A 72,089-nucleotide genomic window follows, 5' to 3' on the forward strand; every position below is an offset into this window, starting at 1 on the left:
ACAGAGCAAACAACTCAAATACAGGAGAGATCTGCAAGGTGGAATATGCAATTGGGAATACTAGTGGATAGCTCATTAAAAGCATTGTGATAGTGTGCAACAGTCGGAAAGGTGGCAAACATGTTCACAAGATAATTACAGATGAGGAAGACCATTCAGCCTATTAGGAATGCTAGCAAGAAAGGTTTTATGAAAGAATCCATTTTATGTTTAGGACTCCATTTTGTAGATAAAAGACAGTTTTTGCAGAATCTTTTGAAACAGGCGATATCTGTAAAATGTTGACAAATCTAGAAATTCCTGGAGACTCGCACCATTGTAATGGCGCATCTATGTCACAGGACCCATTTTACGGCACAAAAGTCTCAGGATCAGTGACTTACGCCATTGCTTACTCCACGCCATAATTTCTTGGGACTTGCGCGCTGCTTCCCTCGGATTCCCTCATCAGTTGAACAGATAATTATCATTGCTCTGCCCCCCATTAATATCAATGGCATTCGAGAATTTGCACTCCTATGCAGTGCCCTCCTTCTGCCTCTTCTGCCAGCTGTTCCTTCTCTCTTCTGCCTTCTTTGCTGCTTCACCTCATCCTCCAGGCCCAAAGGCAGACCTACTGGACCACCTATGCCTGCAGTCCAACTATTTTGAAGGCAGCCAAAACAGTGCACCAGCAAAATCTTCTTCTCAGCCGTCAGAATTAAGTTTCCCCAGTCAAAAAACACCCAGAAGTTAACCAGTAACCAAACTAAGTCGTGGATGAGCCCTTTAAAAAGCACCAATGAAAGGTCCTGCTGCTCTGTTAGTGCCATGAGTTGCTGTGCGAGTTTATAACGTGGCAAGCCCAGCGCTGGGGCATCCCAATATCAGAAAAGGATCCTACAATAAGTGTGGGACCCTAATTTGAATATTTTATTAATTGTTTTAATAGTTCTGGCATGCACCCTGGACGCCTGCAGCGCAGCTCAATCCAACATGGTAAATGGCACACTGGCAGCTCGAAATGAGCACACTGGCCTGCCCTTAGGCTCCAAATAAAAGTTGAGTATCTTTAATTGCTGTCATCCACAAGGCAAGAAAACTTAACATGGACATTGTTAGATTGTAGTATTTTTAAACAATGTCCTAGCTTCCAGGAGAAAGGGGTGGGAATAAAAAAAAACCACCCCAGATGAGTTCATTGTCACAAATAAAAAAAAAATGCAAAATGTATTTTATTGTAGCTTGTAAGCAGCTCATACATAGTTATTTTATTAATCTGTAAGCTTACATGGCATTTGCTACCCCAAACTGGTACAGGGTTAAATAGATAAAGAGTTCACTACATAAGTAACACACTTATATATCACATATTTTCAAGTGCTATATTAATCAATGCTTAAGTCATCTTATTTTTGTAGTTCACATTTATTGAATATACATAATAATCATACAGTTGCCTTCTAAAATTGAACTATTTACATCTTTCTATATTATGAAGTAAAATGTTTTTGAAGTCATCATTAAAGTACTTGCTGAGGTGCAATACACTAAGCTTAAAAAGTCATAATGTTTATGGTCTGGAGTGTTTATACTTGTTTATGTCTAAAATTATTCATGATTTTGTTGCTTAATTAGCTGTATTTATGAACAAGGAGTAATATGTGAAAACAAGCAATGTTTTAAATTTGCAGAATAAGGTATTGGAGTACTGTATATTGTAAATTGTCTTATTTTGTGAACTTCTTAAAAAATGAGTAAAACAGAAACACAATTCTACACAAGTTGGTTTGAGGAAATGGAAATACAGAGTTAAGCAAGTTTTGTGGAACTGACAAAAGATCACATTTTATTTCGTGAGTTCTGACGAAAGGTCATCAACTTGAAATGTTTACTCTGTTTCCGTTTCCACAGATGCTGCCTGACCTGCTGCGTATTTCCAGCATTTTCTGTTTTTATTTCAAATTTCCAGCATCCACTTTTGCATCAGATTGTATTACTTCAGAAATCTCGATCATGGCGTGACCTCAGTGCATTTATAGATAAAGAACATAATAAATAGGAGCAGGAGTAGGCCATTTGGCCCTTCGAGCCTGCTCCGCCATTCAATAAGATCATGGCTGATCTTCGACCTCATCTCCACTTTCCTGAACTATCCCCATATCCCTTGATTCCCTTAATATTCAAAAATCTATCGATCTCGGTCTTGAATATACTCAATGACTGAGCCTCCACAGCCCTCTGGGGTAGAGAATTCCAAAGATTCACCACCCTCTGAGTGATGAAATTTCTCCTCATCTCAGTCGTAAATGACCAACCACTTATTCTGAGACTTTGACCCCTGGTTCTAGACTCCCCAGCCAGGGGAACATCCTCCCTGCATCTACCCTGGCAAGCCCTGTAAGAATAAAGGTTCCTACATCTCAACAAAACACAGTCAATACTCTCTTGAATTCTACAGGTTATATTAAAGGAACAGCACCCCTGAATTTATCCTTCAGTACACACATACTCAAGAGCAAACAAGTGTCTGAATACTGCTGCTTTGGCATCTGAAAGCAGTTACACAGCGAGACCGTAACAGCCTTAAAAACTTTTTTTTTTTAGTATTGGACTGACGCTTTAACTGTCTAAGCCAATGATAGTTAGGCAGCCAGATAAGCGGCAAAACATATATATCTGACACTGGAAGACACCATAAGCACTTGTGAAAGTTATTTTATGCAACAACCCTCTTATCTAAAAATTGCAACTTCATAACTATATATTACTGTGGTTAGTGTAAAAAGACATATTAAGCATTTTATGGTTGGAAATAATCTATCTGTTTATAGAAAGAAATGCTTGCCTGTACATAGCGCCTTACCACATCTCTCAGAAACATCTCAAAGAATGACTAATTAATTGTTTTTTGTTGAATTGGTTGAGGGCAGAATGTTGGCCAGAATACCAGAAGAACTCAATGGTCATCTTATAGTGCCGTGGGATTTGTAATGTCCACTTGATTAGGCAGACAGTGTCTCAGTTTAATGTCTCATCCAGCACTGCAATATCAGCCGAGTTTATGTGCTCAAGCCTTGGAATTGGAATTGAACAATCCTTCAGACTAAGGGGCAAAGAATGTTTATGTTTGTAGTCCTTCCAAATTGCTGATTGGTCATAGGAACAGGAGTAGGCCAATCAGCCCTTGAGCCAGTTCCACCATTCTATTAGATTATGGCTGATCTGTACCTCAACTCCATTTACCCGCCTTTTCTCCACATCCCTTGCTGTCTATCTTATACTTGACAATTTCAATTGACCCAGCATCTACAGCCTTTTGGGGGAGAGAGCTACAGATTTCCACGACTCTAAAAATGCTTCCTGATTTCACGCCTAACCTGCCGAGCACTAATTCAAAAATATGTACTCTTGTTCTAGATTAGATCACCCCTCAACCTTCTAAGTCAGGCAGGTGCCTCAACTCCCAAGGAAACAGTGGCATTAAAATGGCTCAGGGCTGGAAAAGAGCAATGGCCCAGATTTTGCTGTAGCAGAACATCTAATGGCATCTGCCTTTAGTTAGACTTGCCCGTGCATGTTTAGGTTTTTAATTTTTTATTCTTGGCAAGTTGCTGAAAGTGCGATCTGATAATGGCGCAGCGAAGGAAATAAGGCATCTGGGATCTGCGTGAACAGTACAACCAACTGTGCATCTCCTTAACCAATCAGATTGAAGGATTGAGAAATAACCAGGAAAGATTGAGAAGGAAGTTGATTTGATTTGATTTGAAGTGAATTCATTGTCAAATCAGGTACAGAAAGAGAAATAGAGAGATTGGATAGAAAGAGAAAAAGAGACAGAAGGGAAAAGTTAAAAAAATTTAAAATGTAACTTTTTAAAAATTCTCCAACAATTAACACCTGAAGGAATGAGACTCCACACTTGTAATAGTTAACTTTCAGTGCCAGAGAGGTTGATTGGTTGTAATTAACTTATCACATATTTAAAACGGTACTTACACATTAAGTGACAAGGCTTAATTTTCTGTTTAGTTCGTATCTACTGCACAAATACAGCAACTTCACGCCATTCAATGGTGAGGCAGTCTGCGAAATGCGGTTTTCACGAAGTCAACAGCAGACAGCAACTTTTGGATATTGGCATTTAAAAGCACACCTGCTCCTCACGTGAAGTTGCTGTACCATTTGTGCATAAATAATGGGGAGTACCATTAGCCTCACCGGTATTTTGACAGTAAAATCTGCCCCAATAAGTCCACCACTGGTTTCTGCCAAATCGTCCCAAGGCACTTCACTAAGGAGAAAAGGAATGAATACCAATCCTTTGTGAGATGGTTAGGAAAAATGACTGAAAGCTTGGTTGAATAAGATGTATTTTGCAAAGGTTTTTATAGATAGTGAGGTCTGAGGAAGAAGATTCAAAGAGCGAAGAGAGGGAGAGAAAACACAGGTCAAAGAACTGGAGGACATGAAAGGCTGGAGAAGGGTGCAGAGAGAGGGTGAGGCTGGAGAAGGGTGCAGAGAGAGGGTGAGGCTGGAGAAGGGTGCAGAGAGAGGGTGAGGCTGGAGAAGGGTGCAGAGAGGGTGAGGCTGGAGAAGGGTGCAGAGAGAGGGTGAGGCTGGAGAAGGGTGCAGAGAGAGGGTGAGGCTGGAGAAGGGTGCAGAGAGGGTGAGGCTGGAGAAGGGTGCAGAGACAGGGTGAGGCTGGAGAAGGGTGCAGAGATAGGGTGAGGCTGGAGAAGGGTGCAGAGAGAGGGTGAGGCTGGAGAAGGGTGCGGAGAGAGGGTGAGGCTGGAGAAGGGTGCGGAGAGTCTGCAGAAAGATCTGCAGGTTAGGATTGTAAAGGCGATCCACTGGGAGCCAATATAAGTCAGTGAAGATGGGGGTGTTGGGCGAATGGGGACAGCAGGCCATGAGAGCAGCAAAGAGAGCATGGGAAAAGTCAACTGTAGAGGTGAAAAAGACAGGGATAGGGGTTTCAGCGGCAGTGGAAGGTAAGCTTGGGGTGCAAGTGAGCAATGTCGCAGTGGTACGAATAGCGGTCTTGGCAGTGGACAGTACTGTGTCAAACTGCCCTTCTGACACTCTTCTCATCGAAGGAAAGCAACCTCAGATAAACAGTGACGCATCTAATCTCAGAAAATAGGTGCCTGTCCCATGCATTGGCTGGTTACATTGATACAGTGAGGGGTACTCTACTGTGTTAGAAGTTAAAGGACATTGTTGAGACAGAGCAGAGGGAGCTTTGCTCTGCATCTAATTGTGTTACACATGACCCGAGAGTGGTTCATGTTGACACTGACTGCCTGAAATGGGAATGTGTTCCTTTACTAACATGATGGGCAAGGAAACATTCATTATATACTTGGATTTTCAGAATTTTTTTTGACAAAGGTCCACATTGGTGCTTAACAGCCGAGTTAAAGCTGATGCAATTCAATGTGCCTTTGTGCAATTTTGTTAGCAGTTTGTTCATTAAAAAAAATAGGCATCTCATCCAATCTCAAAAAATAGGAATTTCAGCCCCTTAGTTTTAATTAATGCAGAGATGGGTAGTTTTTGCTGCGGGACTGGGTTGCAACTGCCCAAATTTATTTCACTTAAAACTCATGAGAGAAAGATTTTCATCCCATCAGTCAGGACAGCAATAGAAGTGTTCTAAGCTTCCACACCACCCAGTCCTCCTGACAATAGTAATTATTCGAAATACATTTCAGAACAAGAATTTAATGCAGAACATTTCTCTATAAATAACATGGAAATGGGCAGAACAGTTTTTGTTTCAGATTTCTAGCATCTGCAGTGTTTTGCTTTTTGTCCACACTTTATTCATGGTGTCCCAGGAAGTTCATATACTCTGTCAAAGGGTTAATTGCTTAATGAAGCAGAAATACCTATTGCATACTGTCTGAGACTGATGGTATTGTTCCAACCATCAGGTTTTTAACTGCATGTGGAACTGTGCAAGCATCCTTTTTTTAATACTGTGAACAAAGAGCAGATATATTGGTTGATAATGAGGCTTTGGAAATGGCAAAACATCACAAGATAATCTCACTGCAATCGAAGTGAAAGCTTGCATAAGAACTAACTGCAGTCTTCATTGGTAATCAGTCTGGTGTGATCTTCCTCTTGAGGCTTCCACCAGAGCAAGAAGCTGAATAACAGATAACATAAGTAAGTCAGCAAAATAATTTCACAATATCATGAATCAGAAATAATATTTTTTATATGCACATACTTCAGGCAAAGAGGTTTTACTTATGCTTCATGTTATTTATACATCTTTTGAAGACATAGATTTTCTGCTTCAGTTACACTGGATCCTACCAGCGTAGAAAGTAAATTGGAAGGACAGAGGAATCAAGGGCTAGATAGTAGTCAACAAAGGAGGTTTGCCTGTACTAAATGGTATATACTTCAATGGAAGAAGTATAGTGAACAAGGCAGATGAGCTGAGGGCACAGTTAGATACTTGGGACTATGATATTATAGCTATTATTACAGAGACGTGGCTGAAAGAGGGGCAGGTCTGGCAGCTCAACATTCCTGGTTACAGGATTTTCAGACGGGATAGAGAGGGAGGTAGAAAGGGAGGGGGGGTCGCAGTGTTGATTAAAGAAACTATTACAGCTGTGAGGAGGGATGATATGTTAGAGGGTTCATCAAACGAGGCCATATGGGTTGAACTGAAAAACAAAAAAGGGGCGATCACACTGCTGGGAGTGTACTATAGACCCCCAAACAGTGAGAGGGGGATAGAAGAGCAAATAGGTAGACAAATTTCTGAGAAGTGCAAAAACTATAGTGCAGTAATAGTAGGGGATTTCAACTACCCCAATATTAACTGGGATAAAATTAGTGTGAAGGGTATAGAGGGTGCAGAATTCCTAAAATGCATCCAGGAGAACTTTTTTAGCCAATATGTAGCAAGCCCAATAAGGAAGGGGGCGGTTCTGGACTTAGTTTTAGGGAATGAAGCTGGGCAGGTAGAAGGCATATCAGTGGGGGAGCATTTTGGTGCTAGTGACCATAATTCAGTTAGATTTAAGGTAGTTATGGAAAAGGACAAGGATAGACCAGGAGTAAAAATTCTAAATTGGGGAAAAGCAAATTTTGCTAATCTCAGAGGGGATTTAGCCATCGTGGACTGGAAACAGCTACTTGATGGTAAATCAGTGTCAGAGCAGTGGGAGGCATTCAAGGAGGAGATCCGGAGGGTTCAGACCAAATATGAGCCCTTAAAGAAAAAAGGTGGAACTAACAATCTAGAGCCCCCTGGATGTCTAGGGACATACAGGGTAGGATAAAGAAAAAAAAGGGAGGCATATGACAGATACAGATGGCTAAATACTGCAGAATTTTTTTTTTTTTTTTTTTTTTTTTTTTTTATAAATAGAGGAGTACAGAAAGTACAGGGGTGCAATTAAAAAGGATATTAGGAAAGCAAAGAGAGAGCATGAAAAATTCTTGGCAAGTAAAATCAAGGAAAACCCAAAGATGTCTTATAAATATATTAAGAGTAAGAGGATAACTAAAGAAAGGATAGGGCCTATTAGAGATCATGAGGGTAATCTGTGTGTGGAGGCGGGAGACGTCAGTAGGGTTCTTAATGAATACTTTGCGTCTGTTTTCACAAAGGAGAGGGGCGAAGCAGACATTGCTATCAGGGAGGAGGAGTGTGAAATTTTAGATGAAATAAACAGAGAGGAAGTATTAAGAGGTTTAGCAGGTGTGGTGCTGGAGGACTGCTAATGCAGTACCTTTGTTTAAAAAGGGAGAAAAGGACAGACCGAGTAATTACAGGCCAGTCAGCCTAACCTCGGCGGTGGGAAAATTACTGGAAAGAATTCTGAAGGGACAGGATAAATCTTCATTTCAAAAGACATGGATTAATCAAGGATAGTCAGCACGGATTTGTTAAGGGAAGGTCGTGTCTGACAAACTTGATTGAATTTTTTGAGGTGGTAACAAGGAGGGTAGATGAGGGTAGTGCATTTGATGTAGTGTATATGGACTTTAGCAAGGCTTTTGATAAGGTTCCACATGGCAGACTGGCCACGAAGTTCAAAGCCCATGGAATCCAGGGCAAAGTGTCAAGATGGATTCAAAACTGGCTCGGAGGAGCAGAGGGTAATGGTTGATGGGTGTTTTTGTGACTGGAAGGCCGTTTCCAGTGGGATTCCGCAGGGCTCAGTACTAGGTCCCTTGCTTTTTGTGTTATATATCAATGATCTAGACTTGAATATAGGGGGTATGATTAAGAAGTTTGCAGATGATACTAAAATCGGCTGTGTGGTTAATATTGAAGAAGGAAGCTGTAGACTGCAGGAAGAGATCAATAAATTGGTCAGGTGGGCAGAACAGTGGCAAATGGAATTCAATCCAGAGAAGTGTGAGGTAATGCATTTGGGGAAGGCTAACAAGGGAATACACATTAAATGGTAGGACACTGAGTAGTGTAGAGGAACAAAGGGACCTTGGAGTGCATGCCCACAGATCCCTGAAGGTAGCAGGCCAGATAGATAAGATGGTTAAGAAGGCATACGGAATGCTTGTATTCTATGCCACGGCTAATAAAAGCAAGAGCAGGGGGCGTTATGTTAGGCCTCATCTAGAGTACTGCGTGCAGTTCTGGTCACCACATTACAGGAAAGATATGATTGCACGAGAGGGTACAGAGGAGATTTATAAGGATGTTGCTGGGAGTAGAGAATCTTATCTATGAGGAAAGACTGGATAGGCTGGGTTTGTTTTCCTTGGAATAGAGGAGGCTGAGGGGAGACCTTATTGAGATGTAATAAATTTATGAGGGGCCTAGATAAAGTGGATAGAAAGGACCTATTTCCCTTAGCAGAGGAGTCAAAAACCAGGGGGCACAGATTTAAAGTAATTGGTGGAAGGTTTAGAGGGGAAATTTCTTCACCCAGAGGGTTGTGGGAGTCTGGAACTAACTGCCTGAAAGGGTGGTAGAGGCAAGAACCATAACCACATTTAAAAAGTACTTGGATGTGCACTTGGGAAGCTGTAACCTGCAGGGCTACGGACCAAGAGCTGGGAAGTGGGATTAGGCTGGATAGCTCTTTGTTGGCCGGTGCGGACACGATGGGCCGAAATGGTCTCCTTCCGTGCTGTAACTTTCTATGATACCACCACATATTACACTCAACCTTGTAATTTAAAGAGGCACGGAGCCTCCGGAGAAAAAGCCATCTGATGTAGAAGTGGAGCCAGAGGCAGCAAGAATGCAGCACAGCAAACTATTTTGTCCCCTGCAAAAGCGATTCGACAGAACTTGTTAAAAGGAAACCTTCTCCCAAGTGTCCCCAAAAAACTTTGTTTATAAGGCCTCCCTATGTCCTTCAACAAATCATTGGCCCATATTTTCCGGTGCGTATGCGCCCTTAAGGGCCCCACAAGTTCCGGGTTTTCGCATGCGCAAAAACCCGGAACATGCGATCGGGCAAGAATCTTCTTGACAGAAATGGGCACCCGCAGGCGGAGAGTTGGGCTATTTGTCCAACTACTGCCCAACGAATGCCCATGAAATTCCTATGCCTGGTAAAAGCAGGCGTAACGCCTGCTTTTAACAGCGTAAGAGTTTAAATGAATATAAAAATAATTTTTTTCAATTATTTAAACATTAAAACACCTGTAAAATAAGTTCGTTATTTTTAGCCCCTTAAAAAAATTTACAATTATTTTTCAAAGAATTAAGTGTTTTAAATGTTTAATTAAATTGTATTTTAATTAATTTTAAATGTAATTTTTTTTTTATTTATTTGGTATGTAAATGTGTATAAGTAGGAATGGGGATTCCCCTTCTTTCATTTGTTGGGCCGGCCCACGTGATCCCAGGGGCGCTTGCGAACCGCCTGCGCCCCTGGGATACGTGGGCTTCTACACATGTCTACACATAGAGGCCCGGGAGCGCGAGTTTCCGTGGATCCCGAGGCAGAAGGTAGGTGCGGATTTTATTTCTGGATCGGAGGCATTTCCCCACGGGAAGCCTCCTCCGACTGCAAATTCAGACCCAATATTCTCTGCACTCCCAGAACCAGTCTCTCAGTCTGGCAGGCAAACCACTCTGCAAAGCACATGTTCCCTAGTCAGCATAAATGAAACTGTACAGAAAGGCAGCAAATACAAAACAGACCTATCTTACTTGCTTACATGCACTTTTTTCATGTCAATGACTGTTTAAACATCCACTCCCTCCAGCACTGGCACACCGTGGCGACAGTGTGCACTATCCACAGGATTCGTTGCTGCAACACGCCAAGGCATGTTCTGCAGCACCTCTCAAACCCGTGACCTCCACCACCTAGAAGTGCGAGGGTAACAAGTGCATGGGGACACCATCATCTCCAAGTCACACACCATCATGACTTGGGAATATATCGCCATCCCTTCATTGTCACTGGGTCAAAATCCTGGAACTCCCTACCTAACAGCATTGTGGGAGCACCTTCACCACACAGACTGCAGCGGTTCAAGAAGGACCACCACCTTCTCATGGGCAACTCGGGATGGGCAATAAATGCCAGCCTTGCCAACGACACCCACATTCCGAGAATGAGTATAAAATAAAATCATTCTGCTTTGTAGTGAAGGAGTTCCTGGAAGTCAAATGTACTTTAGTGCTTTTATGAATTGCTATCCCTATATCTGGAGCCTTTGAGGTGGCTAGCACCTGAGTTTGTGTGATGGATTTCTAGGATTCTGGTGGTTCAGGACCTTTATCAGTATGGGCACTACAAGGCTCTGCCTCAGGCTGCTGCAGTTCCGTGCCTGTGGTACCAACCTGGCTGTGACTACTTTCTACCACATGGGAAGTTATTGAAGGCAGGGGCCGGAATGGTATGGAGACTTTGTGAGGCAGAACACCATCATCATCCGCAACTCAAATTCTACCCCTGCTTGTAGGCTTTATATCACCATGTCTGCTGACCTGTTGATCAGCAGACCTCAAAGTAACATGGATGTTGGTGATGCCATCAATAGTTCTCTGGTTCAGCCAAACTGATTAGGCAACCTGTCCATGAAAGAGATGAGATTGGAGCCGGAGGCCTGAATGGCAACAGTCTGAGCATTCAGAAGATCCAAAGACTGGCATTATAGACTCTGCAGCAGGTGCCTGAAGCAGATATCCCTAGCGCTAGTATGCGTTCCAAGGTGGACTGCAGAGTTTCCATGTCATGCAACAGAGCCCTACACATGCGGGTAGCAGATTCATTAGCAATAGCATCTGTAGGGTAGAACCTCGAGCAATCGCTCTGATGTGTTGAGTCCTGGACAGTTAATCCACTTTCTCCACTGGTTTCTGGGTTTTACGGTGACCTCCACCTTCGCCGCCACTTTCTACTGAGACTGCCTCTATTCTAGTACCTGGTCTGCTCTTGCAGCCTCAGTATTTTTTCTCCTATGCTGCAAATTTTTCATTTTATGCTGTGCTAACTCTGATCTCTTCCTGCTGGCTCCCATCCTGCTCTACATTCTGTTCTAATACTGCTGAATGAGCTCTGCTTTCCGCTTGCTTCCTGTGGCTGCTGACTCCACTCATCCTTCAGAACTCTTCTGTCACCCCTTGCTGGACTAGCTCCTCAAGCTCCTCCTACCGTTTCTGGTCTTGCGTGCTCCTCGCCTCCCTATAGCTGCTCCTCAGACCAGCTCCCTCATCTGCACTGATCCTGTAGATTTACCATTCCCTGGCTCCCTGGGAGCTTCACTGCTCTATGTTCTTGGTTTTCATTCCCACTATTTCTCGCTCTCCTCTGCTGATATACTGAATCTGCTGGTACACACTGCTAACACAGATGGCTGTATGCACCTCTGCTGGACTTCTGGAGCAACCTATACTGGTTCATGGTCAACTCTCCACTCATTCTTGGCCCCCTGTTTTCTACTGGACAATTTCCAGCATGGTAACTTTACGTGGGCAGTTTCCATTAGAAATGTTGACATAGGAATTTATAATGGAATAAATCGACAAGAAATGCAGATGTCATTTCTACTTGGGTCTTTCCATTGGCGGGTAGGTAGGTAACCAGAGGACACAGATTTAAGATAATTAGTAAAAGAACCAGAGAGGAGATGAGGAGAATTTTTTTTTATTTTTTATAAACACAGCAGGTTGTTACGATCTGGAATGCAATGTCTGTAAGGGCGGTGGAAGCAGGTTCAATAGTAACTTTCAAAAGGGAATTGGTTAAATACTTGAAAGGGAAAAATTTGCTGGGATATAGGAAAAGGGTTGGGGAATGGGACTAACTGAATAGCTCTTTCAGAGAGTCGGCACTGGCACTGTGGGCCGATGGCCTCCATCTGCGCTGTATCATTTCTATAATTCTATGACTGGTGGGTGAATGGACTGTTTCCATGTTGTCATTTCTATGTAATTAGAACAGCATTTATTAATTTTGACTTCAACAGCAGTGAGCTATTTCAACTACAACGGGGCCATTAAATGTCAACAGTATGTAAATATGATTTAATAATTAACTGAGGTTTTAAGTATAAATAAAATACAGAGCCAATTGTTGTAGGTCACGATTTCACAATCTCATAAGTTTGAGCCTTTTGGCCCCATGCTATTTTGTTCCATGTCAGGAAAGATTTGCAGGGCTATGGGGAAAGGGCATGGGAGTGGGACTAATTGGATAGCTCTTTCAAAGGCACGATGGGCCGAATGGCCTCCTTCTGTGCTGTAAGATTTTAAGATTGGGACGTATCATACCATGACTTACCACAGAATACAAACTGGAATGAGGCATAAACATGCTGCTAGCAAAAAGCTGAAGCCTGTAAATGTTTCGACGGTGGCAGCATAAATACTATTGAAAATTGCAGATGCAATGGTAGCACTTAAATTTTCAAGACAGGCAATACAGGCAAAGAGAGCCCCTGCAAAAAGAAGAAAGAAAAATCAAACAATTTTACTTATTTACAGAGCAACAATCTCTTGAACACCACACCCTCAAACAGATTACCTCTTCAAAAAAAACTTTCTTTGGCTAAGATAGGAAGAGGGAGGAGGTTCATGTGGAGTATAAACACTGGCATAGTCCAGTTAGACTGACTGGCTCGCTGCTAACACTGAAAATTGCACTTGTCTGAGCAGCTTGGACAGCTATAGCACCCTGGAGACAGGGTCAGGGAACAAGCCCAGTGAGCAATGAGCAGGAGAGTTGATTTGAGGGAATGTCATTTATGTTCATGGCCTTTGTCATGTCCAAAATGGTTGGTTTGGAAGGCGTGACCAGGAGCAATTCGCTTGATCAGCACTTCTGCCAGTGGACTCAATATCCACTCCCACCATGCTCGGGGACAGCATGCTTTGTGTTTTGGAGGCACCCGAGACATTGCTCCTCCGAGAAGTTCAGGTAAAAGTGCTCCCTGAAGACCGGCTGTGGGTGTGGCCTCCTGCGCAGTGCCCTCCTCCTCTCTCTTCTGTGAGCTGCTCCTGCGCTCTCCTGTCTTCCTTGCTGCTCCTCCTCTTTCAACCTTGAAGGCATTTCTATGAGACCACCCATGTTTAGAAGGCAGCTAAAAACAGTCCAGCACCAGCAAAATCTTCTCAGCAGTCAGAATTAAGTTTTCAGTCAAAAAAGGCCAAAAAACAAACAAAAGTTGACCAGCAGCTTGAATTGACAAACCAGGAAGTAACCTGTTAGTGGATGTGCCCTTTAAATAGCGCCGCTAAGGGTCCTTCCTGCCTCTAGTGCCACAAGTTGCTGGGCAAGTTAATCACGTTGAGAGTCCAGCACTGGGGCAGACCAATATCAATATCAGAAAAGGATTCTATTCATCTTTTAAATAGTTCTGGCGTACACCCGGGATGCCTACAGAGTAGTTCGATCCAATATGGTGGGCGGCACACTTCCGGCTTGTAATGTACCCGTATACCCTGACCACTATATTGGATGCTGAAGCGCCCATTTTGCACCTGAGAAACATGTGCGGCATCATTGAATTTCTGGGTCAGATTGATTTGGCAGTACTTAATCAGATCTCCCTGGGCAAGGTAGAATTTGTTTGCTAGCTGCTGAAACATCATGACCTTCCTGTTTTGAAGAAGCTGGCCCAACCTGGTGATGCCTTCCAAAACCAGGTTCAGAAATCTACTTGTGGCATGCAAAGCTAGGAATGCTTTGTTGCATCAGATTTGGAGAGGAGCTAACAGAGGACAGGTCTCTTTCCAAATCAATAATATTGGTGCAATCTGAAAGAAGTTTTAATCACAGACCAGTTAACAGCAATCAAGTTTTCAACCCACTTACAAAACAACAAAGTTACTCTAAGTGGACAATTCATCAGGAGAATTCCCCTGCTCTTCTTCGGAAAGTGCCATGGGATCTTTTACATAGATCTCGGGATAACATGTCATCCGAAAGACGGCACCTCCGACAGTGCAGCGCACCCCCAAAGTTTCAACCTAGGATTATGTGCTCAAGTGTCTAGAGTAAAGCTTGAACCAATGACCTTCTGACTCAGAGGCAAGAGTGCTACCACTGAGCCACCGCTGACACAAAGCAACACTTTGAAGTCAAACCTAAAACAGATTCATTAAAAGCTATGTGAATGAACATTTAGCTATTCTCTCAGCAAAGACATTTCACAAGAGAAAAAAATACAACAGAAACAGGGTTATCACCATTTGTTTAAAGTCCAGTTTCCACGTGTTGTTCTGGAATCTAGAGATAAGACTTCAGGTCTATTGAACCATATTAACATTTAGACCCACCGTCCAACTCTTCCAGCTCTTTGATTAAAGCATGTTACTCCTATTCCATAACTGCACTGAAAAAAACTTACACTTTCTGCTCCTAACCTCTTTATTTTAACTTTGATGACAGGATACTGAAGTCACAACATTTATTCTGCTGCAATGTTGTCGTCACCTCTCTATGCCTTATAGTACAGGCTGCCAATGGTTACGGTCTGCTGATGACCATTAATTTGTGCTTTCTTTGTGCTTCATCAAGCTCCTTGATGCAATATCTTTTTCTGGCGTTGCTGAACTGGGTGAGGAGTTACTCTTCAGCAAGTAGAAACATAGAAGATAGGAGCAGGAGTAGGCCATTTGGCCCCTCGAGCCTGCTCCACCATTCAATGAGATCATGGCTGATCATCCAAATTCAGTCCCTGCTTTCTCCCCATATCCCTTGATCCCTTTAGCCTTAAGAAATATATCCAACACCTTCTTGAATATATTTAATGAATTGGCCTCCACTGCCGTCTGTGGTAGAGAATTCCACAGGTTCACCACTCTCTGGGTGAAGTAATTCCTCCTCATCTCTGTCCTAAATGGCTTACCCCTTATCCTTAGACTGTGACCCCTGGTTCTGGACTCCCCAGCCATCGGGAACATCCTTCCTGCATCTGTCACAGCCGCTTAACATTTCAAAAGCAAACAATGGCGTTTTTCACTCTTTGGCTAGAGACTAGATGAGCTACTTTATAATCATTGTGCTTTGTGCTGATCTGAGTTCCACTGCATGCAAATGGAGGCTTACATTGGTTATAAACTTAAGGCTGAATCACACCAAGTTTTATGGAAGATACTATTTCATTAGTCCTAATTAATAGTAAAAAAGACTTGCTTTAATATAGCAACTTTCACGATCTCAGGATGTCCCAAAGCACTTTACAGCCAATGAAGTACTTTTAGAGTGTAATCACTGTTGTATTGTAGGAATCGTGGCAGCCAATTTGCGCACAGCAAGCTCCCACAAACAGCGATGTGATAACGACCAGATAATCTGTTTTAGTGATGTTAATTGAGGGATAAATATTGGATAAATATTGACCAGGACGCAGAGGAAAACTTCCCTGTTCTTCTTTGAAATATTGCCATGGGATCTTTTAAGTCCAGCTGAGAGAGCAGACGTCAGAGCAGTCTGAGCAAATTCAGTTTAGCGTCTCATCTGAAAGACGGCATCTCCGACAGTGCAGCCCTCCCATAGTACTGCACTGGAGTATCAGCCTAGATTTTTGTGCTCAAGTCTCTGGTGTGGGACTTGAGCCCACAACCTTCTGACACAGAGGCGAGAGTGCTGCCAACTGAGCCACAGCTGACACAAGTGTGCCTTCGTTTCAATAGCAAGTTTTGTTAATCTCCTACTGTTGATAGCAGGCAGATCAGTGCTGCCTTCAGAAGGTCTCCTTGCTGTAACTGAGGGCCTTCCTCTTCCGGGGAGTCCACGATAATGGCTCTTTGCAAGGCAAAGTTGCACAGTGTACAGCAGCAATTTCTAATGGCGAGAGAAGAGGAGCTGTGGGTGTGCAAAGGTGTGGGCGTGTCCATGTACACCAATCACAAAAAGCTAGTGCACAGGTACAAAAGGCAATCAAAAATGCTAATGGAATGGTCGCCTTTATTGCAAGAAGGATGCAATACAAAAGTAAGGAAATGACCACAAACTGGCAAGTGTGTCCTATACCAATTAAAGCCACAATCACAAACTTGGAATGGATGCAAAATGGGCTGCCAATTCGCTATTGCCTGTTTTGCGCTATCGCCGAAGAGCAATTTCATCCCCAATATGACACAATGGATCTCCACCCAACTTCCTGAATGAAAACCAACTTGTTACACAAATCTGGGAATAAAAAACACTCAAATATCCAATGCAAAAAAAGTATTTTAAATAACTGACCTTGATCCTTCGGTAAAACTGACTTGGACATCATTGATCGTAGGATAGGGTATGGCATGACAGCAAAAAGAGAAACCAGTCTCACTGTAAAAAAAAGGCAAAATTGATCAGTCATAAGTATAGAACAAAAGCCAGTTTACATTCGTTGTGGGATTTCAAACACCACAATCTTACTTCTTTTCAATTATACACATCTATTGTGATAGCATTAAAACAGTTCACTACATGCAAATTTTAGACTGGACATGCTGACTAAATCTGACAGGAAATTACATACAGTTTGCAGAAGCTACCCAACAGATTTCACTAAAACTACTTAAGTGATTACCTCAAAACTTCTCACTCTGGCCACAAAGTTTACCACAGATTGTAGAATCACTCCCTTTAAATTAATGGCTTATACAGGTATCTGCTTTGCACATGTTAAATGTAAAGTTACCGTGTTTTCTTTCTTTCTCGGCTCATATGGACTTTCTTCCATCTTGTCTGGTGCATTCCCACTCACTACACTTCTCACATACTGGCCGGAATTTTAATATGGAGGCGGTTATGGAGCGGGCAGGCTGGAAAGCGGTCGGGTAACCTGGGAGAACGGGTTTCCCGCAGGCCCTGCCGAATTTAACAGCAGGGTCTGATTAGCATTTCAAAGCACTAATTCCCGCCCGCAGCCAGCCAGGTGGAGAGGTTGGCTGGCTGTCAGGCGGGTAGGCCTGCGGCACCAGGCTGCAGAGAGGAAGGAAGGAGAGATCGGAGGAAGGTCAGGACTGGAAGGATGGATGGGGATCGGGGGTTCTCCTCTGACTGCCTTGGAGCCCCTGCCCTCCCCAACCCGGCTTCCCCATTAAAATTCACCCAGTTTAGAGTGTCAGCTGTTGCTCGGTTGGTAGCACCCTCGTCTCTGGGTCAGAAGGTTGTGGGTTCAAGCCCCACTCCAGAGACTTGACCCCATTATCTAGGCTGACACTCCCAGTGCAGTACTGAGGGAGTGCTGCACTGTCGGAGGTGCCGTCTTTCGGAGGAGACGTTAAACCGAGTCCCCGTCTACTCTCAGGTGGAAGATGCCATGGCACTATTTTGAAGAAGAGCAGGGGAGTTATCCCCGGTGTCCTGGCCAATATTTATCCCTCAATCACCATCACTAAAAACAGATTATCTGGTCATTATCACATTGCTGTTAGTGGGAGCTTGTTGTGTGCAAAATGGCTGCCATGTTTCCTACATTACAACAGTAACTGGACTTCAAAAAGCACTTAATTGGCTGTAAAGCGCTTTGGGACGTCCAGTGGATGTGAAAGGCGCTATATAGTTGCAAATCTTTTTTTCTTTACTGCACTGAAATTATACCATAGATTTGTGTGCTCAAGTCATGGTCTGGGGGTTGCTCTCAGAATCTTCTAACTCAGAGACAAGAGTGCTACTAACTGAGCAAAGCCAACACATTGTACAAACAACTTTGAATAACTTATCTTATATTTTAACATTTATTGAAACATTATCCTGAGTGGCATTAAACACCTCTAGGCTGAGGTATTGTGAAAGACACTTCAGAGAAATATTATTTTTTTGCTATTAGATTACATTTTACTAACAATTGGTAAGTTGAAATTATAGTTCCGATTTACATTTGAATTTTATTGTGAAATAACTTCTGTAGTAGCTATCTGTGATATAGTTCCAATATTGGCACTTAATATATGTAACAGGAGAAAGTGGAACACAAAAGTAAATGTAAACATACTTTGAATTCAGGAAATAAATGGATTACTGCTGCACTGCCTAAGAAAGCGAGTGGGGCTCAATTTTAATCACAATAAATTTGAATTTATTCGGTGCATCATGTGCATGTCAGTGTTAACACTTGACCTAAAGCTATTTGCTCGAATCCTATTTCCCTGGCCTTTCATCATATCCTTTTCTTTATTCCTTTTACAAATACTTATTCAATTCCCCTTTAAATGATGTTGTAGTCCCTGTATCAATAGTCAAATGTTTTAAAAATTCAATGTTCTAATAACCCTGTGTGAAAGAAAATTCTAACTTGCCCCTTTGTTCTTCTAGTGACACGTCTGACCCTGTTACCAATATGATAAAATGTGTTCCACTGGTTAGCAATTTATCCTCTCAAAATCTTGCATCGTGTTGAAAATTTCTATTAGATCCGCCTTAACATTCTCTGTAACCAGTGAAGGAAGCCCCAATTTTTCCAGCCTTTCTTCATAATTATAAGCTTGGCAACTATAACCACTTACTCCTAGCATTGCTCTGATGAATCTTTGCTATACTCTTCATAAATTAATATTCTTCCAATTGTGGCTTAACCAATGTTTTGTACAGGTTCAACACCACTTCCTTGTTTATATATTCAATTCCTAACATATATAAAATATATGAAACTCATTTGTCTTTTTTACTCCCACCATTAAATGTCTATGGGATGAAATTGGTATTGACAAAAAATGCAAAACGGGCGATAGCGAATCAGCAGCCCGTTCAAAATGCAGTGTAAAACAGCCTGCAGATTTGCTATTGCCCGTTTTGTGTTTTCACCAATTTTCACCCCCTGTGTCTCACTGTTCCTCCATTTTCCAAAAATCTTACAATTTTGAAGATACTTCCTTTCATTGTCATTTCCTCCCAAAATTTACTATTCTGCAGTGAACTGTATCTGCCACCTATCTGCTAACCTGTCTAGGTCCTTCTGCAAGCTCCTAAATTTCCCCTCACAAATCACTTTAGATATGATGTGGAATTTGATTTCTCCTCCACCCCTTCATGCACCATTAACATTTCTTTACTTGTGAATCTCAAAGCCACTCTGACTTTTTGTTTACAGAGGGAGAATGAATGAGCTCATCTTCATATTCTCCTGTTTAGTGATCTGTTGGAAATCAGGTTAGGTAGTGTAAATACAGAATAACAGATCCTTAGAAGAAAACTGACAGGCTGTAATTCAACTGAGAAGTTCAGAGCACACCTGAGAATTAACTCAACAAGATGATATATGTGTTTTAAGGAAAACGTACAGAAATTACTCTGTATGTTGGTTGCTTGAGTTGCTTTTTACTTAACTGAAAGAGAGAAAGATGCTCTCGCTTACCTTCTGGCTTCCTGATGGTTTATTGCAATTCCCATTTTCTACATACTGTAATTTAACAATTTTTCCAAGTTGTGACTTCCACCAGTTCTAAAACCTCTTGTTTTGAATTATATGGATACCATAATGCTGCAGCATTTACTTATTTAACATTCAATTTGCAATGAATAACACTTTTACCATCACAGGTTTGTTTAAAATACAGAATCTATAATTCACAAGCAGTTTCATAATAATGGGAGCTATGATAGAACTGGGACTATTTTAATTTAGTTTTGAAATCTGGCCCCTTTATGTCTAACCCCCAAGGGGATTTCATTTATGTAAATTCTTCTTAATTCCAGTCACATTTCATTCTATGAATATTAAAGTTTAACATACCCAAAAACATTAGCAGAGTAGTAGTGGCATAGATAGCCATGATCATTCCTCCAACGAATGATAATATCCCAATAAGAACTATAAAAGTGTCTCGAAGATAGCGGGAAAACAGAGTCACTCCCACAAAACTCATCAGAAACGTAACTAGTCCAGCTGCAGAGCCATATCCAATAAGGATTTCATTCCAACAAAGAGGCGTATTTAATTCATAAAGAGTAAAAAGTCCTGCAGCGCCAAATTCAGCAAATCCAAATGTTGTAAAAGCAAGAAGCAACATACTGATCTCGACACGTTTTCTAAAATCAGAACTAGTATAAAGAATTAAGATTCCAGAGAGTATTTCTCTGAAGTTCTCACAGCCTGATACTTGGTCTTGTTCATTTCTTGACACTTGGACACTCTCTTCAAGGAAAAAGATGATATACACAACATTGGCAAAATTAATCAATGAGACAGTCAATAATGGCCAATTAAAACCTACTGCCCGTAAAAAGTATCCAGATGATAGCACCCCTATGCCGCCCATTACTCCAACAATCATGTCCAGCAATGCCATGCGCATATTTTTCTGCTTGCTAGAACTCCTGTCTGCTACATAAGCAAATGCACCCCCGAATAAAGTTGTGAAGCCACCAAGAAATGCACTAACTACCAATGGTATAAAAATAAAATAAATGGACCAAGAAAAATAGGCCATTGCTAAAAAACCCAGGCTGCTAAACAGAGCCCCTATAGAAGGAAGGAGGAGAGATAGTCTGCGTCCATAGCGATCGCTGTATGCACCCAAAAAGAAGGTAACAATTAGGCCAGGAATGAATTGAACCAAACTCATGTACATAAAAAAGCGAGAAGATATTCCCTGGACCATCTAAAAGAAAAAGCAAACAAAGAATCAAAAAATCGCAACTTGAAACTTTTAAAAACATTTGAAATATTTCAATAGAATTAAGCAACTGTCTCCATTCACTATTTATGGTACTAATTTGTGATATAAAAATATATGTATTTTTTGTCATTGACACACAACTTTAGTAATTGTTAAAATAAATATATTTACTAAAGATATTAGGAATAAATCACTTTTTCACATTAATTAATGCAGAGATTAATACTTCAGTTTAATTTTACTTCTTCATAAGGCTGATATGTAATTTGTAGCCTGCATGTATGGTTTATCACAGTTATTTGTCGTCATTCAGAGGGATTAGGAACTTACAGTGGCAATCCATATTATTTTTAGTGAGTACATCATCGGTAAAAGGATGTATTGTTCACCCTGTGGCTTTCTATACTCAAGATAACGGTGTATAAGGTCATGTTTTGGTTAATGGCCTGGACAACATCCAGGCTTGGGCTGATAAGTGGCAAGTAACATTCACGCCACACAAGTGCCAGGCAATGACCAGCTCCAACAAAAGAGAGCCAAACCACCTTCTTGACATTCAATGGCATTACTATTACCAACGGCCTCAGCATCAACATCCTGGGGGTCACCATTGACCAGAACCTCAACAGAACAAGCCACGGCTACAACGGAAATGCCATGGCTACTAAAGCAGGTCAGAGGCTGGGTGTTCTGCAGCAAGTGGCTCATCTCCTGACTCTCCAAAGCCTCTCCCCCATCTACAAGGCACAATTCAGGAGTGTGAGGTAATAGTCTCCATTTGCCTTAATGGGTGCAGCTCACACTCAAGAAGCTCGACACCATACAGGACAAAGCAGTCCGCTAGATCAGCACTCCGTCCACCATTTAAACATCCACTCCCTCCACCACTGGGGTTCCGTGACTACAATGTGTACTATCAACAGGATGCACTGCAGCAAATCGCCAAGGCTTCTCCTGCATCACCTCCGAAACCTGTAACCTCCACCACCTCCAAGTTCCACTCCAAGTCACACACCATCTTGACTTGGATATATATCACCGTTTCTTCATCACTGGGTCAAAATCCTGGAACTCCCTAACTAACAGTATTGTGGGAGCACATTCACCCCATGGACTGCAGTGGTTCAAGAAGGCGGCCTACTATCATCTTCAAAAAAGGCAACTAGGGTTGGGGAATAATTGCCCGCCTTGACAACGACACCCATATCCTGCAGAAGCCTTGGGCATGAGAACAAGTATTTGGATTATGTCCAAATCATAACAACTTAACTGGCAATTGTTTATATTCCAGTGTAAAACGGACGTCTAATGTTACTACATAATAACATTATTGGAGCAGAAATTTCCTTCAATTAAATATTGGGAAGGCCAAAGCCATTATCTTTGGTCCCCACCATTGCCTAGCCACCGACTCCATCCCACTCCCTGGCCACTGTGAGGCTGAAGAAAACTGTTCACAACTGTGGTATTCTACTTGAGCCGGAGTTGACCGACCGACCCATATCCTCTCCATCACAAAGATCATCTACTTCCACCTCTGAGTATCGCTCAGCTCCGCCCCGCCTCAGCTCATCTGCTGCTGAAACCCTCATCCTTGCCTTTGTTACCTCCAAACTCGACTATGCCAACGCTCCCCTGGCTGGCCCCCATAAGAGCTCATCCAAAACTCTGCTGCCCATATCCTAACTCGCACCAACTCCCACTCACTCATCACCTCTGTACTCGCTGACCTACATTGGTCCAGCAATGCCTCGAATTTAAAATTCTCATCCTTGTTTTCAAATGCATGGCCTCGCCCCATCCTACCTCTAACCCCCTCCAGCCCTACAACCCTCAGAGATCGCTGTGTTCCTCCAATTCTGGTCTCTTGTCCATCACAGATTTTCTTCGCTCCACCAGTGGTGGCCGTGTCATCAGCTGCCTAAGCCCCAAGCTCTGGAATTTCCTTCCTAAACCTCTCCGTCTCTCTCTCTCCTTCTTTAAGACGCTCCTTAAAACCTATCCCTTTGACCAAACTTTTGGTCACCTGTCCTAATATCTCCCAGGTGAAACAGCGATTTACTTGTACTTCTTTCAAGTTAATATATTGTATGCGCTGCTGACGATGCAGTCTCCTCTACATTGGGGTGAACAAATACAGATTGGGCGATCGCTTTGCTGAATACCTTCATTCAGTCTGCAAGCGTGGCCGAGTTTCTGGTCGCTTGCCATTTTAGTTCTCTGTCCCACTCAGACCTCTGTCTTTGATCTTCATTTGAACGGTGTAGGTGGCCAATGAAAACTTGAAGAACAGCACCTCATCTTTCAAGTAGGGTGCAGGGGGAACGAGGCCCCAGGTGTGGGGAATAATGTCTCATGAACAAGGAGCGGGGGGGGGGGGGGGGGAGGGGCAGTAACATCTCATGAACCAGGAGTGGGGAGTAATGTCATATGGGAAGGAGCAGGGGAGGGGGAGTAGCATCACATGGGAGGGGGTGTAACGTCTATGAACCAGGAGCGCGGCAGGGGGAGTAACGTCACATGGGAAGGAGTGGGGAGCCTAGAATGAGTCAAGGTCCTACAACAAGATCTGGTCGCAGCAATTACGGCCGCTCCGGAAGCCCACTCACTCCTTAGGAATGGTTGGCTCAATGATAGGGGCTAGTTTATGGAGTAGTAGCCTCTCCAGCACTTTATAACATGTGCAAAGTAAGGAGATCGGGCGGTAGCTGCAGGCTTCACAAGCATTCTTCCCCTGCTTCAGAAGGGCAATTATTTCAGTCTCCCTCCAAATAGATGGAATTTTACCAGTTGCTATACAAAGAAGAAGGAGGTCAACCATCACTTTGCTTTGGGTCCTAGTGCTTTTAAGAATTCTGGGTAAATACCATCTGGACCAGCAGCTTTTCCAGATTTGGTTGTCGACAGGGCTGCGTTTAGTTCATCCAAGGTGAATGGATCATACATAGTTGACGAAGTTGACTAACTATGGCAAGTATATCCTTCCTTAGGTGAGACCAAAGCTGTACACAGTACTCCAGGTGTGGTCTCACCAGGGACCTATATAATTGCAGTAAGATGTCTTTACTCTTGTACTCCAACCCCCTTGCAATAAAGGCCAACATACCATTTGCTTTTCTAATTACTTGCATGCTAACTTTGTGTTTCCTGTTAAGAGGACACCTAAATCTCTGAACAACAGCATTTGTTGACAAGGGTGGTGCTGTTGTTGTTTGGCGAACCAACCTCTATCTCGCGGAAGCTGAATGCCATCTCTGACATCTCCTCCTACCTCCCCCTGGACCATGGCCCCACTACCGAACATCAAGCCATCGTTGCCAAGACTGTCACTGACCTCATCCCCTCCAGTGATCTTCCCTCCATGGCTGCCAACCTCGTAGTCCTCCAAACCCGCACAGGCCACTTCTACCTCCTTCGCAAGATCCACAAACAGGACTGCCCTGGTAGACACATCGTTTCAGCCCGTTCTTGCCCCACAGAACTGATTTATTCTTATCTCAACTCAATGCACTCCTTCATGGATGTGGAGGAGCGACGCAGGTGTCCAGTCTCTTCTCACCTACATCCATGACTCTTCTGGCGCCCTGCGCCACTTTAACAGTTTCCTGCTTCCTGGCCCCAACCTGGTCTCCTTTTCACTATGGATGTCCCATTCCTCTACACCTTCATTCCCCACCAGGACAGCCTGAAGGCACTGACTGTATTGGTGCCGTTTCCTGCTCTCGCCCTGAACTGGAAAATTTCAGTTTTGGTTTCACCAGGAACACGCGGCTCCAGACTCATTACAGCCTTGGTCCAAACACAGACAAAGGAGCCGAATTCCAGAGGTGAGGTGAGTGTGACTGTCCTTGACATCAAGGAGCCCTAGTAAAATGGCATTCAATGGGGATCGGCAGGGGGGAGGGAGGAAAAAGAGAACTGTCCACTGGCTGGAGTCATACCTAGCACAAAAGAAGATGGTTGTGGTTGTTGGAGGCCAATCGTCTCAGCCCCAGGACATCGCTGCAGGAGTTCCTCAGGGCAGTGTCCTAGGCCCAACCAATTCCAGCTGCTTCATCAATGACCTTCCCTCCATCATAAGGTCAGAAGTGGGGATGTTTGCTGACGATAGCATGACGATAACACAGTGTCTATTTTCTATTAATGAAAATTTCACTATCCCCTTAAACTTCAGATCGATTTTGCCTTCAAGTACTTGAAACAGCAACTCATATCAATTTTATTTTTATGAATCCATCTGATCAGTTCCAATTTCAGAGACAAGTGATTACATGGCTTGGTGGTTTACATAGTGTTTTAGCATCAGAGGAGAAACTGACAGTGTGTAGATAGGATTGGGCAGCTTCACCCACCCCTGCAGGAGTATCTTGCAATGAACTGGGTTCCGCAGAAGGAGATGTGGGTAACATATTCCCAAAGTACCATTTTAACTTTCGGGAAGAACAGCAATAATCGGATCGAGTCGGAGAATGGCAAGATAAAACACCTGCGTCGCTCCTCCTCATCAATGAAGGAGTACATTGAGTCGCTTGCCCGCCACAATGAAATCCTGGATGGGGAGCGTTCCTATACAACATTTTTGCAGAAGACCTCTTTCAAGCAGGTCGCAGAGACACCTGCAGATCTGTCCTTCTATGCAGAGTTCACCAATTACACGGGATAATCATCGTAACCTGTATGTAGTGAGCGTCAAGCAGCAGGAAGCAGACACAGTCACTGTGACTTCTGGTGACGGAGTACACTCTGCAGACACATGACGACTGAGCTACCTGCAGCTGCACCTTCTGGATTCAGCATTTGTTGTCCTATCGTAGTGCAGAGGCATTTGGGTTTGTCTCTGGGGAGACTTGCCCCCCGACAGCCGTTGGCGATCATCTCGGCTGCATGTTGATGTGGACATTGCTCCTGGAATTGTTGTTACTGAAGCGCGGCCACGGGCCCTCAACAGCCGTGTGAAGTACCATATAGCTGCAGACATCACACATCAACTACAGCGCATCTTGACCAACAGCGGACAGAGATTTTCCAACGATGACGCGACTGGCTAGAATGAGATTTACAACTGGCAGCAAGGACTGGGAGATGAGATGGAATGGACCAACCCATCTGCAGCTGCTCCTTCTGGATACAGCATCATGAGCAATGGTGCAATTGTGCCTCGATCAATGCCTGGTGCCTCCCAACATGGAAAATGCACCAGAGGCCTTTTCATTCGCAATTGAAACAAATGTTGGGGGGAGAAATTCGGTACCTTAGTGCCTCCCGCGAGTGCCTCCGGGGGTGGTACCGGCTTCATGACAGGGTGTGGCAATAGTACCGACGCCTGTGAAACTGAAGTGGATGTTTGTGGTGGCGGTAACCACTAGCACCACACTCTCTCGTGGCCGGAGATGGTGACGTCATCTGGCTGTGCAGCGCCCCGGCTCAGAAAGTCACGAGCGCCTGCCGTTCGCAACGACAGGTAGAGGAGGCGGTATGCAGTCAGATGAGCGCTGAAGGAGCGCTATATAAAGGCGTCAACATCCGGTTTAGTTTTAGTCGGCAAAGAATGCTGCCTTGTCAGTTTGACATAGGCAAACAGGCGTTGAGTGATTTCTGCATTTTTCACTTGAAGGAGTCTTCTGCCTCAGTAAAATGATTCACTTTCATTCAGGTGAGATTTTAAAGTGCAACATTTCCATGCTTTAATGGGGGCTGCACTGGCACTGGACCTTCAGCATCAACGTCAGAGGCAGCGGAAGCAGAAAGATTGCAAAAAACTTAGGTCATTAGCGCTTGATTTAGTGCTTCAGTTCTTTCCAGGAGCGCCAACAGCCAATTATGGGGAAGCTCAGAAACATTAGCACCTGGCGCTAATTTCTCACGATTTCAAAGTGCCCCAAATGGGGCGATACTGAATTTCTCCCCCGTTGAATTTAAATGCTCAAACTGACCCTCGCCACGTATGTGTGTGGGGGGGGGGGGGGGGGGGAGGAAGGAGTGGTCCGGTATAGGTCACTTTACAGCTTAAGTGCATAACAGGCAGGCGGAGGACCCCGGTTGTTACTGCCGTCCAATGCCCAGGCCTGGGTCTCATTTGGACGCTGCCCACACCAAACCAGCACTCTGCCTGTTGGTGGCGGCTGAAAATCGGACAGTGCCAGCTGACAGTCAGAGGGGACCTCGCAACTGTAGGCAACGGGAGAGAGCTTTTAATGTGGGCCCCAGGAAGCACATTCTTGTTTAAAAAGTTACCTTTGGACCTCGTGTTTTTTTGGAGCCACCTCCAGTGGCCCTTTTAAAGACCACTGGTTAAGCCACTCAAAGAAGAGCAACAATAACTTGTATTTATATAGCGCCTTTAGCATAGTAAAACATCCCAAGGCACTTCACAGGAGTGTTATCAAACAAAATTTGACACCAAGCCACTAAGGAGATTTTAGGGAACACTTGGTCAAAGAGGCAGACTTTAAGGAGCATCTTAAAAGGAGGAAGGAGAGGTAGAGAGGCGGAGAGGTTTAGGGAGAGAATTCCAGAGGTTAGGGCATTGGAGGGCAATGTCCACGCACATGCTTAGGAGCGGGGAACTGACAAAATGGTCCCATTTTCCCTCCACGTCTGCCATTATACGACCCAATTTTGGCCAGTACAGCGGAGGAAAATCAAGCTCATAATGTGACCTCTGCATGGTGACTGCCTACTCTCAGCAACATTTAACGGTTTAACTGCATACAAGGTTCAAAGCTAAGCTTCCCCTCGCCCACACCCCCACCCCACACCAGCAGCAATTAGAGAGAGACTGAGCTATGCTGACTGGGGGCATCCCAAATTCAATCCTTGGTCTCTGCTGATCTCAGTGACTTCCTGCTCCTAACTGCTATCCAGTGGGCTCTGCTGGAAATTGAGTGTTTCTGGACGGTATCAGTAATGCTCTTCAGGGTGAACAGCCTGCGGAGATTTGTTATCTAGGCTGTCACATGAAGAATGGCCAGTAAGGAACCAGAGATTTAAAGCTGTGCCAGTATCCATTGATCTACATCCAAAGTCAGCCTGTGGCTGCGGGAGAGGGGGAAAGAAAAGTGGGAAAAGTCAGGGGGATTAAAAGCTAGGTTCAAATTACATTGTACAGTGAGTCTAATTTATTTGCTTTCAACACACAAACTTGATTTTCAAGTCTTTGAAACAATATAGGGTAAAGTTGGTGAGGCAGGGTATTGCCAAAAGGGCTCACTAAATTTACCTTGATAATTAATCACCCCTTCTGTTCCCTCAAAGTATAGTCCAAACTCATATTTTATGATTAACTTCTTTGCTTTTTTTTTTGGTGTTTGCTCTTAAATGAGCTCAATATGTGCATACCAAGTGTCCTTGCCTTCAAGAGACCAGGCTGGCCTGGAGTCTCCAGGAATTGAAGCTTAAACACCAAAACACTGCTGCAAACACCACCTGGGAGAAAAACCATAGGGGCCGGAAGCATTCTGCGCACTTCCATTTTCTTCTAACACTTTTGTTAATTAGTTATCAAAATATTGGAGATGGGAACAAGGCTGGCAGTACTTTAAAGTGAGTAAGTCACCCGGTCCAGATGGGATGCATCTTAGGTTTCTGAGCGAAGGGTCGAAATTGCAGAGGTGCTGGCCACAATCTTCCAATCCACCTGGGGTCTAGGGTCGTGGTGCATGGGACGGGGGCTTGGTGAGTGTAAGTTCTTATTTAACCACTTGTTATATTGCAACATTCATATTTTGTGTCATTCCCTGGATTCCACTCTGCTTTAAATAAAAAAAGAGACTTTATATTAGTTGATCTTCTGTGGTATTGCTTAGAGAGAAAAATACTGATTTGGGTACATTGGCACATTTGTTCTTTAGCTTTACATACAGGACATTCACTGACTCTCTTCATAATGCTGCTGTTAAATAGAATGATATAATTCTTGCCAAAAAAAACTGTTCAGGTCTTCCTAAGTGCACCTCTGAATCATGATCATTACCCAGTGACTCTGGGTTAGTGTGGGGGAATCAGCCCAGGCTCCTGCTCCTGATCATTACCCAGTGACCCTGGGTTAGTGTGGGGGGAATCAGCCCAGGTTCCTGCTCATTCCCCCACACTAACCCAGAGTCACTGGGTAATCAGCCCACGTTCCTGCTCCTGATCATTACCCAGTGACCCTGGGTTAGTGTGGGGGGAATCAGCCCAGGTTCCTGCTCCTGATCATTACCCAGTGACCCTGGGTTAGTGTGGGGGAATCAGCCCAGGCTCCTGCTCCTGATCATTACCCAGTGACCCTGGGTTAGTGTGGGGGGAATCAGCCCAGGTTCCTGCTCATTCCCCCACACTAACCCAGAGTCACTGGGTAATCAGCCCACGTTCCTGCTACTGATCATCACCCAGTGACCCTGGGTTACAGGGGGAGAATCAGATTAAGTCACTCCTTTTGATCGCTGCTTGGTGATTCTGTGTAATGAAGTGATACCAGTCCAGGATTAAGCGGTCAGTCATTGTTCGGTTGCTCCAGAAGTTTGGGTTTGACTGGCCGGAGGAACGGACCTGTCGCCGGATGAACAGAGCTGCTGGCCGAGGTCCCGGGAGCACTCAGCCTGTCACTCACCATCAGCCCGGGCCGGGGCTCTCTGTCTCTCCGCAGGCGGCTCTGTTCATCCGGCATAAGGTCGACAACCTCAGGTGGGTGGTGATCTCTCACTCCGCATCTCCCGCCGAGCTCTGCGCACCTCCAACCACCAGCGGCCGTGTTCAAGAGAGGCCGCAGCAGCCTCGGAGATGGGTTCCCACAGGCCAGGTGCACGGTTCCAACCACAGCTCCATCAAAACAAGTTTCCGGGTGGCGGCCGACATCTGCGCATGCGCAAACGTTTTCTATCATTGCAAATACGAGATTGTTAAGAACCGGAAGCGTGCATCCTTTCCAATATCTCCTTATGTGGCTTGGTGTCAAATTTTGTCTGATAACGCTCCTGTGCAGCACCTTGGCACGTTTTACTACGTTAAAGGTGCTATATAAATGCAAGTTGTTGTTATATGTTAGGTGTACCTGTGTATTGCAAGAGTTCAGTTTGTTTTCATTTTGCAAATTCCCTATTTTCTAATCAAAGATGGCTTGCTTGATCCAAACCAAAAACAAGTACATTAGATTGTTTAAAAAAGTTAATTAAAAGGCAGGTACCACTTATTGCAATGACAATTCATACAGATTTTATTACAGAAAGTGATTTACAATTGCACTTTAAAATGTAGTTTAGTAGGACATCAATTGTAGAGACTGACCTGTTGTTTCACGTACACAGGGTCACTGTGGTTCTGGTAGCATTGCGAACTATTTTCATTCTCAATGTAGCTGCTGTTACTTTCCCTCTCCCATATCCTGTGATAAATATACTGCTGAATTAAGAGATAAACTGCTATATTAGCCAAGGAGTAAAGAGCAACAACAGGTTCAACAAGAAACAGCCGTTTCATTGTTCTCGGGAAGCAGGGTCCTGTGTGTAAAACAAAAATCAAAGAAAACCATTGTTACTAAAATAATGTGGACTTAAAGGAAATCTAAACCTAAATTAATCAAGTAGAACACAAACAAAATCAACATGGCTAGCTTCAGTTTTGTTTATAGTATGTCCATAATAATTACTGCTGACATAAGACGCTATGTAATTTGCTTATATTTTGTAACCAATGTGATAATCGTCCTCTTTCTTCCCGTGAGATAATGCCAAGAAGACTTTCTTTCAAAGCTGCATCGAGAACATTTATCCAGCACAAATAGTTGAATCCATCATATTTTTTTATTAAAAATAACAGAAAATGCTGGAAAAACTCAGCAAGTCAGGCAACATCCGTGGAGAGAAATTTGAGTTGACGTTTCGGGTTTGACCCTTCTTCAAAACTGGAGAGAAAAGGAACTAGATCGAAGGCAGGGCTGCGATCGGACAAAAGAATAAAAGAACCAAAAGAAGTAAAAGAGATTAGAAGCTAGACGAGATGGTAATAGGCTGTGATTAGGTGTAAAGTGTACTGGCAGGGTAAAAGATAGCTGCCAGGTGTGAGAGAGAAACAAAAGGAAAGGGGGGGGGGGAAAGGAAAGGAGTGGAAAAAAATAAGTGAAAATGAAATAGGGGCCGAGGTTATGATCTGAAATTGTTGAACTCAATATTGAGACCGGAAGGCTGCAGAGTGCCTAATCGGAAGATGAGGTGCTGTTCCTCGAGTTTACGTTGAGCTTCCGTGGAACAGTACAAGAGGCCAAGGACGGTGAGGTCCGAGTGGGAATGGAGCGGTGAATTGAAATGACAGGCGACCGGAAGCTCGGGGTCACCCTTACGGACTGAACGGAGGTGTTCCGCAAAGCGGTCACCCAATCTGCGTTTGGTCTCCCCAATGTAGAGGAGACCGCATCGTGAGCAGCGAATACAGTATACTAGATTGCGAGAAGTACAAGTAAATCGCTGTTTCACCTGGAAGGGGTGTTTGGGGCCCTGGACAGTGGGGAGGGGGGAGGTATAGGGGCAGGTGTTACATCTCCTCCGCTTGCACGGGAAGGTGCCAGGCGAAGGGGAAGGGCTGTTTGGGGTGATAGAGGAGTGGACTAGGGTGTCTCGGAGAGAGCGGTCCCTGCGGAATGCTGAAAGGGGAGGGGAGGGGAAGATACGTTTGGTGGTGGGATCACTTTGGAGGTAGCGGAAATGCCGGAGGATGATCCGTTGAATGTGGAGGCTGGTGGGGTGAAAGGTGAGGACAAGGGGAACCCTATCGTGGTTCCGGGAGGGAGGGGCAGGGGTGAGGGCAGAGGTGCGGGAGATAGAACTGACACGGTCGAGGGCGGTGTCAACCACGGTAGAGGGGAATCCTCGGTTGCGGAAAAAGGAAGACATGTCTGAAGCACTGGTGTGGAAGGTGGCATCGTCGGAGCAGATACGGCGGAGGCAGAGAAACTGGGAGAATGGAATAGAGTCCTTACAGGAAGCGGGGTGGGAGGAAGTGTAGTCCAGGTAGCTGTGGGAGTCAGTGGGCTTGTAGTAAATATTGGTCGATAACCTATCCCCAGAGATGGAGACGGAGAAGTCGAGGAAGGGAAGGGAAGAGTCAGAGATGGACCATGTGAAGGTGAGGGAAGGGTGGAAATTGGAGGCAAAGTGAATGAAATTGTCAAGTTCGGGGCGAGAGCAGGAAACGGCACCGATACAGTCATCAATGTATCGGAAAAAGAGGTGAGGGAGGGGACCCGAGTAGGACTGGAACAAAGATTGTTCCACATAGCCCACGAAAAGGCAGGCATAGCTAGGACCCATGCGGGTACCCATGGCAACACCTTTGATTTGGAGGAAATGAGTGGAGTTAAAGGAGAAGTTGTTCAATGTGAGAACAAGTTCAGCCAAGCGGAGGAGGGTGGTGGTGGATGGGGACTGGACGAGCCTCTGTTCAAGGAAGAAGCGGAGTGCCCTCAGGCCATCCGGGTGGGGGATGGAGGTGTAGAGGGATGGTACGTCCATGGTGAAAAGGAAGCGGTTGGGGCCAGGAAACTGGAAACTGTTAAAGTGGCGGAGGGCGTCCGAAGAGTCGCGGATGTAGGTGGGAAGAGACTGGACAAGGGGAGAAAAGATAGAGTCAAGATAGGAAGAGATAAGTTCCGTGGGGCAAGAACAGGCTGAAACGATGGGTCTACCAGGGCAGTCCTGTTTGTGGATCTTGGGAAGGAGGTAGAAGCGGGCTGTGCGGGGTTGGGGAACTATGAGGTTGGTGGCAGCAGGGGGAAGATCTCCAGAGGAGATGAGGTCAGTGACAGTCTTGGAAACGGTGGTTTGATGTTCGGTAGTGGGGTCATGGTCCAGGTGGAGGTAGGAGCAGGTGTCGGAGAGTTGGCGTTCAGCTTCCGCTAGGTAGAGGTCAGTACGCCAAACAACAACAGCACCACCCTTGTCAGCGGGTGTTGCTAATTGATAGGCAGAGGATATAGTATTTTAGAAGGAAAGGGAATGATGTTGGCAAGTAAGAGGATATGGTTTATGAGAGGGAATGTTGACTGTGTGATGATTTGGAAAATAGCATGGGATAGTTTACAGGTTGGGCAAGTGAGATGTATGGTGGAGTAGCAAGCATTTTTGGGTGACTAAAGAGAAGTTGGTGGAGGAAGGAAAGGAGGACAAGAAAGAAATGTGAGATACAGTACGGAGCAGTAACGAGTACAGTGGTGTAGTAAGTAATAAGACAGAAACTAGTAACTATGGGTTGTGAGTATTTCAGGGGGATTGGGGTAATCAATTGGGGGTTGGAAGATCTTGGATTCCACACACTCAGCCACATGTTAAGTGAATTTGCAGGATTCCATTCACTTAGTGACAATTAATTAATACATTGGATTCCATTGACTCACCAACACAAAATGTAATTGACTGGTTTGCTCAATTCCATTCACTCAGCCATACATTATAATTCTGTAGATTCCATTAACTGTGTTAATTTCCCTCTGACCTTTGTAACTGCATCTATTTGGTGTCTTTTCTATTCAACTAGCCTTTCTGCCTCACTTCTCTATAGCAGCCCTTTAAGTCTGTACCTCAGGTGAATGGAATGAAATGTAATTGGGATTGCTGACTACTATAACCTCACCCTAAATACTCACCATATCCACAGTACTCCATTCCCCCTCAACTACTCACTACACTTCTGGTCCCCATTCACACTACTCAGTATCTCAAATATCCTGCTGCCCAAATCCTCAATTCTCTCCTCTGCTATTCTCTACTCTCTGAAAACTGCTTACTACCCCATAATACATCTCACTTCCCCAGTTATCTAAACTACTCCAACACACCACAACGCCCCCTCCTGATCACCTTCCCATTATGTTACCCAGTTCGGAGGACTTTGCTCCTTCTGGTCCCTCCACCTCGGACATACAAGACTTGTCAGCTGGAGACTAAAGTGTTGATCCAGTCCAGCCACTTTTTCTAACAGACTTTTACAGCTAGCAGAGGAGTTCCACTAAAGTCAAGCATCAACTAACCTCATCATGTTCCAGCCTTCCAAAGAAAAGTCACCAGAAAGAAACCTCACTGCTTCCTTCAGGCACAAACTGTAACAACTGTGTGACCACAGCTGGTGAGTTCCACTTCCCTTTACCAGCAAAACTTTTCTTGTTCCAACTGTCTTGCTCCAACTGCAGAGGACAACACCTCATTTTATACAGAGATGTTTGTCTATTTTCAACATAAAAGGATTCAAAATAGAATGCTGGAACTAGCCCAAGTGCCATTCAGCCATCATTGCAAATTAAAGCCTTCTGTCCGAGCCCAAGTCTGATTAGTCTAGGAAGAGAATAGCAGCCCTGTTTGAGCGAATATGCTGTGGGGGAGCATTTAAAATGACAATGGCAGGGGTGGGAAAAGTCCAGAGAGGTAGAGACAGGATCAATTAAGTTGATGGAACAGAAGCAGAAGATGTATCTAAATTATGAGAAAATATTATCACAGGAGAAAGAGGAAAAAGAACAGAAAAGGAGAACAAAGAGTCAAAGATAAAGCTGTGGACTGGTAAAGAGCAAAGTTTAGCAAAATAAGAAGGGATCTGGCAAAACTTTAATGTGCAGGAAAGTTAGAAAATAGGTTGACTGATTAGCAGTGGGAAATATTCAAATTTATGTTCCTTTCTCCAGCACTAATATCCCTCATCTTAGAAAAATCAACTTTCATTTAAAGAGCACCTTTCACGATCTCAGGATGTCCTAAAGTACATCACAACCAATGAAGTACTGTAGTCACTATTGTAATGTAAGGGAACATGACAGCCAATTTGCACACAGCAAGGTCCCACAAATAGTAATGAGACGAATGACCAGATAATGCGTTTTCTTTAGTGGTGTTGGTTGAGGGATAAATGTTGGCCAGGACGCTGTGCTCCTTCGAATAGTGCCATGGGATCTTTTATGCTCACCTGAGACGACAGACACGTTCTTGGTTTACTGTCTCATCTGAAAGGTGGCACCTTCTACAGTGTAGCACTCCCTCAGCACTGCACTGAAGTGTCAGATTAGATTATGTGCTGAACTCTCTAGCATGGGGCTTGAACCCAGGATTTCCTGACTTAGAGATGGAAGTGCTTCCACTGAGCCAAGGCAGAGTCCAGAATTAGCTTTAAAAAGTTAAATATAATCACCTTCCCACACACATCCCCACATTTCAATATTTTTTTGTTATACATGTTTATTATTACAAGTAGAAAAAATATTTCAGAGCAAAAACATTTTGAATGCTTTTATTCAAATTTCATAGCAAATGTGTAAATACGTTTTAAAACTTCCAGCAATGTATTTAAAAATCTGAACGTATTGTATTTAAGACATCTCTAGAAATCAGCAATTTGAATATAACCATGAAACCCAACTTTTTATACTGTAGTAGTTTTCTTGACTGAAATATTTAGTTCCTTTCCTCTGTACAATCCTTACAAGTTTATAACGCTCTAAATAAAAACACTCCTTGATATTTTGTGAAACGAAAAGCTTTAATTTCTATCATTCTGCACTTCAAGATTCACAGCAAACAAAATGGAAGGTCTGTAAATTAGTTCCCAGCATGAAAAAGAATAATAGCACAATAAACATGAAGTGGCAGAACAAATATAGTAAACTGCACTTAATAGTCCACTAATGTTAAGACTTAAAAATGTAAAATATATTTTTTCCTGCCCATAACCCTGTCATTTAAATAGGGAACATGGTGTAATAAAAAACAGAAAATTCTGAAAATACATTGCAGGCCAATGAGAATCCGCAAGGAAAAAAAGCTGTCAAGTGTGTACCTTTCCATCAATGTTCTGATGAAAAGGTACACACCTGAAACATTACAATTTATGGAATCATAGAGGTTTACAGGACAGAAATAAGGCCCTTCAGCCCATTGGGGGTGATTTTCAGCCAGCCATTTCTTGCATGAAAAACTGGCATCCAGCAGAGAAAAATCCTGGTGGGGGCCTTGGACATCCATTTGCCCACCTGATTCAATTTTCAGGCATACCTTGAAATGGGCTCCCATCAATCACAGACAAAACTGTTTAAATATGAAAATCCTACTGCCTTACTCTCTCTCCATAGCTTACCTTACAGCTAATTGACCTGCTGTATATTTCCTACATTTTCAGTTTTTATTTCAGATTTGCAATATTTGGAGCTGTTCCTTCCTTTTATTTATACAGATGCATGATGTAATTAGAAGTCATGTAAAATCCACATGCACTACAACATGGCTGAAAAAGAAACTATGAAAATTTAAATTATGGTGATGTCTAGATGAGAAATTAAATATCCACCAGCAGGAACACCTGACATAACTACCTTCTGTCCATTGTCAAGTGCGTCTTAATGACCGATCGTAAGCTACATTGACAGCTGTCATAAAAGGAATCTTTGCCATTTACACCCTCCACTGAAAGAACAAGGGAAATAAAAGTTTGAAACTAAGAACTGCAAATCATCTACTTAATACTCACAGGGCTGCGAGGATTTCTAGTGCAGGCATGTTATGCGCCATTTTTTTCTTAGTTAACGTTTCAAATTATTCCAGGTTATGTTACGGTGTCATTGATCATTCACCTCACTATGTACCGCTTTTCAAAGCAAGTGGTGTTTTGCATTGGCATGTAAAAAAACCTCTTTAGAAGCTTTAAAATTATCTTCAGGAAGAATGAGGAGACGCAATATAAACTAAATGGCACAATTTTAAAGGGGGTGCAGGAAGAGTGTGACCTGGGGGGGGGGGGAAGTCTTTGGAGGTGGCAGGGCAATTTGAGAAGGCTGTTAAAAAGGCATATGGGATCCTTGGCTTTATAAATAAATAGAGGCAGACAATACAAAAGCAAGGAAGTTATACTAAACATTTATAAAACACTGGAGTATTGTGGCCAATTCTGTGCACCACACTTTAGGAAGGATGTGAAAACCTTAGCGAGGGTGCAGAGGAGATTTACTAGAATGGTACCAGGGAGGTGGAGAGACTAGAGAAACGGGGGTGGTTCTCCTTACAGCAGTGAAGGTTAAGGAGGAATTTGATAGAGGTGCTCAAAATCTTGAAGGAAGGGTTTTGATAGAATAAATAAGGAGAAACTGTTTCCAGTTGCAGAAGGGTCGTAACCAGAGGACACAGATTTAAGACAATTGGCAAAAGAACCAGAGGCAACATGAGGGAAAAAATGTTTACACAGCGAGTTATGATCTGGAATGCACTGCATTCTGTCTTATCTCGACTGAGTTGGCATATGCAGTCTAGCTGTACTCTGCCAACTTTGGCCAGGATAACACTGCTCTTTCTCGAAATAGTGCATAGGATCTTTTACGTCCATCTGAGAGAGCAGACGGGACCTCGGTTTACCGTCTCATCCGAAAAGGGTGGTGGAAACAGATTAAATCATAACTTTCAAAAGGGAATTGGATAAATATTTGAAAAAAGGAGAGAAACGCTGGGGTAAGGGGAACGAGTGGGGGAGTGGGACTAATTGGAAAGCTCTTTCAAAGAGCTGGCACAGGCCGAGTGGCCTCTTTCTTTGCTGTATCATTTTATGATTCTATGAAAACTTAATGACTATCCTGTTTACGATTATTGGCTTACAGTAAACTTGCTAGTAGACGAAAGGGTACACTTTAAACTTTGAATCCAAATGAACAACAGTAGCCGATAATTGCAACAAACTCCTTTTAGAGCCACCAAGTACGTAGATATTTCTTTATGCAAATAACCAATGTCATTAATTGGCACAACACAGACCTGCTAACGAAAGTCAACAGTTCCGCAGCTTTTCTCTTACTTTTAAAATTAAAACGCACTTGCATCGTGACTACGCAATAATGTTGGAACTCAAAATAAATAACGTGTGTTCTTCGCTCTGACCTTCCCCGGTACGTTTACCTCTAGAGAATGGTGACTGTGTAATTTGACAACGAGATTTGCAGAGAAGACACTGGCGCGTCTTCCTCACAGCAGAGCCTTCAGCCCCTTTACGAGGAACACAGGTGCAGACAGCCACTGTTCTGACAGTGCCGAACGTCAGCGGCAGAAAGATTCTTATCGAACGCCGCGCGTCCCGATTCGAAGGTCAGCCTGGAATTCCCACCCTCGCGCTTTCTCCATTGTCCCACGCCTGCCGGCAGCCGAACCCCCATTGGTTGGTTTTGATGTCAATCAACGGGAGGGTGGGGTGTCGCCTCGGGCCATTCAGGACGGTTGCGGCCGCCACTCCTGCGCACTGGGTATGTTTACTCAAACTCCTGCGCACTGGGTATGTTTACTCAGTTGATGGGGCGTGAAATCAGACTTTGTTTAGGAATCCACGACGTTAAACTTCAAAGAATAACGACCCCCCCCCCCCCCCCCCCCCCATTAGTGAGATATTAGTTTTAGTCTGCACTTTTAGTAGCCTGGTTTAAAGATGCGGTGAGTGGTGTTACACGAGGCTGTACGGGCTGGTTTTATTCACATTGAAAGGAAAACAGGCCATTGGGCCCAACCAGTCAGTGTTGGTGTTCGTCCTTCACACGAGCAGCAATCCTAATCCCAGGTGCCCACCTTGTTCTCTCCTTTATTCCCCTTTCCTTCATCCTCCGATCTAGTTTATTCTTAAATGTGGACATGGTTTGTACTTTAATCACGGACTCTAATACTGCATTTCACAGCCTCACAGATAGGGCTGCCAGCACTCTGGTTAGACTTCCTTCTAGAGGTTTCCTATGACCTGCCCCCAAGTCGCGCCACCCAGTCAGCTTTTTATCCAATTTTTTTTGATAACGAATAAACAAGTGTTCAAAGAAAATGTAAAAACATTTTTTAATGCCTCTATGATTTTTCTCCTGGGTTGCTCACAGCAGTGTCCAAGAGATGAATCTTTAATTCCTGAGAATCCAGGACAATCATGGAGGGTTGGCAGCCCTACTTACAACCCTCTGTGTAAATCGTTTCTCCTCACTTTGTCCTAAATCTCTTCCATATAATCTTATATCTATATCCCCTCACTCTAGACCTCTTCTCCAAAAAAATCACTGGAATCAGTCTGTTTCTATCTATTTTGTCACATCCCTTCATAATTTAAACATCTCTATCAAATCACTGAATCATCCCCTCTGTTCTAATGAAAAAATACTTTCTTTGTATTCGTATTTCTTCATACCAGGCAGCACCCTAATGAATCTGCATTGTATCCTCTCTTTTGCGTCAAGCTCCTTACCATAGAGTGGAGCCGAAAGCTGGAGTGTCCTACAGCTCAGTGTTGGAACTATCACAGAAACCCCACAGTGCAGATAGAGGCCATTTCGGCCCATCGAGCCTGCACCGACACATATCCCACCCGATCCCCGTAACCCCTACACCAACACATATCCCACCCTATCCCCGTAACCCCACGTATTTAATCCCCCTAACACTAAGGGTCAATTTTGATCATAGCCAATCAACCTAACCCGCACATCTTTGGACTGTGGGAGGAAACCGGAGCACCCGGAGAAAACCCACGCAAACACGGGGAGAATGTGCAAACTCCACACAGTCACCCGACTTGGAAACTCAATTCAAATTGGTTGGATTTGCAGATGATACCAAACTCGAAGGGACATTGTAATACAAATGGACCTGAGAACTGTAGGAACAAAAATCAAAATTTGCTGCTGACACCAAATTGGGGGGGGGGGGGGGCATGTAAAATACATTAATAAATGCTGGGTAGCTGCAACATTGTAACAGTATTCCATGTATAGGTGATGCTTGAGGGTCATGTTATGCAACCTCAGGCTAAACGAAAAAGGGAATATGATGATCTTAGGGGGAAAGAGGTTAAAAAGGTAATTAGGAAGGCAAAGAGAAAATATAAAATAAAAATTTCAAAGAGTATTAAAAGAAATAGTAAAGTATTCTATAGGCACATAAGTAACAAAAGGAGAATTAAGTCAAGGATTGGACCACTAATCTCATAGGAAATGGCAAGGATACAGAATAGATACATTGGGCTGGATTTTGTCAATGGGGAGCTTTTGGAGGCGGGACTCCCACTTGTTGGGTTTTAGTCCCGCCTCCATCGACTTGTGGCCAACCCACGCTATTTTCCCTTGATTGACCTTGTTAAACCCACCCAGCGGCCGTTACAGGTGACGTCAGCGAGTGCCGTTTCATCTGTCAAGAGCTTTTGACAGATGAAATGTCATCGTTTGACAGCTCTGTGAAGCTGTCAAACACTGACAATCTGTCTTCTAAGTTGTATCTTTACTCAAGACACAATTAGAAAGCCTTCCTGACCAGAAAACAGAAGGCTGCAGCTTTTGACAGTTCAGCGGCCATTCTGCTTTCTATGCCGGTGAGCTGAGGGACTCCCGAGACCTGAAGGGAGGAAGCCTGCAGGAAGAAGTAAAGGTAAGTAAAACTTATTAAAACACTTTACACACACCTCACACACTTACCTCTGCACACATGCACCCATTATTCACCTGCACACCGGACATCTCGGGCCCTCCGACCTCCGCAGACCGACGGCCCGCCTCGCTGACCCTGGCGAGGTTTGGAGCCGTCGGGAAGCCCACACTTCAGTGCTCAAAATAGGGATTAGCCAAAAAACTGCCTGTTAACTACCTGTTAACAGGCAGTTAATTGGTATTAATCCCCTTCCCGCCTCGACCCGCCTCCTGGCAAGATGGCATGGAGGTGGGTTGGGCACCCGTCCCCAAATTCTGCCATTTTCCCGGCAGTCCCGCCTCCAAACCCACCTCCCCAGGGTTGGCAAAATCCTAGGGTAGTCCTAACAAAGGGAACTATAATCCAGTTGGTGTCAATGGTAGGAAAGATACTACAATCTTTTCTAAAAGATCAGATACCAAAACATCCACAGGAAGAGAATTTAATTAAAAAAAGTCAGCATGGATTTCTAAAAGGAAGGTCATGTTTAACTAATCTTATTGAATTCTTTGAAGAAAGAGTAGACAAGTGCAGTGCAGTGGATATGGTGTTCCTGAACTTTCAGAAGGCGTCAATAAGTTTCCACGTAAGGGACTCATGCCAAAGGCTAGGTCATGTAGCATCAAGAGCCAGGTTGCATAATGGATTGAAAGATGGCTACAGAACACAGAACAGACAGTAGGAGTTGGGGAAGTTTCTCGGATTGGCAGAATGTGTGAAGTGGTGTCCCACAGGGATCCGTGCTGAGACCATACACACAAATGATTTGGACTCAGAAATTCAGCCCTGTGCGAATTTCTGGGGTAGAAATTGGGGTGTGTTGCGGCCATTTTTCAGGCATAAAACGGGGGCCACGCATACCAAATTAGAAGTGGTATGACCTGCAACCAATCGACCGCCTAAAACAAGTACTAGGCGATCAGCCCACTCTGTAGCTTGCTCATATAGCTGAGGCCCGAGGTCTAATTCCTGACTGTCCTTGAGCCTCTCGTTTCGGGTGCACTCTACTTCCACAGCAACGAAAGCGGGCCCGGACGAAAATCTAACCCCTAGTCTCCATACTACAAAAAGGATATTGAAGCACTGGAGAATGAGTAGAAAAGATGTACAAGTAAGTTACCAGACTAAGAGGATGCAACTATCCGGAAATAGTGAACAAGCTGGGTTTCCTTTCTCTGAAAAGAGAACACTAAGAGGAGATCTGATAGAAGTCTTTAAAATCATGAATGGGTCCGATAGAGTGAATGTGGAGAAACTAGAGTAAAAAATGGTTTGCGCCAGCAGGCCAGTGTGAAATGGCGCAGGGAAGGATCCCTGTGCCAGAACAGGTGGGCACAAGGCCCGATCGATATTGCGCCTCAGGCCTCCATTTAATAAGATTGACGATGATGAATGTTGGGCCGCTGCGACAACAGGAACGACCCTCAGGTGTCATCAGGAGAAGACGATTGAGATGGGTGGGGGGGGGGGGGGGTCGCTGGCAGCAACCTGCAGTAGTGCTAAGGAGTGGGAGGAGCACTCCTACTCTGCCCAGCTCCACATTAACATAAATATTTTAAAATAAACTTATCTTTTTGGCAGCGGCCTCCAGCAGTCTCTTTAACTGGTTAGGCTGCCTGTAGACCAAGTAATCCTGAGCAGAGCAAGCCTGTTGCCTGCTCCGCTCATTGCAAACAAATTTCCAGAATGGGTCCTAAAACAGGCATTAAGCTCCTTATTAGCATACTCAAGGGGCCTAATGTCTGTTTTAGGCAGACACCAGGGACTCCTCCACAGCGCCCAAACCAATATGGCGTTGGATGTGTTCCCAATGCTGCTTGGTGTGTTGTCACCCTAAATCGGACCTTGGTGCCACCGTTTATTGCCCGGAATATGGACTCAACAAATTTTGCCCCACTGTCTCCACTTGTGGGTGAGTCCAGAACAAGGGAACACAAAATATAATATAGCTATTAACAGATCAAATAAAGAATTTAGGAGAAATTTATTTATGAGTGATGAGAATGTGGAACTCACTGTAACATGGAGTGGTTGAAGCAGAGAGCACCGATGCATTTAAAAGGAGACTTGATGAATACTTGATGGCGAAGGGAATAGAGGGATTTGGGGGAAGGGTGGAAAGAGTGGGCAGAGGCTCGTGTGGAGTACAGAACATTTGGGCTGAATGGCATCTACCTGTGTAGATTCTATGTAATTCTATGTTATAGGCCTTTCGTTCGTAGCCAAGCAATATTTTTATTGTTTTGTTTTCTGGTTAGTGCAGGGTTGTTGAGTGCTGCTGTTTTTGAACTTATTACTGATTTTGTATATTATGTTGTACTCTGTTGCCCATATCCTAACTCGCACCAAGCCCCGCTCACCCATCACTCCTGTGCTCGCTGATCTACATTGGCTCCCAGTCCGGCACTGCCTCGATTTTAAAATTCTCACTCTTGTTTTCAAATCCCTCCATGGCCTCGCCCCTCCCTATCTCTGTGACCTGCTCCAGACATACACACGCTCCAAGATCTCTGCATTCCTTCAATTCTGACCTCTTGTGCATTCCTGATTTTCAGCGCTACATCACTGGCGTCTGTGCCTTCAGCTGCCTAGGCCCTGAGCTCTGGAATTCCCTCCCATAACCTCTCTACCTCTCTCTCCTCCTTTACGACATTCCTTAAAACCTACTTCTTTGACCAAGCTTTTGGTCATCTGTCCTAATATCTCCTTATGTGGCTTGGTGTCAAATTTTGTTTGATAACGTTCCTGTGAAGTGTCTTGGGACGTTTTACTATGTTAAAGGCGCTATATAAATGCAAGTTGTTGTTATGGAACTTGAGGTTCTTCTTTATACACATAGTTATTGATAATGTGAGAAACCAGTAAAGTTTAATTAACAAAAATACATAGATGCCATGTTCTCAAGTGGCCACTTAATGTTCACTGCATAAAAGATGGATATTGTAGTTTTAAAAATTAATTAGCTAGAAGCATGTTGCCTTTATCAGATCAGTAAAACAGCAACTGCATGGCTAAATTCAGGACATGACAGACCATATGGATGCACTTTAGTTGTTACAACAACTAGTAGCTACACAAATGATTTTGCAGTATTAATAGATATATGCAGATGGAATGGGACAACACATTGGAGTGTAACACTTTCTGCTATGGAGTAATAGGCTGTAGGCTTGCGATTTACTGTTTGCCAGGGCCATTATCATCAGTCTGTTAGAAGCCCATATTAGAGCAGCATAAGCAAAGTCCATGGAGCAGGATACTTGCTCAGTCAGAAATGGAATATGGGGCCTGGAGATCATTGAGATGAGAAGTGATAAAAAAGTACCCTAAAAATAAAATATATATGCTGCTAAGTAAGAAATGGTATAACCTCATTACTTCTGTCTAGGCAAGCACTGCAACATTCTATCACTCAAAAGTTGAGAATAACTAAACAATTTAAGTTTCAAAAGATTATCAAGCAACCTTTGGATTAAAACTAAGAAGGGGGATTAAATACGTGGGGTTACAGGGATAGGGTGGGACATGTGTTGGTGTAGGGGTTACGGGGATCGGGTGGGATATGTGTCAGTGCAGGCTCGATGGGCCGAAATGGCCTCTATCTGCACTGTGGGGTTTCTGTGATTCTGTGAATAAGGCCGTACCAATCTAATCGAATAATGTAGTTTATTTGCTAACTAATCATAAACTAACTAGTGTTCACTACTTGGTAAAACCAGAATTTTCTGTATTTTTTCCTCTATTCTTTACAGTTTATGACATAATAAAACTCACTACGCACTTGGTTCAAGTATAAAGCAAGGCTTTAATCAACTTGTTTCAAAACATGGAAATCTAGTTGTACTTCACTAGTTCCTGTCCTACAAAATGTCCCTGGGCAAGCTGGGCCCACGCCCGAGTATTTATACTCCTTGGACGGCGCCACCAGCTGGCCGCCCAGTGTTATTTCATGAGTAGTTTCTTTATGATGATGAGATTTATAACATTCTTCCTGCCTAAAAGATTTGGAAGTCCATCGACTTCCTCCTAACGGATTAGGCGGACCACGAATAGCCGCAGTCTTTTAGATCTTTGTTTATGGCTGGAAGGCACGTCTCCCCGGACCGTGTCTTGGTCCCTGGGCCGCTTGATCCATACTGGTAGATCAACAGGGCCCGTGTCGCCTTGATCAACCTGAGGGAGACTGGGGAGATCGTGACTCTAGGTGCGGGTCCCCACAGGCGCAGAGCTGGCTTCATCTTGTTTGATAGCCGGGGATTGACTGGCGTCCTGGCTTCGGGTGGCCATCCCACGGGGAGCGCTCGGCTCCCTGAGTGGATCCGGTGGGGTAGCCGGCAGATCTCTTGATGTCCCAGGTAGGGCGTCATCTTCAAAAGAGCGCAGAGTGTCGGCATCATTACCGTGGGTCCCTCTATCAGTTGGGTCCGTGGGACCGGTTGGACAGGGAGCCAGATCTCGGAGCGAAACGGTGGACTCCCGACCATCAGGGTACCGCACGTGTGCGTACTTGGGATTAACGTCCGTGAGTTCCACCTCGTCGACGAGGGGATCGTTTTTGGAAGATCGGACGAATCTTCGGAGCAGCACGGGGCCGGGAGCTGCCAACCATGACGGTAGGGACGTCCCATGCATGGAGCGACACTGGAACCTGAAGAATCGCTCATGAGGCGTGACATTGGTGAACATAGAAAGAAGAGACCTGATGGAATGCAACACATCAGGGAGCATAGTTTCCCACTGCTGGTCTGGTAGGTTGGGTGACTTCAGTGCAAGACGAACAGCGTTCCAAATGATAGCGTTGTATCTCTCAACTTGTCCATTACCAATGGGATGGTACAGTGTCATTTTACTTGTGGCGATTCCTCATTGGGAAAGATAACTTTTGAGTTCGCTTGACATGAAGGAGGGACCCCGATCAGAGTGGATGAAATTGGCCGTACCGCAAAGGGAAAAGACTTGATCAAGGCATTTGAGCACTGTGGAAGTAAGCATATTGGGACGGGAAATCAAAGGGAAAGCGTGAATATTCGTCCACCATAGTAAGTAAGTAGGTGTTTCGCGTTGAGGAAGGCAATGGCCCTTTAAAGTCAATGCTGAGTCACTGCATAGGCTGCAAAGCGTGTATGAGCGAGCCATCCGATGGACGGAAGAATTGTGGTTTTAATTCCACACAAATTCTACACGAGCATGTTCTTTTCACATCTTCCGTAGAAAATGGGAGATTTTTAGATCGCACAAAGTGCAACATACGGGTAACGCCAGGATGGCATAAGTCAGTATGAAGATCCGCAAGAGTCGAAGTTGACATAGAAGAGCAGAATGCCCGCGTGAGGGTATCCGGGGCCACATTCTCTTTGCCGGGTCAATAATGTATGGTGTATCCAAAGGCGGCCAATTCCATCCTCCAGAGTTGTATTTTGTTATTGTTGATCTTAGTGCGTTTCCGGTTATCCAGCATAAAGGCCACGGAGCGCTGATCAGTTATAAGTGTGAAATGGCGACAAGCGAGAAAATGACTCCATTTACGTACAGCTTTGATGAGGCCGTAGCCTTCTTCTCGACAGGAGGATAATAGAGCTCGCTACCCTGCAAAGTTCTGGACAGAAATGCAACGGGTCGACCACCTTGATGCAAGGTAGCAGAGATCGCCACCTCCGATGCATCGCACTTGACCACGAAAGGAAGATTTTCATCAATGGAACGAAGCGTGGCTTTTTCCAGTTGTCGCTTGAGGAGGTTGAAAGCTGAAATAGCCGTTGCCTCCAATGGAAATGACTTCGCGTGAAACACTTCCTTCCAGATTGCCAAGATGCCGCTAGGGCGGGGTCATCATCAGTGAAGGCTTCTAGGGTAGGGTTGTCTATTTCTTAAGGCTAAAGGGATCAAGCGATATGGGGAGAAGGCAGGGACAGGGTACTGAATTTGGATGATCAGCCATGATCTCATTGAATGGCGGAGCAGGCTCGAGGGGCCGAATGGCCTACTCCTGCTATCTTCTATGTTTCTATGTCATCCGCTAGGTTAGAGTCATCATCAGTGAGGGCTTCCGCCCGAGACCTATCGAAGGAGTCATTAAAAGTGATAACAGCAGCCCGTGCACGAGGTAAAAGATAGGTATCTGCATTCCTCTAAGTCCAGGGAACATGCCTGGTCATAGGCAGCCTGTAACTCGAGGGTTTTATTCTCCAACAGACGCTGGCATATGAAGGGAGACACAATCCCATTAATAAAGGAATCATGAATTAACTCCTCCTGGTAATGCTCAGCTGTGACAGCTTTAAGATTACAATCCTTGCTGAGCCTGCGAAGTTTCTGAAGGAATTCGTCAAGTGATTCCCCGGGTTGTTGTCGAGTTGTGGCCAGTAGATGCCAAGCAAAAATTTAGTTTGAGGCCTTAACATATAGTCGCTGTAATATTAGGATAGCGGAGTCATAGTCTACACAGTCTTCAATATAGTCAAACACATGAGGAGATACATAATTGGCAAGTATCTCTAATTTATCAGGAACATTCTCACCACACACCCTGAGGAAGTTGCTGAAGGTACGATACCAGTGTTTCCATACCTTAGCAGTTGTAGGTGAATTCGGGTCTAGGTCAAGACGGGCGGGTCTGAGTAGTTTGTCCATGATGGATTGATTACTATGCCGGAGTTCCCTTCTGCAGTTGAAGTCGTAGCTGGCTGTTCCCGAAATCACTCAGAGCGTGGAGTCGATATCAAGTTGATTAAATTGACGTAATAAAACTCACTATGCACTTGGTTCAAGTATAAAGCAAGGCTTTAATCAACTTGTTTCAAAACATGGGGGTCTAGTTGTACTTCACTAGTTCCTGTCTTACAAAATGTCCATGGGCAAGCTGGGCCTACGCTCGAGTATTTATACTCCTTGGACGGCGCCACCAGCTGGCCGTCCAGTGTTATTTCATGAATTTCTTCATCATGATGAGATTTATAACAGTTTATATATCCAATATTGAAACTTCTGTCCTGGAATATTTATTGAGGTTAGTTCTGAGAACCTTATGATTCATTACTAATGACCAAACCAGTACTCCAGAAATGAAAAGGGTCATATTAAGACCAATAGTATAGGACTGTAACCCAATTGATGAAAGTTAGTGACTGGAATCATCAATTACTAAAAGATTGAAACAGTATAATGCTTGTTTCAGAATCTCACCCCTAGTCACCGCACTTTACAACTGTGATGCTACATGAAGATCTATTTTAAACCAAATTGGTAAATCCAAGGGTTTATTACAGTACAACTTCCAAGGCAAGATTTGAGCCTAAACATTTTAAATCTATTAATAACCCCATTAAAATAGTGGACAGAGGCATGTCACACAAATGTGTTGTGTTCACACCTTATTATCATAAATAGTTATTACTAGACTTTAATTTCTATAAGTAGAAGTAAAAAGAAAACCAAAAAGGCTAGAAATCTAAAATAAAAGCAGAAAGTTCTGGAATTGCACAGTATGTCAACCAACATCTCAAAGAGAAAAAAAAGTTATCTTTTCAGGTGTAATTCTTCGACCTGATGTACATTTCCAGCATATTCTGCTTTTATTTCTTAAATTCTCAGTGTGCTGTGCATTAGCAATAACACTGGCACTTACACTGAGAGCTTTTATCAGCACCAGAGCGAATGCTTTACTTGGGTTTTAACATTCAAATGTCTATAGTTCTTTGTAATGTGCAAATGAAGGATTACCTTCTGATTCTGGATATAAAAACAGCTATCAACCATCTCCAATGTGACTCCAAGTGGTTTTCTCCATTTGCAATGATACATAGGCCTCTGTAATCTGGCTATTGATGGATATTGAGGCTCATGCGTTGTTTTTGTTTTAAAAACTCAAATTGCTTTGTTTCCTTCTGTGCATTTCTATTGCAAAAGCTGGATTTTTTAAACATTCTAAATAAAGCCCATTCAACAGTTTCCTTCGCTTATCTGAGCTATTCAAAAGTATTAATTTTAGTAAATTATGATAAAGACAGTTGAACTGCAGAATTTAAATATTGCCAAAGCTATTATCACATATCATCTTTTGGTCAGTTACAGAGAAGCATGGTAGATAAAGCAGAAGGACTATGTAGACAACTTAGTTGGATAAGTAAGCATCAATAACAGTTATAGATTTAAATTTTCCAAGAATAGATTGTGATAGGGAAAATGGTTATGGTGAGAAAGGGGCATTTTTTACAAGAAAGAAAGCACTACTTGACCTGGGTGTACTGGCGAGATTATGGCTTGCAAATCTTTCAGGCTACGTTGCTTTTTGTGTCAGAAATTACCTCGTGGATTTTAAAAAGTTGAAAATGCTGGAAACACAAGAAATCAATCAGCATCCGTGGAGAGAACAGACAGTGCCCCCGCAAACAACTGAAAAATTAAAAAATGAACGAGTATCTCCCTCCCCTTTGCTCAGATCCTATTCATTGCTGGTTCATTTATTTCTTCTGGTGAAGGGGTAAACCCAAAACTTTAACTTGTCTGTTCTCTTCACAAATGCTGACTGACCTGCTGTGTATTTCCATTGTTTTCTGCTTTTACTTCAAATTTTCAGAATTTTAAAAATCTTTTTATTAAAAGTGACTGATGTAAGAAAAAGGAGTCTCACTCATCAAGTAACTTTAAAGTAAGCTTTAAGCAACTTATAATCACACTATATGCAAGAGAGGTCGTCACCATGCCTCTGGTAGAAGCCCCTTTACAATACTGAGCAGTTCAGTATTTATACCAGTCCAACAGGAAGTGACGTATGACAGGAAGTGATGTATGTACAAAGTTCACAGTTCACAGGAAGTGATGACACATAACTTCCCGGAAGTTATTATTATTATCACATTCTTCCCTCCTGCAGGATTAGAAGGCTGTGGTCTTCCTTTTGTTCCGCAGCCGCCGAACGAGGAAGAGTCGCACCCGTTTGGGTTCCCGTCGTAGAGGTTCGCTGGTCCGCTTACATGCGGTTGGCCATTGGTCAGAGTCTGTGTGGCCTGGATTACCCTGTGAAGGGTTGGGGAGATTATGGCTTCGTGTACGAGCCCCAATAGGTTCAAAGTCGGTCTGCCTCTGTTCAGAGGGAGGTGCAGAGCTGGTCTGTGGCGGATCAGTACTTTCGTGCGCGGTACTGGGAGGGTCGCAACTTTGAGTACGGGGTTCTACCGGCACCAAGCTAGTTGGTGTCCGATCAGGATCCTGGAGAGGGGTACCCGATAGGTTCCAAGAGTTTCCTGGTAAAATACCATCACCCGATGTCCCACTAGGTCCTGGTGGGCAGGGAGCCAGATCCCGTAATGATACGGTAGATTCTCGGCCGTCGGGATATCGTATGTTTGCATAGGTGGGGTTGGCATCGGTTAGTTCGACCTCGTCTACGAGAGGGTCATTTTTAGATGTCCGAACGTATCTTCGGAGTAGTACAGGTCCAGGAGTAGTTAGCCATGACGGGAGTGATGTCCCATGAGATGAGCGACGCTGGAATCCAAAGAACCGCTCATGAGGTGTAGTATTTGTGGCTGTAGAAAGAAGGGACCGGATAGAGTGCAATGCATCCGGAAGCACTGCTTCCCATTGCTGGTCTGGTAGGCCCCGAGATCTTAAAGCAAGACGTACGGAATTCCAGATGATACCGTTATACCTCTCTACCTGCCCATTTCTGATGGGATGGTATGGCGTTGTTTTGCTTGTAGCAATTCCCTGTTCTGAGAGGTAGTCCTTGAGTTCCCTTGACATAAAGGATGGACCCCGATCCGAGTGAATATAAGCCGGCATGCCACAGAGAGAAAATACCTGCTCAAGGCAGCAGATTACTGTGGACGCCAGCATATTGGAGCAGGGGAAGGCAAACGGAAAACGTGAATATTCATCAATCATGGTGAGCAAATATGTGTTCCGAGTGGAAGAGGGCACTGGGCCCTTAAAATCGATGCTAAGTCGTTGCATCGGTTGGGTTGCATGTATGAGCATACCATCTGAGGGGCGGAAGAACTGAGGTTTTAATTCCGCACAAAGCCAGCATTCTGAGCATATTTTCTTTACATCTCCAGTAGAAAAAGCGAGATTCCGTGATCGTACGAAATGTAGCATGCGCGTAACGCCAGGATGACACAATCCATTATGGACATCTATGAGAGTAGAGGACGACACAGTGGAGCAGAATGCCCGTGTGAGGGTGTCCGGGGTCACATTCTCCTTGCCAGGTCGATAGTGAATGGTATAACCAAAAGAGGCCAGTTCCATCCTCCAAAGTTGTATTTTATTATTCTTAATTTTGGTTCATTTTCGATTATCGAGCATGAAGGCGACTGATCGCTGGTCCGTGATTAATGTAAAGTGCTGGCGAGCTAGAAAATGGTTCCACTTCCGTACTGCCTCTATGATGGCTGTGGCTTCCTTCTCAACCAGAGGATAATGTAGCTCGGCACCTTGTAAGGTCCTGGACATAAATGCTACAGGACGACCTTCCTGATTTAGAGTAGCCGAGATCGCCACCTCTGAGGCATCACATTCGACTATGAAAGGGAGATTCTCATCGATGGAGTGAAGAGCCGCTTTCTCCAACTGTTTTTTGAGAAGGTTAAAGGCTGCAACAGCCGCTGTTTCCAATGGAAATGATCTAGCATGCAGCAAGGGTTGGATTTTGTCTGAAAAATGAGGAATCCATTTAGCGTAGTATGCAAACAGACCGAGAGCCCGACGTAAAGAAGCCGGATTCTTAGGTGACGGGAGCTCTTGGAGCGGGCGAAGTCTTTCTGGGTCTGGCTTAATGATACCATTGCCTACGCAGCAGCCAAGGATGTTGATGGTCGGTTGCGACTCAACAGATTTAGATTCATTCAAGGTTAAGTTACGGCGATGGAGGGCATCCCAAAATTTTTGGAGGTTGGGGTTGTGTTCCTGTTGATCGTGACCTGCAATAGTAATGTTATCAAGATAGGGAAAAGTGTCCCGTAGGTTTTCCTGTTTAACCAGGCCATCCATTGCCCGTTGGAAGACAGCCACTCCATTAGTAACCCCAAATGGGAGGCGACGAAATTGGTACAGCCGTCCATTAGCCTCAAAGGCCGTGTACTGCTTATCTGAGACCTTCAAGGGTACCTGATGATAGGCACTTTTTAAATCGTAAGTTGAGAACACTTTGTATTCGGCCAGTTTATTAACCATATCATCAATGCGTGGCAATGGGTAGGCGTCCAAGTCAGTATATTGATTGATGGTTTGCGAATAATCAATGCATAGTCGTTGTTTGTGAGGTTTGAGAGAGTTCTTGACGATGACGATTTGAGCCCGCCAGGGCGACGAACATGGTTCGATGATATCCTCTGCTAAAAGTCGAGAGATTTCAGCCTCAATAAAAGATTGGTCTTCCTGACTAAAGCGCCGCGATTTCATTATTATTGGTTTGCATCGAGGAGGAATACTGGCAAATAATGAGGGTTCATCAAGTGAAGCTGCTGATAATGCACAAAACGGTAATTTAGACAGTATATTAGAAATAGTAAGTCCAGGTTTGGATCCGCCGATCTCAATGGTGAGTTTCTTATGCAGTTTTTGAAAATCCAGCCCCAAGATGAGATCACTACATAAGTCCTTGAGCACCGAAAGTCGGGTGGAGGGATACATGCGACCATTAAGCGTCATATCAACAACACAAAAGCCGGAGATTCTGGTATTAAGTGATGACTGAGCCATCGCAATTGCCTGGTCCGATGGGAAGACATGTAGTTTCAATTTCGCAACAATCTGTTCTGTAATGAAACTATCATTAGCACGGTGGCATAGTGGTTAGCACTGTTGCCTCACAGCGCCAGGGACCCGGGTTCGAATCCGGCCTCGGGTGACTGTCTGTGTGGAGTTTGCACATTCTCCCCGTGTTTGCGTGGGTTTTCTCCGGGTGCTCCGGTTTCCTCCCACAGTCCAAAGATGTGCGGGTTAGGTTGATTGGCTATAATAAATTGACCCTTAGTGTGTTAGGGGGATTAAATACGTGGGGTTATGGGGATAGGGTGGGATATGTGTTGGTGTAGGGGTTACGGGGATCGGGTGGGATATGTGTCGGTGCAGGCTCGATGGGCCGACATGGCCTCTATCTGCACTGTGGGGTTTCTGTGATTTCTGTGATATCAGTACTTTGAGTCAATTAAGGCATCTAAGGTATGCCCTTTAATTGAAACTTTTGTAGCTGCATGAAACAGGTTCTGTGGGCAAGCAGCTGTAATTGGTGTCGTTGCACAGAGAGTGGCTGAAACTCTCGGTGTGCTTCTTCAGGAGAGAGCTCGAGAGGAAGCTTGATAGGTCCTAGCTGGAGCATCTTGATAGGCCCTAATTGGGGCAGTTCGGTAGGCCTTAGCTGGATAGGCCCTCGTAGAGGCTCTTGATTGGCAAACTTTAGCAAAGTGTCCTTTTTTTTTGCAATGACTGCAGATCACATTGCGAGCAGGGAAGAATTTCCTAGGGTGAAAAGAATCTCCACAAAAGAAGCATTCCTTCCTAGATTGCCAAGAGGCTGCTAAAGTGGGGTCATCCTCCTCTTCATCAGAATTATCAGGATTAGATTCCTCCATGATGTGGTGAGACCACTTGAATTGTCTGGTTGCAGTTACAGCAGCAGATCGAGATCTGGGCAGCTGATAGAGGTCTGCATTTCTCTTTGCCAAATCCAGAGAACAAGCTAGGTCAAAAGCCTTTTGTAGCTCAAGTGTTTTACTTTCTAGTAGACGCTGGCGTATAAATGGAGAGGCAATCCCGCAGATGAAAGCATCACGAATCATTTCTTCGTGGTACAGCTCAGCTGAGGCTGCCTGAAAGTTACAATCTATGCTGAGCCTGCGAAGTTCTTGAAGGAATTCGTTAATCGATTCCCCTGGCCCTTGTCGGGCTGTGGCCAGTAGATGTCTAGCATAGACCTCATTTGGAGTCTTGGCATACAGTTTTTTAAGTGCCCGAATCACCGCATCGTAATTATCCCATTCATCAACATATTCAAACACTGTTGGGGTCACATAGTTGATAAGTATCCTCAGTTTAGTAGGAGCATTCGCTTTGCATTCATCAAGAAAATTCTCAAAAGTACGATACCAATGCTTCCATACCCTGCCAGTTGCTGGTGTGTTTGGGTCCAAGTCCAGACGAGTAGGTTTAAGGATGTTTTCCATGATGGGTGGTTCCCTGGATCCTTAACTCCGAGTTTGTCCGAAGGTCTAGTATTTGTGAGTGTAAATACTAAGTTGCTTAAATTGATGTAAGAAAAAGGAGTCTCACTCATCAAGTAACTTTAAAGTAAGCTTTAAGCAACTTATAATCACACTATATGCAAGAGAGGTCTTCACCATGCCTCTGGTAGAAGCCCCTTTACAATACTGAGCAGTTCAGTATTTATACCAGTCCAACAGGAAGTGACGTATGACAGGAAGTGATGTATGTACAAAGTTCACAGTTCACAGGAAGTGATGACACATAACTTCCCAGAAGTTACTATTATTATCACCGTGACCATTGGCTCAGAAAGAAAGAAATGAAGACTTGCATTTATATAGCGCCGCTCATGACCTCAGGATGTCTCAAATGCTTTACAGCCAATGAGGTACTTGTGAAGTGTAGTCACTGTTGTAATGTAAGCAACAGTGGTAGTATTCCCGCCTGAGTGAGAAGGGTTGGGTTCGGGGCCCATTCCAAAAGTTATTAACAATCCATTCCTGTCCTGATCAAAGGGCTACAATGTTGCTTGGTTTCCATGGTTTTATGGAAGCAGTGATTCAACATGTCCTGTGCTTGTGATTTATTTAGTGATGACATCACTGAGCTATTTCAAACTCTCTTTCCCCTCCCACTCAGTATGCTGTTTCACAAAAATATTCTTTTGTCTTCCTGCTTCCCTTCCTGCATGCTCACATTTTCACATCATTAATCTGTTAAACATGCTGGTAAAAAAATCAGTGTAATGCCTGCTCTATGATTTTTTTCACAATTTTATTTTGTCCCTTCGCTTCAGGACCACTATAATAGGAAAGGTACAGTTGGTTAGTGAATGCTAATCAATAAATTAAGATCTCTTGGTAAAGTGACTGGAGATATTTTTAAACGGGTAAAGCTCAGTACATGTCCTACAGTGTGGTTATTGTTATTGACTGTAGAAAAAGCATTCAATAAGGTTAAGTGGGATTAATTCTTTATAAAGTTGAATGTTTTGGCTTTAGTCCAAATTTTATCAGATGGATTATACAGATCATGTGCACCTCTCCCCATGTATTTATTGAACAGCCAAGCTTCTATTGAGGTTTCAAGTGGTGCTTAGTAGAATTCCCACTGTCTCCATTAATATTTATTGTAAAGCTGGAACCATGGGTACTTCCATATGAAAGTGCAAAACAATAAAGGGGTATTCGACCCATTGGGACATTCTATTCAGGAGCATTACCATCTTCATGTAAAGAAAATAAGGGTAAAAATTACAATTGATGCTGCTTTCACAAGCAGCTTAACACGCTTGTATCAAATTATTCTCTGTGTTCCTTTAATGCCTGCTTTAAAATAGGGCTGAGAGAATTTATCCCTCCTTGTCCTCTCCATGTAATTAATCTTCAGAAGAAGAAATTTCAGACACCTAAGAGAAAGCAGTTTAGAGAACTATGCGGATTAGGCAATTCCAAAATAACTATTGATTAGACCTGGGAGAATACAACCTTTTGTATTAACATTCTAATAGCAATTGAGATAACCAAGCCCAGATACGATAATAAAACTTAGCTGGATTGTTAAAAATATCACTAACAATGAACTATTTTGTAAAATGTAATTGTTCTAGGATGCATGAACAACAACAACTTGTATTGATATAGCGCCTTTAATGTAGTAAAATGTCCTAAGGCGCTTCACAGGAATATTATAAAATATGACACTGAGCCACATAAGGAGAAATTAGGGCAGGTGACCAAAAGCTTGGTCAAAGAGGTAGGTTTTAAAGAGCATTTTAAAGGAGGAAAGAGAGGTAGCGAGGCGGAGAGGTTTAGGCAGGGAATTCCAGAGCTTAGGGCCTAGGCAACATAAGGCACGGCCACCAATGGTTGAGCGATTATAATCAGGGATGCTCAAGAGAGCAGAATTGGAGGAGCGCAGCTATCTCGGGGAGGGGGGGGGATTGTGGGGCTGAAGGAGATTACAGAAATAGGGAGGGGCGAGGTCATGGAGGGATTTGGAAACAAGGATGAGAATTTTGAAATCGAGGCGCTGCTTAAAGCGAAAGAGGGTTTCATAGGAACAACACTAGCCCAATAGACGGTAATCATAACAATTGTTAATCAAGAAAAAGTAATAATGGCCTGGAATTTGCGGTCCAGATGATGGTGAACTGGCAGCTATCGCCGTCATTCCGCATTTGAAACTGACTGCAACTTCGGGATTTGGTGCATACCAGGTGCAAGCGGAAATCTTGAAGGTGCGGTCTGTCGGTCACTTCACCGACACTGGCTGCACTGTGCACCCCCACCACCACAGAGCTGGCAATCAGTGAAATCTCTCAAATCAGGGAAACTGACGAAGACTTCGGCTCTTCCTCAGTAATACCGCTGTTAAATTCCCCATTAAAAGTTAGACCTTTTTGGATTAGATGTAACTGGCGTTTTGACAGCGTATTGACTGCTAAACAAAGGCTATGGCCCTGAAAAACTAATTTTAATTTTGTGCCGTGTCAAATTTATCAAATTTAAGAAAAAATTAAAATTTATAAGAAACTTAAAAAAAATGTTTTAAAGTTTGTTCATCTTTATTTCAGGATTGCCTTTTCCCTGTGTGAGAGCCCCAATCTTTGTTTTGTTCTCGCTAACATTTTTTAAAAGTTAGAATTTTAAGAGCTTACTCACTTCCTTGTTCGCTGTCTGTGAGAATTTTGGGGGAAAAATTCAGTTGGTAGCGCCACCCGTTAGCGCCTTAAGAGGGCGCTAAGTGGGGGCGCAAACCAACTAGCGCCTGGGCGCAGTGATATCTGCGCCTCTCGCAAAATTGACTGGACATTTTGCGGCGGCGCTAAACAATACCGCCCGATCTCCTGCGCACGCAGATCTTGACGTCATTCGAGAGTGCAACGCCCTTGGGGCGCCCCGGACCGGAAATTCAGTGGCGCCCCCCTCCTTTGCGCCTGGCGCTACCAACGACAGGTTGACTGGAACGCTTCCCAGTCGCTGTGGGGCTGGGGGGTGCTATTTAAAGGGGGCCTCTTCCTGGCTTTTGTGTGGTAGCCATTTTTGCACCACTCATTCTGAGAGAGAGAGAGAGATTTGCAGAGAGACAAAAGAGAGAAAGAGAGACTTCTGCATTGAGTCAACGCTGTCAGAGGTAGTTTTGGCTTCTGACCATAACTGCAGGTACTTTGCTTTTTGACCTTCATAACTTTGATTGGGCAGATACTATGGGGGCTGCAATGAATGGGAACGTCGTCCTTCTCCATCACATTCGGAGGGCACAGAGATGCAGAGAGAGTGGCAATCATGGCCAGACGGAGGAGGGTTAACAGGCCTCGGTACATGAGACCTTACCCTCCCAGGGTTTTTAGCCAACAGTTCTCCTACATTAATATGTCTGAGGAGCAGTGTTTGCGAAGGCTGCGATTCAGCAAGGAGGTGGCCACTGAGCTGTGCCACCTGCTTCAGCCAGATCTGCAGCCTCAACTGAGGAGCAGGACGTCTCTGTTGGTGGCAGTGAAGATAACAGTGGCTCTCAACTTTTATGCCACTGGCTCATTTCAATCAGCTACTGGGGACATTGCCAATATCTCCCAGTTCGCGGTGCACTTCTGCATCCGTCAGGTAACAAATGCCCTCTTTAAAAGGAGACGAGAGTACATCTCTTTCCCCATGACCCCAGACAAGCAGCAAGAACACGCAACGGGCTTTGCTAGGATAGCGGGCTTCCCCATGGTGCAGGGCGCCATTGACTGCATGCATGTGGCTTTGCGGGTGCCGCAAGAGAATGCTGAGGAGTTCCGCAACCGGAAGGGCTTCCATTCCTTAAACGTCCAGTTGGTCTGTGACCACAGACAGCTGATACTCACTCTCAATGCCCACTTTCCAGGGAGCAGCCACGATGCCTTCATCCTGCGCCAGACTTCTGTGGCAGACCTTTTCCAGGCACTGCATCACCCAGGAGGTTGGCTTCTTGGGGACAAGGGATATCCTCTGTGCAACTGACTGATGACACTGCTCCGTTCGCCCAGCACCCCTGCTGAGCTACGATACAACGAGAGCCATCAAGCTACCAGGAACATTGTTGAGCACACAATCGGCGTGCTCAAGCAACGGTTCCGCTGTCTGGACCATTCTGGAAGAGCCCTGCAGTACTCGCCTGAGTGAGCCTCCCACTTCGTTGTTGTGTGCTGCATGCTGCATAACCTGGCAATCCTCAGGACCCAGCCAATGCCAGCAGACATTGGAGCACCAGCGGAGGAGGAGGTGGAGGAAGATGAGGAGGATGATCATCAGCAGCACCAAGGCGGGAGGGAGTCACAAAGTGGAAGGGCCGTCCGTCAAAGGCTCATAGCAAGTCGCTTCTAGGCACCCTCTGAGGGAATGGCTTCTGCCATTCAAACAACCTGAATGAAACCATCCCGCAACCCCTAAGCCAGTCAAGGCAACAATGAGTGCAAAGACCAAACATGTACATTTTGAATACAGACATTTCTTTATTTCACAAACTGTGTCTCATTTCTGCATGACAAAGTAATAGAATGAAACACAAAAAAAACCAGTCATTCACATAACTGGCTCTCACAACCTGGAGACAATGTCCAAAACAGTAACAAAAATTTGACCATGAACCTCGGCCTTCAATAAAACAATGAAAGACATTTTGCCACACCTCCTACTTCTTGCCCTTCGAGGGTGATCTGCTTCCCTTGCGAAATTGCCCCCTTCCCACCCTGCAGCTCCTCCGTAATGGGACCCCAGTGGCTGGAGCAAGGCTGGGGGAAGGCTGCTGAGCATCAGAAACTGAGACTGCAGATGCCCTTGAGGGATGGCCTGGTCCAGCTCTGGGCCTGGAGAGCCCGGCTGCTGACTGCTCCAACTCTGCATGGGCGGCAGCAGTCTGTCCTACAGGTGGTGGCAACTGCAGTGGAGAAGTGCCAGTGGTGGCAGCGGGAATGCTGTCATCTTGAGAGAGGACAGCAACTCCCTGCTCGACCGACACACTGGCACTCCCACAGGGCAGCACTTCAGCATCCGGAGCAATCTGATGGAGCACAGATTGCTGGCCTGCTGCGGCGCGGTGAGAGCCCCGGGGAAATCTGCCCGATCCAGCGAGGGTGGCAGCAGTCAGTGCTCGCGTGGCCTCAATCTGCGTCTGCATGAGACCAGCCACTGACTGCATTGCAGCACTTAGCATTTGCGTGGCAGCCGCCTGTGCTACAACGAACTGCTCCACACTCCTAGCCAGTGATTCAATGGATTCGGGCATCCTTGCCACTGCAGCCATGAGCTCAGTGTGCCTTTGCACTGCCTGGGCACTCATTTCAGCGAGGACCCGCTCCTCGTCTGCGTCCAGTGCAGCAGGACTCGAGGCCATACTCTCCGTCCGGGGCGAAGGCCCCCGAGCTTCCCTAGCCCCCTCGCGTTGCTGCAGCCCGCTGGGTCCTGGAGCTTCACCCTCATCAGACCATTCCCCCCTGCTCCCCTCCAGGGAAGGCGTGTCCCCAGTATGGGAATGGGCTGCCTCAATAGAAGGTGGCGCTGATGGTCCGGCTTCCTCTTCCTCCTCGCCTTCAGCTTCACTCTCACTGGCAGCTTGAGGGCCCGTCTTCTCACCTGGTGAATCACCATCTGAAAGCAGGGAGGTACAAGAGTGGCTTTAGCGTGAGGACAGGGTGGCAGCAAGGGAGGCATGAGTGCAGCGATTTAGTGATTTGGATTGAAAGTGTCAAAGGCTGCTGTTGTGAGGAACAAGTGGAAGGAGAGAGGACAAGAAGGTGATGACCTTACCATTGCTGTCCAGAATGGGGTCGGCGTCTCCACTGGTGACAGGACCAATCACCCGGCTTGCTACAATCCTGTGGACGTACTGCTCAAGATCGCTGAGGGCTTGAAGGTGAGGCCGCCCTCCACCGGTCTGTTGCTGCTGTCTCCTATTATGAGCCAGCTTGGCCTGCAAGAAAAAGGACAGCGTCTGAGTAAATATGCAACCATGATCTTGCCTGAAATGCCTCCCATGGTTGAATAGCCCTTACTGTATGCAAAGTGTGGAATGTGCGTGTATATGTTTATAGGTGTTGGATGAGTGTTGGGCATTGGGGCTTTCAAGACCCTCTGGCCATAAAGTGAGGTGGAGATTGTAATGTATATATAGAATGTATATACCTTTAAGGGGGGAACTACTTTTTACAGCTCATGTATACTGCAGTACCAGCAGAGACCACACCTGTATATAGCACTCAGTAGTAATCTGTACAGTTCAGTTCCAGAGTGAGCCACGTTGAGTAAACACCTGTTGTACCATTCTCCTGCAGTCTTGTGTCTTATTACTGATGGACACAACATTGGCGACGAGAAAAATTCGATCCTACCTGCAACTCTGCATCACCTCCCAGGGATTCGTTCCTGGAGACCAGAAGATTGGAGGTCAAAGCCAGAGACACGGGCGTCGACCACGGGCAACCGCCCAGTCATCCATCAGAGCAGCAGAGACTCGAGAATTGCGGGGGAGGCTGTTGAGAGCCAGGCTTGGCTTTCCAGTCGTGGTGGTCCAGCGAAACGGGCTGGCAACAGGTAGTGCGCAGACCCTTCCCGGACAGCGGCGGGCTAGAGCCCGACCGAGCGGCACAGCAAAGGGCCGAGCAGCGTCGACGGGGGAGAGAGAGAGAGGGCAGAGCGCACAGGGCGCAGCCGGTGTTCAGGGGCCGAGCAGCGTCGAGAAGAGAGAGAGAGATGCGCAGAAACCCGCGAGGCACCGCCGAGAGCGGCGTTGGCAGCAGCATAGGAAGGCCCGCGGAAAACTCATTGGCAGCAGCGGGGGAGGAAGGAAAGCGCGGGAGACGCCATTTTAAGCCACACCCAAAATGCCGAAGAGTGGCAGTATCACCGCATTTGACAATGAAGTCGAAGATTGGACTACATATGTCGAACGAATAGAGGTATACTGCAAGGCAAATGAGGTGCCAGGTGACAAGAAAGCGCTGGTATTGTTAAACTTAATGGGTGCAAAGACGTATGGCTTATTACGAAATCTAGTAACCCCAGCGAAGCCAGTGGAAAAGAGTTTTGGAGACATAGTGATGATACTACAGGAACATTTAAACCCCACACCGCTGCTGATAGCAGAAAGATTCAAGTTTCACAAACGGAACCAGCATAAGGATGAAAGCAATGCTGAATATTTAACAGAACTGCGCAAACTATCGAAACACTACCAGTTTGGAACGGGACTGGCAGACACCTTAAGGGACAAGTTTGTGTGTGGGCTTCAAAGTGAAGGAACCCAGAAACGGCTTTTATCTGAAAAGGACCTTACGCTGGACAAGGCTTTCAGCATTGCGGTATCATATGAAGCAGCAGCACGGGGCGCTGCAGAGATACAACAGAGACCGCAAGAATATGGCACAAACGAAATGTCATACAGAACAGAGAAGTGCTATCGCTGCGGCAGAGCAACACACGACCACAATGATTGCTGGTTCAAAGACAAAGTGTGCAGACAGTGTGGAAAAGTAGGACACATAGCACGAGTCTGCAGGTCGGGAAAGAAAACCAGCAATAAGAAATCTCCAAAAGAAAAGTACAAGAAGGTGATGGAGAATAGTTCAGACGAACAAAAGAGTGATACCGACTCCGAAAGCAGGGAGCTGAGTTGTCTGAAACTACATAATGTGATCAAAATGGAGGATCACCGAACCATTTGGGTCACTCTCAAGATAGCAGGAGTCCAGGTAAAAATGGAATTGGACACAGGATCAGCCCTAACAGTCATAAACTGACGGGACTACGAGCGGCTATTCTCACACATACCCTTGAGAGACACAAAAATTATTTTGAAGACGTACATGGGGCAAAAAGTCTACCCCAAAGGAAAAATAAGGGTGACCGTTATATATAACGGTAAGGAATCCCCAAAACTAGACCTGTATGTATTGCAAGATGGAGGACCACCATTACTGGGACGTGAATGGATCCGGAAAATACAGCTAGATTGGCATTCCATACAAGCACTGACTGTGGCTGCCAAAAAGGATGATGACGTCACACCTGGGCGACTGTCAAAGATCCTAACCGACGTGCAAGAAGTGTTCCAGCAAGGACTCAGAACACTAAAAGGCATGACAGCAACAATTAAAATCGAAGAAAACACAAGCCCAAAATTTTTTAAGGCCAGACCGGTACCTTATGCGATCCGCCCAGCCGTCGAAGCAGAGCTGGAGAGTTTGGAACGTTCAGGAGTACTGTCCAAGGTAGACTGGAGTGAGTGGGCTACGCCCATTGTCCCTGTGATGAAAAAGTCGTTGAGCAGCACACCTGGGGAACCAAGGAAGGTTCGCATCTGTGGGGACTTTAAGGTAACAGTGAACCCAGTCCTTCACACCGTACAATATCCACTTCCGCGGATTGAAGATATTTTTGCCTCGCTATCTAGAGGGAAACGCTTCACTAAGATTGATCTGACCCAGGCGTATCTGCAGATGGAGGTAGAAGAAGCATCAAAAAAATACCTCACAATCACACCCATAAAGGTCTCTACCAATACAACCGGCTGGTATTCGGGGTAGCAGCAGCTCCGGCTATTTGGCAAAGGGCAATGGAACAAGTCCTGCAAGGGATCCCAGGGACCCAGTGTTATTTGGACGACATCCTGGTCACGGGCGAAAATGACAGTGATCACCTCGCCAACCTGGAGCAGGTGCTCACTAGATTGAAGGAATATGGGCTCCGAGCTAACCGCCACAAATGCGAGTTTTTTAAAAAACAGATCTCGTATTGTGGCCACGTTGATAAAGAGAGGTCACATAAGTCCCCAGGAAAGATTGAGGCAGTAGTCAAGGCTCCAGCACCGGAAAACGTGTCACAACTGAGGTCGTTCCTCGGGCTGGTAAACTACTACCATAAGTTCTTGCCAAATTTGTCTACAATACTACACCCACTGAACACCCTACTGCAAACTGGGGTGCCATGGAAATGGAGTGACGACTGTAAACGAGCTTTCCAGAAGAGCAAAACACTAATCACATCGAAAGAGGTATTGGCCCATTTCAACCCAGCACTACCAATTCGGTTGGCGTGTGATGCGTCACCCTACGGCATTGGAGCAGTGCTGTCGCACAAATTCTCGGACTGCTCAGAGAGGCCAATAGCCTTTGCGTCACGATCACTAACCTCAGCCGAGTGTGGGGAGTGAAAAAGTTCAATCACTATCTGCACGGGCAGAAGTTCACCTTGCTGACTGACCACCAGCCCCTTGTCTCCATTTTTAATCCGAAGAAGGGCGTTCCGGTGATGACTGCGCAACGACTACAAAGATGGTCACTCTTTCTAGGGGCGCACCACTATGAGATTGAATATAAGGGCACGAAACAGCATGGAAATGCTGATGGGCTATCACGCCTGCCACTGCCTCCTGCGGAGGAAGCACCAGCAGTGGATCCTGTCGAAATATTTCATTTGACTATAGTTGAATACCTACCGGTAACTAACGCTCGTATAGAAAAGGAGACCCGAAATGACCCGACACTCTCTCGGGTATATGATTTGACGGTGAAGGGATGGCCAGCACATGGTGACTCACTGTTGCCAGTATTCTCGTCAAGAAGAGAACAGCTGTCAGTGTGCCGGGGGACCTTGATGTGTGGATCCCGAGTGGTAATTCCACCCAAGTTAAGGGATAGAGTGCTCAATGAGCTTCATGAGGGTCATCTGGGAGGGGTAAAAATGAAAAGCCTTGCCAGGGCTTATGTGTGGTGGCCAGGAATCGATAAACAAATCGAGGACCTGACCAAGAGCTGCTCAGGATGCCAGAAAGTCCAAAATGCACCACCACATGCCCCCCTACACCCATGGGAGTGGCCCTCATCTCCATGGCAACGGGTGCATATTGATTTTGCTGGTCCATTCATGGACTCAATGTTTTTAATGGCCGTGGATGCCACCACCACGGAGAAAACTATTGCAGTCCTACGGACCATTTTTGCCAGGAACAGCTTACCAGAACAGATTTGCTCCGATAACGGACCACAGTTTGTGTCCGAAGAGTTCCAGAGGTTTATGAAGAAGAATGGGGTAAGGCATTACACATCCGCCCCGTATCATCCAGCCACAAATGGATTGGCTGAGAGGTTCGTACACACCTTTAAGAAGGCAATAAACGCTATGTACAATGACAACATTCCGCTGCAGCATAAGGTGGACAATTTCCTGTTCGCCTACCGGAATGCGACACATGCAGTCACCAACCAGGCCCCAGCCATGGTGTTCTTTAACCGAAGGTTATGATCTCGCCTGGATTTGCTCAGACCAAACGTACGAAGAGATGTTGTGAGTAAGCAATTCCAGCACATCCATGAGAAGCCAACAAGGAGCTTTAATGTAGGGCAACCAGTCTTGGCCCGCGACTACCGAACAGAAAAATGGCAGCCAGGAACGATATGCACATGGCAGGGCCCACTAATGTACACAGTGGACGTTGGGGAGAACATCGTGAGACGCCATGCTGACCAGATCCTAGAGTCACAGGCACAAGTCAACCCCATGTCTCGCCCATACGTACCTGGTGAGGAACCCGACGTACAGGTCGCATCTACCTCAGAAACAGTAGCATCAGAAGCTGATGACCCAACCGACGACAGGGTGCCAGAATCGCCTCCGCACCAAGAGCGAGACACTCGGGAAAGGCGTTATCCAGAAAGGATCAGGAAGCCTCCCCAAAGACTGAATATATAAATGGACTATTTTCAGATAACGTTGTATGTTAAAAGTGTTAATTGTAATTAGTTTGATATTTAATTGTTAAATGAGTGTTATGGTACTGTTAATCTAAAAGGGGAGGAATTGTAATGTATATATAGAATGTATATACCTTTAAGGGGGGAACTACGTTTTACAGCTCATGTATACTGCAGTACCGGCAGTGACCACACCTGTATATAGTACTGAGTAGTAATCTGTACAGTTCAGTTCCAGAGTGAGCCACGTTGAGTAAACACCTGTTGTACCGTTCTCCTGCAGTCTTGTGTCTTATTACTGACGGACACAACAGAGATGGAGGATGAAGAGGTTTTGAAAAAAAGACACTCACCCTGACGACACGAGTGAGGTCGTTGAACTTTTTCCTACATTGCACATGGGTCCTAGACACCATGCTGCTTGAGGACACTCTCTGAGCCACTTCCTTCCACACTTTCCTGTACTCGCTTGGCAAAGGCCTCCTGCCACTCTCTGGGTACAGAATGGATCTTCTGCGCTCCACCCCGCGAACCAGAGTCTCCAAAGCCCGCTCGCAGAAGTGCTGTGCTCACTCCCTGGCCCTTTCCATAGTGTCTGGCTGCTAGATTTAGCCACAGGTCTGTCCAGGCCGAGATTCAAGCCTCCACTGAGCAGGGTGTGGCTGCAGAGCAAGATCGACCCTCCCCTTTAAGAACTGACTGGCGCCAGTGTGTCTGTGTTCAATCGCTAACTGACAGCACCTGCGCTGCACCCGCCTTCTGAGGTAGCGCTGCACCCGCTCCTCGGCCTTAGCGCCTTAAGAGAGTTGTGTAGCACCTGATTTAGTGCTCCAATCACCTCCAGGGGCGATAAAGGCCAAGTTTGCTGTTGGAGGCGATAATTAGCGCCAGGCGCTAATCTTTTCGCCCAGCCGATAATTGCGCCCCAAATGGGGCGATACCGAATTTCTCCCCCTTTGTGTTTTGATTGGCTGCTTAGACAGCTTGTTGACGTCACAGCAGCTCACACTGGGGGATCCCCACTAAACTCCATTGATTTGAATTCACGTCGAAAAACCCAAACTTCGCCACTCAAAGATTTGTGAAAAGCTTACTTCGGGGCCAGCGGCAAAAGCCTTCCGGGCCAATAAATGAATCTTCCTGAATGTCTTCTGTTGGGCTGAGGATAGAAAGCTAATTAATGCACAAGGCATCTCATCTCATTTTAATAGTGTACAGTTTAACATGCAATAATGCTCTCTCTTGGTTAAACAGATAATTTAATTCAATTATTCTGTCCACTAATAGAGCTTTCGAAAGGTATGTAAAACAAATTGTAGACACAATTGGTTTATATCTGTTCATCCAGAAACAAGTGTAATACTCAGTTGGGCTATTGTTCTGAGAATTGAAAACACAATGAGGCAATGAGTGGTACACTGTACTAATTTGTCACTAATTGTTTGGACAATTCATTTAAATGTCTAAATATTTTGCATTTATTAGCTAGGAAGTGGAGGACAATGGCAGGGGAGGGGTAAAGGCAAATAGCAGAGCACAGTGGGAGTAAATATAGAAAATGCTGGAAATACTCAGCAGGTCAGGCAGCATCTGTGGAGAGAGAAACAGAATTAACATTTCAGGTCGATGACCTTTCGTCAGAACGGATCAATTTAATCAATTGTACCCCCATTAAAATAGTGGACAGAGGAATGTCACACAAACGTGTTGTGTTCACACCTTATTATCGTAAATAGTTATTACTAGACTTTAATTTCTACAAGTAGAAGTAAAAAGAAAAAGTGGGAGGGAGGGCTCGTAGTATGAGCACGGTGGGGGGTTGGGAGGGTGGGCAGCTGGAAGATTGACAAGCTCATGGACATTGGTGAATTCTAGGACTAGTAATCCACCAATGTGACATGCAAAGTGACACTGAGGTATACTGAGAGTCTGCTATTTGGTTGAGCAAGTTAAAGTGCCACGCTTCTGAGACAGAGACAGAACTCCAAATTAAAATGTTCATGGAGACATTTGAAACACAAAAAAGGCAACTCTATAGGAAATATAGAATGTTGCTCTCGGTGTGGGGTCTCGTTTATGGTGGAATGCATTTCAGGAAATCACAGGCATGTTCCCCATAATTTTCTAACCACTATAGATATATTTGATGATATTGTTGTGCATTAGTGTTTTATATGTTTATTATGTGAGAAATATTAGGGTTGATTTTACGAACGGGATGCAGTGATGGTGCACATGGAAATGTGTGAGCACATCTTCTGTCAGATGTGAATGGTGCATACTGTGTGAGATTTGTTAAGGCCTGCTAATTTAATTATTCATCCCACACCCAAAGCATAGATTGAGTCATGTGCTGGGAATGTCCGGGTCATGGAGGCAGGATATCCGGCACAGCACCAGATTTAAAGAGCTGCTGGTGTGCCTCAAAAGGCACATACAGATTTTGGTGATTGGAAGTGTGCTGCAGAAATTGCAAAAAAAATTCAGAGATGGCTGAGTGTAGTTCAAATGTCCGGGGAGGTGGTGGGGAACTGGCACCTTTACAGAGAGAGCCCTGGAAATGATGCAGATGGAGGATTAGCAAAGGAGGGTTGTCATCTTTGGGTCAGAGGGGCTTCGTCTTCAGAAGTTTGCTGTTCACGCTGTCTAACAAGAGTTGACAGAGCAATTATATGCTGATTCCCATATTAGGAGTGTTGTGTATGTACCTTTAAGAGAAGAACTGATTCTATACTGCAGTACCGGCAGTGACCACCCCTGTATATAAAGCCATAGCAGGCTTCTGTATTTCAGTCTTGAGTTCCCCTCTGTTCAGTAAATACCTGTTTTATTGTTCTCCTGCAGTCCGAGTATTATTGATACCCGGACACTACACTGGCGACGGGCAGGTACGAACTCACCTGCAGTACTGCATCACCTCACGGGGATCTTTTCCCTGAAGAGAAGCTTCTTGGAGGTCGAAGTCAGAACGGCGGGCGTCGACCGCGGGCAACCGCCCAGGGATCCATCGGAGAGTTGCAGGGGAGGCTGTGGAGAGCTGGGCCTGGCTCCCCAGTCGAGGTGTTCCAGCAAGTCGTGCTGGTAGCAGGTAGTGCGCTGACCCTTCCGGACTGCGGCGGGCTCGGGCTCGATCGAGCGGCTCTGCAAAGGGGCCGTGCAGCGTCGTCGGGAGGAAGAGAGAGAGAGAGAGGGTGGAGCGCACAGGGCGCGGTCAGTGCTCAAGAACTGGGCAGCGTGGAGAGGATAGAACGAGGGGAAGGAAAAGTGATACGCGCCGAAGCCGTGAGTCGCCACCATTACCCTGTAGAATGCTAGGAGCAGCGTGGCAGCAAGGGGAAGAAGGAAAAGCGCGGGAGGCGCCATTTTATTCCATTGGGGAAGAAGGAAAAGCGCGGGAGGCGCCATTTTATTCCATTGGGGAAGAAGAAAAAGCGCGGGAGGCGCCAGTTTAAATCACTCAAGATGCCGAAGAGTGGCAGTATCACTGCTTTCGACAACGAGGTAGAAGACTGGACCACATATGTGGAAAGAATTGAAGTGTACTGCGAGGCAAATGAGGTGGCCGATGGAAAGAAGGCGTTGGTATTATTAAATTTGATGGGCGCGAGAATGTACTGCCTTTTGCGGAATTTAATTACCCCAGCTAAACCAATGGAGAAAAGTTTTGAAGAGATTGTTAATACCTTACAGGAACACCTAAACCCTACACCGCTGCTGATAGCAGAAAGATTCAAGTTCCATAAAAGAAACCAGCACAAAGATGAGAGCAATGCTGACTATCTTATGGAACTACACAAGTTATCGAAGCACTGCCAGTTCGGAGCAGGACTGGCAGACACCTTACGGGATAAGTTTGTCTGCGGGCTCCAGAGTGAAGGAACCCAGAAACGACTACTTTCGGAAAAGGACCTGATGCTAGAACAAGCTTTCAGCGTGGCAGTATCCTACGAAGCAGCAGCATGGGGAGCTGCGGAAATACAACAGAAACCACAAGAATACAGCGCTAACGAAATGGCATATGGAGCAGAAAAGTGCTATCGCTGCGGCAGAACAACCCATGATCAGAAGGACTGCTGGTTTAAGGACAAAGTATGCAGGCAATGTGGGAAAATGGGACACATAGCAAGAGTCTGCAGGTCGGGAAAGAAAACCAACACTACAAGAACTACTAAGGAAAAGTACAAGAAATAAAGAAATTGACAGACAGTAGTTCGGAAGATCAGGAGAGTGATAAGAACTCCGGGAGCAGGAGACTAAGTTGTCTAAAGTTACACAACGTGATCGCAAAGGAGGATCACCGAACCATTTGGGTCACCCTCATGATAGCAGGGTCCCCAGTAAAGATGGAATTGGACACAGGATCAGCCCTAACTGTCATGAATCGACAAGACTATGAGCGGCTATTCTCACACATACCCTTGAAGGACACGTCCATTATATTGAAGACATACACGGGGCAAAAAGTCTACCCCAGAGGAAAAATAAGGGTGCCAGTTGAATACAACGGCAAGGAAACACAGAAACTGTATCTATATATACTACCAGATGGAGGACCACCATTATTGGGACGTGAATGGATCCGAAAAATACAATTGGATTGGCATTCCATTCAGGCGCTAACTGTGACTGATAAAAAGGATGATGACATCACACCTGGACGACTGTCAAAGATTCTAACTGACGCGAAAGAGGTGTTCCAACAAGGACTTGGGACTCTAAAAGGAGTAACGGCAACGATAAAAATCGAGGATATGACCAAGAGATGCACAGGATGCCAGAAGGTCCAAAACGCTCCACCACAGGCCCCGCTACATCCATGGGAGTGGCCCTCATCTCCATGGCAACAGGTACACATTGATTTTGCTGGTCCATTTATGGACTCAATGTTCCTAATCGCTGTGGACGCCCATTCAAAATGGGCAGAGGTCATCAAAATGTCCTCCACCACCACGGAGAAAACTATTGCAGTCCTACGGACCATCTTCACCAGGAATGGCTTGCCAGAACAGATTTGCTCTGACAATGGGCCACAGTTTGTGTCAGAGGATTTCCGGAGGTTTCTGAGGAATAATAGGGTGAAGCATTACACATCTGCCCCATATCATCCAGCCACAAATGGATTGGCTGAGAGGTTTGTTCAGACCTTTAAAAAGGCCATAAAGGCAATGCATAATGACGACATACCACTACAACACAAGGTGGATAATTTCTTGTTTGCTTACCGGAATGCGACACATGCAGTCACCAACCAAGCTCCAGCCATAATGTTCTTCAACCGAAGGCTAAGATGTCGCCTGGATTTGCTCAAACCAAACATAAGACGAGATGTTGAGGTTAAGCAATTCCAGCACATAAATGAGAAGCCAACCAGGAGCTTCAAGATAGGGCAACCCGTCTTGGCCCGCGACTACCGAACAGAAAAATGGCAGCCAGGAACGATATGCACACAGCAGGGACCACTAATGTACACAGTGGACGTTGGAGAGAGCATCGTGAGACGCCATGCTGACCAGATTCTAGAGTCACAGGAACAAGCCAAACCCATACCATGAGCAGGTGCACCTGGTAATCAACCCGAAGTACAGATTGCGTCTACCTCAGAAGCAGTGGTATTGCAAGCTGACGAACCAACCAATGACAATGAGCCAGAATCAACTCGCCGCAAGAACAGGATACTCGAGAAAGGCGCTATCCAGTCAGGATCAGGAAGCCTCCTCAAAGACTGAACTTATAAATGATTATTTCAGTTGATGTATATAGTACAGAGAAAATTGTAATTGTAATTAGTTATTATTTAGTTGTTAAATGAATGTTATGTGCTGTTTATCTAAAAGGGGAGGAATTGTTGTGTATGTACCTTTAAGGGAAGAACTGATTCTATACTGCAGTACCGGCAGTGACCACCCCTGTATATAAAGCCATAGCAGGCTTCTGTATTTCAGTCTTGAGTTCCCCTCTGTTCAGTAAATACCTGTTTTATTGTTCTCCTGCAGTCCGAGTATTATTGATACCCAGACACTACAAGGAGGTCATTGGCACAGATGAGGAAAAAGTTTAAATGCATCCTGAATGCAGCTGCTTCAAGTGTAATGCTACGACGTGGCTACAACACTCACTTTCACCTCAACCAGCTGCATTCTGACTTTGGATTTTGGAACACTTTAGTCTTTTTCACACAACCACAAGGCTTCCCACATTCATGCATAGCACACCTTCCAAAGAAACACTCCACTAATGTAGCTCACTTACAAGAAAACATAGGCATAAAAATGTTTCCATCAACAACTATTTGCATTCAAGTTGTCTCATATTTTGGGAGGCAGGGTAGCAATTGGCAAGTCAACATAATGGCTCTTCAAACTTCACCAAGCTGTTTATGCTTCCAGGTAAAGTCCTTAACAAATCCGAGAGGCAAATAAATTACAGGGTTCATCCATTCTGAAGCCTCTAACCTGTTTTGAGAAAATGAACCTGCGAATTGTTTGCCCAGAATTGGTGGAGCCAATTAGAGAGGGCCATGCAGGAGAACATCCTGCATCTCCAAGCCAGTAGCCATCATTGCTGCTTTTACTTTTGTAATGAAATCTGTTTGTCTTGATCCTGTATTTCCTGTATTCGTTTTGCACTCATGTATATTACCCTCCCCCACACTGTGTATAGTTTCACTTCCTCTCTCCTGACTAACCTGGAAGGTTCCAGGTCTTGGCTCTTGGCTCCGCCCCTGACTTCTCTTACATAAAGATCCCTGGACCTGTATGACTCATTCCTGTGAACCAGTCGGCGTGTTGAGATGTTAGCTCTGATCTTAATGATTAAAAGCCAACTTGTTTAAGTCTATAACTTCTAGTTTTGTGGTTGTTGAAGGCACATCAATTTTAATCACTAAAGAATACTAGGATGGATCGACTCCTAAAACCAGAGCGTCTGGACTGGGATCCACATTCTGCTGAAGCATCAAATCAATTTGGACACTGGCTCAAATGCTTCGAACTCTTCGCGGGGGCCTCATCCGCTAGCGAGGTAGATAAACTGAGTCTACTGACTACTCACGTAAGTCATCGGATTTATTCGTTCATCCGGGACGCCACCTCTTACACGGAGGCCATCTGTTAGATCGGGTAATTAATTTCAGTGGACCACACTGATCTGAGGTCAACACACTAAAATAAAAGTTTGCGAGTCCAGTGGTAAGTTTTAAATAGTCGATTTATTGCATCACTTGATTTACACTGTTTGACTTCCTTCATCCGACTAACATCATATTCAAAATGGCTGGTTTTTATACAGCAGCAGATGTAACTGCCCCCTTTATTACCATTGGCTCAGCAGCATGCATGCAGAGCTATGGTTGGTTCAACTACATCACACTGATTGGATCTCTGATACATCAATCATTCCTTTGTTCTCTAGTTAAGCAGAATCATCACTTTCAGTTTTAAGCTAAGATCAGCACTTTCACAGTTTAAGCTAAATCAGCATTTTCATTGTTCTCAGTTTCTAAGTCAGCTGATGTGATGTTACCAGCTGTGATTGGATCTGATACATCACACCATCCTTTGGCATGTGGTCAGCTTAAGCATAATCTGATTTCTTTAAATCATTAGATTTTAATCATATTAAAATCTATGTTATTAAAATATATATATATTCCCTAACACTCCCCCCTTTGATTCTTTCAAAAATTGAATCATAAAAATAAAGAGTCAGATTAAAAATATAATCAATCATTGCTGTGTTTTGCCACTGTCCGGATCAG

At 44.8% G+C, this 72,089-nt stretch overlaps 1 protein-coding gene and 1 pseudogene across 3 annotated transcripts; one reads left to right on the forward strand and one right to left on the reverse strand.

Moving 5' to 3' along the window:
- Positions 1–1,196: 1,196 nt before the first annotated feature.
- Positions 1,197–38,129, reverse strand: LOC147111906 (lysosomal proton-coupled steroid conjugate and bile acid symporter SLC46A3). Of its 3 annotated transcripts, XM_085999291.1 has the most exons (7): positions 37,891–38,129; positions 36,324–36,414; positions 30,266–30,477; positions 20,116–20,983; positions 16,641–16,724; positions 12,729–12,885; positions 1,197–6,139 (listed from the first exon to the last, which is right to left on the reverse strand). In XM_085999291.1, exons 3-7 carry the CDS (start codon positions 30,455–30,457, stop codon positions 6,070–6,072), a joined length of 1,371 nt encoding a protein of 456 aa, XP_085855417.1. In that variant the 5' UTR covers positions 30,458–30,477; positions 36,324–36,414; positions 37,891–38,129; the 3' UTR covers positions 1,197–6,069. The 3 variants fall into 3 exon arrangements, with proteins under 3 accessions (XP_085855417.1, XP_085855415.1, XP_085855416.1); XM_085999289.1 differs by lacking the exon at positions 36,324–36,414 and having other exon boundaries at positions 37,790–38,129; XM_085999290.1 differs by lacking the exon at positions 36,324–36,414 and having other exon boundaries at positions 37,891–38,128.
- Positions 21,659–26,049, forward strand: LOC147111907 (uncharacterized; annotated as a pseudogene).
- Positions 38,130–72,089: the final 33,960 nt, after the last annotated feature.

This window comes from Somniosus microcephalus, chromosome 10 (genome assembly GCF_052327205.1).
Source record: "Somniosus microcephalus isolate GS21.2 chromosome 10, FLI_Smic_1.0, whole genome shotgun sequence".
Taxonomy (NCBI): domain Eukaryota; kingdom Metazoa; phylum Chordata; class Chondrichthyes; order Squaliformes; family Somniosidae; genus Somniosus; species Somniosus microcephalus.

Excerpts from the sequence above, each read along its gene's own strand:
- LOC147111906 (XM_085999289.1), bottom strand. The coding sequence starts at position 37,814 with ATGCAAGTGCGTTTTAATTTTAAAA. Across the intron at positions 30,478-37,789 it reads AGTGCGTTTTAATTTTAAAA|GACCCTGCTTCCCGAGAACA; the intron begins GTAAGAGAAAAG and ends TTTTACACACAG. Across the intron at positions 20,984-30,265 it reads CTGTGTACGTGAAACAACAG|ATGGTCCAGGGAATATCTTC; the intron begins GTCAGTCTCTAC and ends TTTTTCTTTTAG.